The 72,089-nt window shown below is 40.5% G+C and overlaps 1 protein-coding gene and 1 long non-coding RNA gene across 2 annotated transcripts; both read right to left on the reverse strand.

Annotated features, from left to right (window-relative positions):
• Nucleotides 1–32,211: 32,211 nt before the first annotated feature.
• LOC128746395 (uncharacterized) lies at nucleotides 32,212–33,268 on the reverse strand. Its single transcript, XR_008412542.1, has 3 exons — nucleotides 33,156–33,268; nucleotides 33,039–33,097; nucleotides 32,212–32,956 (listed from the first exon to the last, which is right to left on the reverse strand). It is a non-coding gene; the product is annotated as an uncharacterized LOC128746395 (long non-coding RNA).
• Nucleotides 33,269–67,018: 33,750 nt separating this feature from the next.
• On the reverse strand, nucleotides 67,019–68,341 carry LOC128745915 (uncharacterized). Its single transcript, XM_053842979.1, has one exon. The coding sequence runs from the start codon at nucleotides 68,339–68,341 to the stop codon at nucleotides 67,019–67,021; it is 1,323 nt and encodes a 440-aa protein (XP_053698954.1).
• Nucleotides 68,342–72,089: the final 3,748 nt, after the last annotated feature.

The following is a 72,089-nucleotide window of genomic DNA, read 5'->3' on the forward strand; positions in this document are numbered from 1 at the left end:
TGCCATCGCTGCTATGTAACTCCAGCACAAAGAAATATTGATAAAGGTACATGGATATTTTTTGATACGTTTGGCAAACGATTTCTGGAGGGCGCTACCGACAGATTTTACACACAAAAAATCGATTACTTCCTTCGAGCCTGTTAATCTGTTCTCTGTGACTTTATCTTAAATAAAAACTATAAATTTTTATCATTATCTGCCGAACAAAGATAGAAAACTCAATTCAAAATTTAACACCATGTAAACAAACCACCAAGTGCTGTCAAAAAAGTGTGGTTAGGAGCTCCCGTGTAATGATCTATTAAACACCCGCATTCACTTCCCAAGTAACAACGGTAGCTGAATTGCAAGAGCAATGGCTGTTTACGGGTTGGTTTAAGGCGATCAAAGCTGCATAAAGTAAGCACTTAAATGGTGTTTAAATAAGCGATGTTTAAGCTATTGTGCTTCCCGAGAAAATATTTCGTTTTCCAGTTTAATATAGTTGTGCGCAAAGGTAAATCATATATTATTGACAGTGTAAGCACGTGTAAGTTTTTTATGTTTATGCTCTTATTCTTTGCTTAGATAACATTTGTTTTGTCTTATTACGTACAGACTTACAAACAACACAGTTACAATGTCTTATACGTTAACCGAAAATGATAAAATTTAAATGCTGGTTGCGTTTGTGAAAAATTTGGCCATGTTTGAACGGGCAAACACGAAGCAAGCTACCCTAGCATTCAGCTGATGAGCGAGAGAGAAATATTGTTGTTTTTCTCATCACTCTTGCGTTGACAGTTTCTTACGAGATTTCGTAAGAGTGTAAAAGAGATACTTTGACTGCGAGCAACCAGAACAGAGCTGCGCGCAACTGTTAGGCGCACAACTAAACCGACGAAAGAAAAATTTTAGATAATAATCGCAATACTTTAAGTTTTTCAAACCAGTTCTCTCCCAAAACCTGATAAACAAGCTTAATAGCGGATTTTTCTGCTAAACAATCTCTTTTCAACAACCATAAACATCAAACCGTTTTACGGCTGCTTAAAGGTGTTAAAATGAAGACTGGAAACTTTCATTCGGCTCACAGCTTTCAAACTACTTTAGGGCTGCTTAAAGGTGTTAAAGTGGCTTTACAAACTTCTACCAACTTTTTTTTCGACTCACAGCATACTTGCTGTCAGATCCAACCCGGTAACAATGTGACAGCTCCCATACTAATCAAACGTACCTAAAACTGCTGGTTTATGGTTCACGACAGATGTTTGAAAGCGGCGTAAATATCGAAGAAAAAGTTTATTATCATTTGTTTTGGCAAAAAATCCCTTGTGCATATAAGATCTGAATTGGTTTATTATTTCAATAGAGTATTTTACGAACTGACAACATTATGCCATGGGTTAAAACCACTCAAAAAAAAAAAAAAAAAAAAAACATTATGCCAAGTATCAAAACGTTTCCGTGGTAATGACAATTGTCGCTGCTAAAGCGGAATGATAAAAATAAATAACTTAGCTGGAGGCATTATCGCTTCTAGAGGTAGACCAAATAAGCTGCTTAGCTAGACACGCCAACGATGTAATCAAATAAACATGCCAGCAGAACGATCCATCTGATCGGGAGTAGGAAAGTCAGAATATGAAAAGGAATCTGAAAAACCATCTCGTGCATGGATTATGTACTGATTAGACTATTTATTTAGGGCATGAAAGATTAAGCCACTCCCATGTGTCGCATTTAGAATTTCTTTCTCTTTTTATCGTTAGGACGCAATGAGGAGTGTTCAAACAATTATAGTGTTTTAGAATAAGCGCCCGTTAGACTCCAGAAGGAAAATAAATGAAAATTATGGATATTCGAAGAAAAGTCTGGTATCTAAAGGGACATAGTATATAAGTAAATTTTTCTGGGATGCTTTACATAAGTATCCATTGATTATTCAACGCGTAGCTTTAAGACGACAATTGTAACCTTTTTCAATAAAGTTAAGTTTTCCTGGGAACAGTTTCCCATACCAATAGTGAAGTGAATTTAGTTAATATCAGCACGATCAGCACGAGTGAATACCGTGGACCCCCGTTCGTTTGACCATTTTTAATCTGAACACTTTAATTTGAACCCCGCTGGTTTGCACGACGTGCAAATTAAAAATGGTTCAAATGTCATTCTCAACATGACATCATTTGTTTACGTAGATAATGCACATAAACACGATTTGTTTGTACTGACCTAGTGTGTTTAATCGGTTTCACATTTCGTTTTCCTAACGATTAAGATAGAAATTCGATCGGAAAATGCAATATTAGCACTTGCAACTGCCAACTAAAACAAACCACCAAAACAATAACAAAGAGCAGGGCGGCCAGTTCACACAGGTTTCAGCATATTTCGGGTTACCAGTTGTTCAAATTAAAAAGTAACCCCGTTAGATTGCATGAGGAATCGTTCAAACGAACGGGGGTCCACTGTATCACATCCAATTTCCAAGTACGACCTAGTCGGAAAAGGACTTTGGGACAACAACCAAAACCACCGGCTAAGACCATCTTTAGCCAAACTAAATGTTGCTCGCGACAACATTTAATGGTGGCTATCCATAGAGGATAGTAAGGAAGGGGACCTCACGGAATAAAACCAGGAAGCTTCCAACCAGAATGTTTGGTTGATTTTTTGTGTCGACTTCTGCCACTGGCGGTGGAAGTGACAATTCTTGAACCGCGCTAGGGTAAGAAAGTAAAAAAAGACCTGTCGCAAGCGTACAGGCACTAAGTCGAGGAAAATAATACTCGCAATTTCAGTCAGAAAGCTAACTGTATTGAGTCGACTTCTACCAAAGGGGTAGAAGTGACAATTGTTGGCCCGCGCAAGGGTAATCAAAAGACCTGCTGCAAACAAGCAGGCAAAAGACGGGACGACTTCTACCAGTTTGGGGCAGCACCCGCTATCATTGGCGCTCAAGGAGGCCGGTGATATCTACCGACAACACGCGTCGGTGTTAACCAAAATCTCAAGTTCAGTGAGCTGCTTGAGTCACTAGCAGGCGCTAGTGCCATTGTAATCGTTGGCGCTCAAGGAGGCCGGTGATATCTACCGACAGAAGGCGTCGGTGTTATCTAAAAGCTCAAGTTCAGTGAGCTGCTTGAGTCACTAGCAGGCGCTAGTGTGATCCGAAAAAACACCGGCACACAAGGAGGCCGGTGCAACCCAACCGACGGAAGGCGTCGGTGCTATCTAAAATCTCAAGTTCAGTGAGCTGCTTGAGTCACTAGCAGGCGCTAGTGCCATTGTAATCGTCGGTCAGCAAGGAGACCGGTGATACTTACCGACAGGCGTCGGTGCTATCCAAAATCTCAAGTTCAGTGAGTTGCTTGAGTCACTAGCAGGCGCTAATGCCATTGTAATCGTCGGTCAGCAAGGAGACCGGTGATATTTACCGACAGTCGTCGGTGCTATCCAAAATCTCAAGTTCAGTGAGCTGCTTGAGTCACTAGCAGGCGCTAGTGTAATCCGAAAAACATCGGCACACAAGGAGGCCGGTGCAACCCAACCGACGGAAGGCGTCGGTGCTATCCAAAATCTCAAGTTCAGTGAGCTGCTTGAGTCACTAGCAGGCGCTAGTGCCATTGTAATCGTCGGTCAGCAAGGAGACCGGTGATATTTATCGACAGGCGTCGGTGCCATCCAAAATCTCAAGTTCAGTGAGCTGCTCGAGTCACTGGCAGGCGCTAGTGCAATCCGAAAAAACACCGGCACACAAGGAGGCCGGTGCAACCCAACCGACGGAAGGTCGGTGCTATCCAAAATCTCAAGTCTAGTGGGCTAGCTTGAGTCACTAGTAGGCGACTAGTATAATCCGAAACATCGGCGCTCAAATAGGCCGGTGACACTCCAACTGACAGGCGGTCGGTGATTCCAACACAACGGCACCCAGTCGGTGGCGAAAGGTCGGTGAACCGAAGTAGCAGCGTGGCAGCATCGGCAATCAGCTGGTGGCAACCGCATCGACGAACGGTCGGTGAACCCTAGAATCAACAAACACAGCAGGCGCAGGCAAAGGCAAAGGCAAAGACAAAGGAAAACATCTGGTGAGTGAAAATGCACAGAATTTTAGTTAACAATAAAAACGGCAATTGCCGTCTTTGTGAAAAACCCGATAGCATCGGCACGTTGGTAGCCTGCGACGAATGTGATCGCTGGTTCCACGTGTCATGCACGGGATTAGATCATACTCCCGGCGAAAAGGAGCCGTGGATTTGTTTTAAATGTTAGAGACTACGACGAGATCTCAAGTAGGGACAAGAAGATTTCTCGATTAGAAACTCCCGACAGTTCGCATGTCGAGCTACTTAATGAAATTATCAATAAAATCAAAGAAATAAATGTCGAAAAGCACTCATCAACCGACAGTTTCTTGATGAAACAGTCGATGATTGAGTTGCCATATTTCGATGGGTCATATAATCTTTGGCCCAGATTTAAACAAACCTTTATCGAAACCACGAATAAAGGTAATTTTTCCGATTTGGAAAATTTGTATAGACTGCAAAAAAGTCTCAAAGGAAATGCATTGAGATTAGTCAGTGCACTCCTGTTGGATTCCGCCAACGTCGGAATAATTTTGAATAAATTAGAAGAACATTTCGGCAGTTCCGAAATGGTTTATAATGGATTATTAAGAGAGGTACTTTCGTTAAAGGCTCCACGATTGGAAATGCCTAAAACGGTAGTCGATTTTATATCAGGGATTGGAAACCTGGTAATAACTATGAAAAGTTTGAATAGAGAGGAATATTTAAATGACCAACGTCTGATTAAAGACTTGGCCTTTAAATTACCAACAACATTGCATCAAAAATGGTTGATACACCTTAATGAGGAGAGACTCTTGTCAACTCCTAATAACCCCTATACGGCTCCAACATTAGAAAATTTTTATAAGTGGTTGAAACCACAAGGAACTCTTGCGAACATGTTAATCGCGGAAAGAGGCGTTAATTATGAAAGAACAAGACCAGACCGGGTGAATTTCCTCGGTAATAAACAGTCCAGATGCTTTGCTTGCAAGGGCGATCATCGTTTATCTGATTGCTCAAATTTTAAAAGGATGCCACTTGACAAAAGAAGGCAATTCACAAGGGAAAGGAAAATTTGTTTCTCTTGTTGTAATTACAGCAACCATAGAATGCAGGATTGCAAGATTGGTAAAACATGTGGTGTTGACGGTTACACATTGAAGCACCATCCATAGGCGAGTTCGAGCAAAACTAATAGCAACCGTTCGCTACCTGGTTGTGATTATTGGAACTACAAAAAAAGTGCAATTCCCAAAATGCTTGCTGGTACCTATATGGAACTCGACTTTAAATGTAATATTTTATTGAATTACCAACAGTGGGAATGATGAAAATGGATAATAAAGGTAAGAAAAAGTATTACCTTTCACTTGATATATATTGTTTCTGTTTCGGGAGATTATTAGAGCTTCGCAAGTGAATTTATGTCTACGAACTGATAGGTTATATGTTTGGTTCTTGGCGCAGATTATGCTAATCACGAAAAAAAATTTGAAAACACATTGGAAAACACTGAAGACTGAAAATAATTGGTGATTCTCTATCCAGGATATGTAAACTTTACAGCTGACTCTATGTACTTTTGATTCATGCGGTACAAAATCAAACATTAACATTTTTCTGCCATAAAGTTAATTAATTCGAATATTTTCACTTGCCTTAACGTAAATAAACAAATTTCTTCCAATATTTGGCTATCTAAAATCCTGACAATTGAAAGGGTTAATCAAAAACAGCATTTTATTTCAGCTTTTTTCAAAAATGTATGGAGTTTGACAGCGATTTTACTTTTCATCACTTTTTTTATGCAGCGCCTCCAAGCGGGCGATAGCTTGTCAAAAACGCCTATTGCTACACGCGCCCTTTAATATAAGAAACAACAATTCAGACACGTCAAGAAGACAACCTGAAAATGTAAATTGTCTTGTGCAAAATAACAAAACTATCTACTATCAAGTAGTGCCGATTACAATAATCGGCGAAGACTGCGAATATAAAACTTTCGCTTTCTTTGATACAGGTTCGTCTGTGAGTTTGATTAAAGAACAAGTTGCAAATGATGTTAAAGCAACAGGTTCATGTGTTCCGCTAACGCTTGCCTGGACCAACGGAGAAGTCCAGGAAGAACGGAATAGTCAGGTAATACAGTATAATCAATATATATAGAATGCCAGTGTCGCTGCAGTGCGCGTGGCAAACATCATACATATTCAGATAATGTATTTACATTATACTTGCATATGTGTGTGTGCCTGAGATTCAGCAAAAGGGGAATCTTATTGTCAAACTTTGACAAACAGTTTAAAATTTCGAATATGGCTGCCAAGTAATGTGATTGTAAACTTCGCTTGCTTCAAATTTCTGAAAAAATCGGTGCAAAAAGACTCAGTTGAGGGATTCAATTCATCCGGATGAAAAGAAAATGAGCGTTTAAAAACATTTCACTAGCATGAAAACACAGCGATGAGCGCACTGATGACAGCACCAACCAGCGTACAGATAAAGAACAGATAAATAACAATAAGCAACTTTGACAATGAAGTTCCCGATTCACAGACTTGATACAGATTCGCTATGTGCGCGAAGCGGTGCTGCCACCTTCCCAAGTTTGTTCTATTTGTGAAGTCTGTGCACAGGTTTGTTAAAGAGTGAAAAGGATAAACAAAACTTTGCACCAGATCTTCACAAACTTTCCATAAGGCAGTTCCACGAGAGTACAAGAGATCGATTTGTGCTTACATAGCGAATTGTTAGCATCATGTTTACCACAATGAGTCCTGTAGAAAAACAGCGACACTGGCATTCTATATATATTGATTTTACTGGTAATACAAATTAAGGTCCAAGCCGATAATGGACAAATCTTTACCATTAAAAACATGAGAACAGTTGATGAACTGAATTTACCTGTTCAATCAATAGATATGAAGCAATTAAAATCACGATATCCTTACCTTCGTGATGTAAATACCCAAGCAGCACTTGCAACATCTTCCATGTTGCTATTTGATCTTGTTTAAATTACAAAAAACTTCACCGGTTATAGTATAGGCGAGTTCGAGCAAAACTAATAGCAACCGTTCGCTACCTGGTTGTGATTATTGGAACTACAAAAAAAGTGCAATTCCCAAAATGCTTGCTGGTACCTATATGGAACTCGACTTTAAATGTAATATTTTATTGAATTACCAACAGTGGGAATGATGAAAATGGATAATAAAGGTAAGAAAAAGTATTACCTTTCACTTGATATATATTGTTTCTGTTTCGGGAGATTATTAGAGCTTCGCAAGTGAATTTATGTCTACGAACTGATAGGTTATATGTTTGGTTCTTGGCGCAGATTATGCTAATCACGAAAAAAAATTTGAAAACACATTGGAAAACACTGAAGACTGAAAATAATTGGTGATTCTCTATCCAGGATATGTAAACTTTACAGCTGACTCTATGTACTTTTGATTCATGCGGTACAAAATCAAACATTAACATTTTTCTGCCATAAAGTTAATTAATTCGAATATTTTCACTTGCCTTAACGTAAATAAACAAATTTCTTCCAATATTTGGCTATCTAAAATCCTGACAATTGAAAGGGTTAATCAAAAACAGCATTTTATTTCAGCTTTTTTCAAAAATGTATGGAGTTTGACAGCGATTTTACTTTTCATCACTTTTTTTATGCAGCGCCTCCAAGCGGGCGATAGCTTGTCAAAAACGCCTATTGAAACACGCAACAAATAAGCAACTTCTTGTTATTAATACGTTAGATTCAGGTTATCCAATACTTATACTGGCTGTCACAAATATATTAGTCTATATCTAGTAACATGAAACTTCATCGCAACATCGTGTTATTATAATGTCATTGCTAAACAATAATGTCGCATGATGTTGCATCATGTTGATTACGGCATATCTATACCTATAAAGAAGGATTTCTGTCTGTCTGTCTGTCTGTCTGTCTGTCCTGTGTTCTTTATAGAATCAAAAACTACTGAACCAATCGGCTTGAAAATTTGCATGTAGAGGTTTTTGGGGCCAGGAAAGGTTTTAGTGATGGTTAGAGACCCCTCCCCCCACTAAGAGGGGGGGCTCCCATACAAATGAAACACAAATTTCTGCATAACTCGAGAACTAATCAAGCAAATAGAACCAAATTTGGCATGTGGGTGTTTTCGGTGACAAGAATTTATTCTAGGGTAATTTGAGACCCCTCCCCTCTTTATAAGGGGAATTATAACTCCTCTCCCCTTTAAGAGGGGGGGTTTCCATACAAATTTCCTCATAACTCGAGAACTAATCAAGCAAATGGAACCAAATTTGGCATGTGAAGGTTTTCGAGGGCAAGAAAATTTTCTATGTTGAATTAGGACCCCTCCTCACTTTAAGAGGGGGGGCTCCTGTACAAATGAAATACCAATTTCCTCATAACTCGAGAACTAATCAAGCAAATGGAACCAAATTTGGCATGTGTGTGTTTTTGAAGACAAAACTTTTTTCTATGATGAATTAGGACCCCTCCCCACTTTAAGAGGGGGGGGGGCTCCTATACAAACGAAATACAAATTTCTTTATAACTCGAGAGCTAATCCAGCAAATGGAACCAAATTTGGCATGTAGGTGTTTTTGGAGGCAAGAATGTTTTCTATGATGAATAAGAACCTCTCCCCACTTTAGGAGGGGGGGCTCCTATACAAATGAAATACAAATTTCCTCATAACTCGAGAACTAATCAAGCAAATAGAACCAAATTTGGCATGTGGGTGTTTTCGGTGACAAGAATTTATTCTATGGTAAATTGAGACCCCTCCCTCTTTATAAGGGGAATTGTAACTCCTCTCCCCTTTAAGAGGGGGGGCTTCCATACAAATTTCCTCATAACTAGAGAACTAATCAAGCAAATGGAACCAACTTTGGCATGTGAAGGATTTCGAGGGCAAGAAAATTTTCTATGGTGAATTAGGACCCCTTCCCACTCTAAGAGGGGGGGGCTCCTGTACAAATGAAATACAAATTTCCTCCTAACTCGAGAACTAATCAAGCAAATAGAACAACATTTGGCATGTGGGTGTTTTTTTTGGTGACAAGAATTTATTCTATGGTGAATTGAGACCCCTCCCCTCTTTATAAGAGGAATTATAACTCCTCTCCCCTTTAAGAGGGGGGACTTCCATACAAATTTCCTCATAACTCGAGAACTAATCAAGCAAATGGAACCAAATTTGGCATGTGAAGGTTTTCGAGAGCAAGAAAATTTTCTATGGTGAATTAGGACCCCTCCCCACTTTAAGAGGAGGGGCTCCTGTACAAATGAAATACAAATTTCCTCATAACTCGAGAACTAATCAAGCGAATTGAACCAAATTTGACATGTGTGTGTTTTTGGAGACAATTTTTTTTTCAATGATGAATTGGGACCCCTTCCCACTTTAGGAGGGGGGGTCCTATACAAACGAAATACAAATTTCCTTATAATTTGAGTACTAATCAAGCAAATGGAACCAAATTTGGCATGTAGGAGATTTTTGAGTCTTGAATTTATTTTATGATAGTTAGAGACCTCTCACCCCTGTGGTAGGGGGATATGGACTCTCATACAAATAAAACAGAATTTTTTGCGAAACTCAAAAACTAATCCAACTCGAGAAATTCGAGACTCTTTCATAAAACATTAATCAATAACAAGACCACAAAAACTATCTATAGTAACACTAGATCATTCAGGACGAGCCGGTCGCGAGTGTTGCCGGTGACCCGCCGTCGGAAGCGCCGCCCACTGGGGGGCTTGCAAAACTCGAGAAGTGACAAAGATCATCCGAGATTCATGATTTATGTACAACACAGGTTAAGTTGTGGCAATACGAAGTTTGTCGGGTCAGCTAGTTTTCAAATAAAATGTAACCAAACAAATACAATCAGTGTAACATCATATTCCGCCATATTTTTATGAAAAAATATTTTTCAACGAAGAAATGTTTTTATTTTAACAATAATTACACGAACATTCATCCGGAATCCATGGCATTTACTAAAATATTATTTGATTACAGTATCTAGTTCGATTTTAAACCGCTTTTTTGCATCGTAAACGAATTCTTAATCTGGCTGGTTTAATTCTTTAAACTTGAAAATTAACAAATTAATAACTTTCACGAAGTGTATCAAATAATACAAAGCAAAATTATATTTTGCACGATAAATTTTGAATGGCATGAAGATTAGCTCATAATAGGCCCAAAAAACTAAAGTTTTGTTTCGCATTAAGGATATTAATGTAAATAATTTTCGTCTTGGAGACCACAGAGGAAATTTGCTTCCTGCTAAACATAATTCGCGATTACAAAGTTGCTTATAATTGTTTGGTTTTTGTCCGAGGAAAAAAGAGAAGAAAGTATTTTTGTTTTTGTTTTCACGCAAGTTTTGATAACGCGACATAGGATTTCGTGTGAGTGCGAACAGGCTTAAAATCTCTTTTAGTATCGTAGTTGCGAATACTTGCTTGTATGTAGATAACGCGCATTGGTTTTTGTGCGAGAAAAAAAGAGAAGGAAGTATTTTTGTTTTTGTTTTCACGCAAGGTTTGACAACGCGGCATAGGATTTCGTGGGAGTGCGAACAGGCTTAAAATCTCTTTTAATATCGTAGTCGCGAATGGATAGATAATGCGCATTGATGTTTCATAAAACATATGTGTAACAATTGGTTGCATATAGGCTCCACCTCTTGCGCTTTTTCAATCACATAACAGTTCGATAAAGGTAACTGATGCGAACTTTTACCATACTTGAATGTTTCGATTATAGTTGCGTAACCCTTCATACAACAAATGGTGCTGCTTGGGTATGCAATCATATGAGCAAGCGGTACCCACCATACTTTTGGGGCTACCTCATGCTTATTTATTTAAGGCAATAGCAGAACGCTCGAGGGGAAACAATGAGCCCATTGCCAAACAAACAAAATTGGGATGGACTATTTTTGGTGGTAGCGAAGTTAATACTAACACCAAAAACTTGTTCTCCATAGATGAAGTTATTGAAGAAGAGATATAGATATCAATTAGGGAGTCGTGTCATGAAGAATTACGACCCATGTATACGCTAAAGGAAATCGATAAGCCACAGTTCGATATTTTATGTATTACTTGGTGCTCTGATTGGAATCGATTGAAAAGAGCACTCTGCATAATTAAAAAGTTCGCGCAATTTATTAAAAGTAGAAGGCGAAACTTACCCTTTAATAACATAATAACCGCTTCTGATATGCAGCAAGCTGAAGAGTTTTTGATTCGAACCGCTCAATGGAATGCGTTCCCTGATGAGATGGTGTAATTGCAAACTACTGGAACGGTTGATAAAAGTAGTAGGATTCGAACTCTTACGCCGTTTGTGGCAGACAACGGTATAATGAGATCAGAAACACGTTACAAAAATACGAAATTTGTTCCATATGCGGCTCGATATCCCTACATTTTACCAGATAAACATCATGTATCTGAGTTAATACTGAAACACCAACATGAGCGTTTTAAGCATAAGAAAATGAAGGCTGCTATAGCAGCAGTCCAATAGAAATATCATATCATTCACATTGACGCCGGTATGAGAAAAATTAAAAATCGTTGCCAGCGTTGTAAGAATGAATCTGCGAGAGCAAAGGCGCCTAAAATGGCACCATTGCCCGAGTGTAGATTACAACCATTCGTAAAGCCGTTTACACATACGGGAGTGGATTATTTTGGTCCATATAACGTATCGTTTAATAGACGGTCGGAGAAAAGATGGGGAGCTCTATTTACATGTATGACAACTAGAGCTGTTTATATAGAAGTAGCACAGAACTTAAGTGCAGACGCATTTTTATTGTGCCTCACTACAGTTCAAGCTAGACGAGGTAGAATTAAGCACCTTTATAGTGATAACGGAACTAATTTTGTTGGAGCAGATAATGAGCTGAAAAAACTTCAACGTCGATTGTCTACTGAAGGAATTGAATGGCATTTTAATGCTCCAGCCTCTCCACATCAAGGTGGATGCTGGGAGAGGCAGGTGTACGAAATAAAGACTTTAATGCCCAGTGAAACAATGCCTGAACACGTCTTTAGACACCTTTTGGCAGAAATTGAATTTATAATAAATTGTAGCCCACTAACAGCCATTTCACTTGACGCCACTGATGATGAACCACTCACTCCAAATCACTTTTTATTTGGATGCGCCGGGGAATCAGAACCTTCCCTGAATGACACCTCCAAAGCGGAAGCGTCAAGACAACAGTGGAAGCGCGTTCAACTACTAGCAAAAAATTATTGGGATCGTTGGTTACATGAGTATCTTCCTTCAATCGCAAGGAGATCCAAATGGACAGAAGAGATTCGCAATATACGTGTTGGTGACATCGTAATGATAGCCGATGATCATCATAAAGCAAAGTGGCAAAAAGGAATGGTAATAGAAGTACATCCGGGCAAAGATCAAAAGGTTCGCTCGGCCACAATCAGAACGACGACAGGAATATTAAAAAGACCCGTTGTTAAGTTAGCCGTACTAGATGTAAACCCTCCGAGTGAAGAGGGAGGTACCGCAAAAGGAGAAGAAAATTTGGGTGTTGAACTCAAACAAACAATAAAGCAAAATTTTGAAGAGCAAAGTTCTAGGAAGCCGCATGCTGTAAAGTCAAGTGCAGGCAATAAACATAACTTTGTTGGTGTGGTAAAAAGAACGCCAACCGAAATATTTAAACCATATGAATATGGGAAAAGAAAATGCATTGACCATGACGCAGTCAAAAGGATTGCAGCTCAAATTTCAAAACCCGAACCAAAGCGTAAGAGAAAGGCTATAATTAGACCCTGGATGTGGGGTAATTTACTTATGCTTATTTATATTATATGTGCGGCATTCGGATCCGTGTTTTCCTATGAAGGTTCCGGGCTAATCGCTTATGACTGCGGCAATCCTGAAGTTAACTTAACGAGTTATTCATTATTAGATGTAGCATCTTGTATTCCACCTTCCAACAATTTAACGACGGAAGAAGTGCAAATACAGGTCTTGCAACGTAATGTCAAAAGCGAAATACATGCATTTCAATGCAAGGTGATAATGAAGCGCCGAATTAAGCATTGTGGCATGCATTCGCATACATCTGAATTCGAGAGGGGTTATGCTTACATGGTGAAAGAGTTTACTGCAGAAGAATGTAGACTTTCACATCAACTTAATAGAGTGACTCTTACAGACACTCATACGATTCGCGAACTAAAACGAAACTCTACAGTTAGAGGTGAGAAACTCATTGTGGGTTCCGTTTCTGGAAGTAGTTGCGTAGGCGGGAGGCATTGGACACCCGAATATACGTGGGAGAATGCATTGGTTTTTTACGAATATGAGATAACGTTACAAGATTATGTAGCAACAGTTGACTTCGAAAGCGATACTGTATATTTGAGAAACGGTATAAATTGCTTTTATTCCCAAGGACGATGTTTAGATTCAGAAGTACATCACATTAGATACGGGTACATCACCTGGGACGTAAACTTTAATAAAAAATGCGAAGAAACGGAGTTCGAAGTTATTTGCGACGGTACAGTAAACAAAACTAAAAACGAAAATAAACACGAAGGTCGTAAAGCGACGAATGTTATCTACAGCACAATCTCAAGTCGAATTTGTTTTCTATTCGTGCTAGGGAGCAAACGAAAATTTGTGGCAATGTTGGTTTTACAACTGATCACTCACGAATATTAATAGTAGAAGTAGTTGGCTTCAACTCTCCCTTTATTAGACGATCTACATCAGGTAGAAATTTTGACTTGTTTACATACTTCAACTCAAAAATAACAATCGTCGAAAATTATATTGGTCAGAGCATGACTGAACTTTACAATACAGTTATGACTGAAATATGTAAAGTCGATAAAACGCTAATGGAAACAAGATTAACATTAGCACGATTAAATCCTACGGAATTTGTTTCTAGTATAATTAAGCGGTCCGGATATACGGCCGTTGTAGCAGGTGAAGTTTTACACATTTTGGAGTGTAAACCAGTTTACGTAATGCCCAGGTCGGAAGAAAACTGCTATCAAGAGATACCAGTAAATTATAATAACAAATCAATGTTTATATCACCTGTGACCAGAATTCTGCAAATTAGAGGGACGCAAATTGATTGCACACCTTTACTCCCTGCCAAATTTCGAATCGGTGGTAGATGGTATACCTACTGTTTTACCTGACTCACTGCGAATATGCGTATTATTGAAATAAAACGTAACCATACGTTTTATTCGTTTATAACGCATATGCAGGCAATATCGATAACAAACGATTTTTTATAAGTTGTGCTTTTGTTATAGCATTTAATTTGTAAAAAGTTGCATAAATAACAATTCAGTTTCACAATACAATTATTGCGTACTACTCTCACTTAAAATATAACGTTTAAGTACGTTATTTTTAGTGATCAAAATTAACGATATTTTCGATACAAAGGCGATATTTTTCGAAACCTTTCGAACCAACACGATCCCGCGAACACAACGCATATTCGCAGTGAGTCAGGTAACACAGTAGTGATGTCCGATTTTCTCAGTTAATCGATTAACGAGTAATCGAATATTTTTTTATCAATTGTTATTCGACACGATTAATCGTCTGTGATTATCGGGTAATCGACCAAACTTCGATTATTCGTTGTGTATACTGCCGCTACTCGCATAACAGTCTCATTTATATAGGAAACTCCATAGAAAATGAGACCGTTATGCAAGTAGCGGCAGTATAGGTGATGGATAAAGCGTAGTAAAAATCGAACACCGTTGCATTGTAACTCTCTTGCTGTTGATAGATTTGGAATTGTTGACGGCAGCTGGTTTCCAGTATTTTTAGATAAAAATTCATTGATATCCTGGTTTTTATTTGTAAAATTATTTTCAATGAAAATAACTTTTTATCTGTATGTTGGATAACTCATCCAACAAAGCTGGTGCGACCAACTTGGGGGTGTATTATTTGGAACTCTAAATTAACAAAGTCCGTTGTAGGAGAACTTCATTGACCTACTTACGGCTTGTATTACGTGTGCTATTGCTTCATTGGATAACAACAGCTTATAAGTATCGTTCAAGCTTGAAAATGGTATCCTCGCTTTAGTTATTACTGACCTGTCCTGTAAAAACAAGTTGTATCTGTAAACTGAGAAGCAGTTTGTTCTTCTTCTCTGTTAGGTACTATTACCACTGCGTCCATTATTTTGAACTATTGTGGTATGCCCCGCTTTATTATTTTACTATACGCTTCAAGCTTACCTATCACTTATTGAGAAAGTGACAGGCTGGTAGCTGGAGCGAGACATGTGCCAATCAAGCATGACTAGGTTTATGAACCTAGTTACCCTGATCGGCGACGCAAACCAGATCTCCCCTTTTTGAGATACTGCAGTCTGCGTACTATTTGTGCTCCACAATTGCAGAGCAAGTGTTCCGAGGTTAAATATCATCTTGTACGAAATCGAGATTCCGAAGATGATATTTGCTCAGACAATGTCCTGTCGCAAGACCTCTTATTGAGACTCGGCAACTTTTGAGTAACCCAGGAGTGGATACTCGACGTTATATATTTTTAGATTGTTTCAGCGATTGTACAGCCATCCTACTGGCCATAACTGTTCGGCTCTCCCTTTGTTTCAGCCCACCCTCCAGCAAACAGTCAGAGATCAGACAGAGTGAATCTTGACCTGTGAGTGGAGAGTTGGAGCCACATCTTCGTTTGTCGACTCACAACGAGTCGGCGTGTTGAGGATAGACGAGGGTCAGGACTGAACCTCAGGTAGCGCATCGTTCAAGTCCTGTTCTTGCCCTACTCTCCTCTCCACCTCATTCGTTTCTTTGTTTTTTCGGCAGGGACAGCTTGCACAGTAAGAAATCGTCCACTGCATCAGTGACCGGTTTGATGCAGCAAGGGCAAATTGCTGTGGAGGACGCCCTGGTACTCCACAGGCTCCGTTGCGGCGAGCGAATTTGTAGAACCCCCTCCACCATTTATCCCTCGGCACGGGTCGCATCACACCTTGGATTAGGGGCTTATCCATTCAAGTTTTTACATAATAGCCATGGATAACAGCTATTATAACCATCTCCTTTAGGGGCTTTGGACCCTCTGCTTTGGTTCCTGGGAGTCGAGAGAACCGTCCTGCAGGCGGAGAGTTTACATTTCAGCCTTCGCATGAGTGCCCCCTTCTCTGTCCGCATACGACCCTAGTTTCCACCGGTTGTCCGATTTCCACTAAGGAACGTACCGGATGGTGCCACGAGGAGGTAGAGATAGGAGTTGCTGAATAAGAGGCTGTGGAATCTCATGGTGGTTCTGGAGCGCATTATTCGACCATTTACCATCCAGTTCAACCATTTACTATAGAGAAGCAGTTTAGTACGCAGTAATTGTCGAAATTTGACTAATGAATTTTCAAAAAACCATTGGCTCTAATCAAAATCAAAGCTCAAATCAAAATCATTTCTTGCATTGTACTTTGTTTTCTGAAATTTTATTAAAATATTTCCACGCTGCGCTCACTTCGGTTTTAAGTTTTCCTGTTGAAGATTTGTCGCTCATATTTACACAAGCTTTGCGTATTAATTGCGTTTACTTCAGAAGTGTAAAACGGTCGAAATTAATCACGATCTAAATTCACTTTTGCATGTAAAAATGTGAAAAGCGCGCCGAAAATACATCCACATGTACGCGTGCCCGTGTGACTACGAGAATGAAAAATAAGTTATTTCAAATAACAGCACACAAACCGGAAAGCGGAAACCAGTGGGACAAACCAACAGAACTAACATTTTAAAATTGATTCACGATGACAAATGTAAAAAGAGATATTTGAACCTTTTCATTCTCATGCGAAATCCCATGCATGCGAATGCGATTAGTCTCTGTTTACCTTGCCTTACACGGAATCTCTATGCCGAATTGTCAAAACCGTCAAAACTTCCGTGAAAACGGTGACACAAATATTTTTCTCTCGCACATATTGCTGATTGCAATGAAAATTGTACCATCCAAAGTGTGATATCGCTCCTAAATGTGCTATTTTGCACTAAATCGTTTCGGTATCTTCGGCGCACGTTTTTGTTATATTCCAAGCAACAAGTGCGCCGAAGAAACCGAAACAATTTAATGCAAAATAGCACTTTTATGAGCGATATCGCACTTTGGATGGTACAATTTTCCTTGCAATTGACAATAAAAGATATCATGGATATCATGGCATGGCAATCCGTCAAAAAAAGGAAAAGAGATCGTTTACTGCTGGCAAGGCTGGTTGGCAACGAATATTTAATTTGCGAATTGCGACTACGAAGGTAAGGAACTGCCACCTGGATAAGTTTAGTCTATGAATAAAGCAAAAGCAAGACAGGAATTTCCTAAAAAGTGCAAGAAACAGAAAGATTTTAGAGCAGAAATCTGAAGATCTGACATCGCTGATGGCCAGTTCCATGAGGGTAAAAGAGATCGTGTATAGCTTCGAAGCCGCGACAAGTTTAATTTAAGCTTTTCGTTAAAATTACCATATGGGATACACGTCATTTTGAGTTTAGCAAGCATAAACCTCAAAAAGCAGTATTCGCGTCAGTAATCGATGCGAGTGTAATCGATTAGTTCGATTATGTGGTTAGGCGATATTCGATTAGAAATTATTCGACTATTCCATGCTGTAATCGATTACTCGATTAATCGAGCGATTACCGGACATCACTAGGTATACCACAGATAGTCGTATACGAGAGACTACCGCTCCGTTACAGCTTGCAACGGATATTCTTACTACATGGTCCTACACGCCGCTACCAAATCTTATGCAAAGTGGAGTATATGATGCGGACAGTGTTGAAAAAATGAGGAATATGATATATGAACAGGGAGACAGACGTATAGCGTCTAACGTACTACACAAAATCCTAGTTGGTCAGCGACCCGATGTTCAAGGATTTCGTTTCGATGCGCTTGTTTCAAGTAAGATAGTTGAAAACGTCTTCGAAAAATATTGGAGTAAGTTGATGTCCTGGTCAACTTGGCTGGGGAATATAACTTCTACATTTATTGGAATATACATGATTGGTAGGATGATTAAATTTGTAACACAGAGAACAGACTACCAGGTAATTGACAAAAAGTGTGTAAAAGGTTTTTATGTAATCTACGAGTAGTCCTTCAATAGAGCACCCCTCGAGTACTAAGTGGAAAACTAAATCTTGATGTCGCTGCCATCGCTGCTATGTAACTCCAGCACAAAGAAATATTGATAAAGGTACATGGATATTTTTTGATACGTTTGGCAAACTATTTCTGGAGGGCGCTACCGACAGATTTTACACACAAAAAATCAATTACTTCCTTCGAGCCTGTTAATCTGTTCTCTGTGTTTGTAATTGATACTTTTATGCACGGACGTATATTATATGATATATACGGTTTCGGTTGGCAACTTATAGCATCATTTTGGGATTCACTAACGAGCTTCTTGTCCCACCGAGATTCAATGAGAAGGATGGCCCAAAAGAATGAAACAAATGAAATAAGTCTACATATTGAAAGTGCACCAAGGGAGGCCGATCTGCCGGCTGCACCCGAAGCATATTTATATCCAAAAATACAACAAATTAATTAGTAAATCTAGGATGATTTACGGGCCCCGGAATGTCGCTGCTAAAGCGGAATGATAAAAATAAATAACTTAGCTGGAGGCATTATCGCTTCTAGAGGTAGAGCAAATAAGCTGCTTAGCTAGACACGCCAACGATGTAATCAAATAAACATGCCAGCAGAACGATCCATCTGATCGGGAGTAGGAAAGTCAGAATATGAAAAGGAATCTGAAAAACTATCTCGCGCATGGATTATGTACTGATTAGACTATTTATTTAGGGCATGAAAGATTAAGCCACTCCCATGTGTCGCATTTAGAATTTCTTTCTCTTTTTATCGTTAGGACGCAATGAGGAGAGTTCAAACAATTATAGTGTTTTAGAATAAGCGCCCGTTAGACTCCAGAAGGAAAATAAATGAAAATTATGGATATTCGAAGAAAAGTCTGGTATCTAAAGGGACATAGTATATAAGTAAATTTTTCTGGGATGCTTTACATAAGTATCCATCGATTATTCAACGCGTAGCTTTAAGACGACAATTGTAACCTTTTTCAATAAAGTTAAGTTTTCCTGGGAACATTTTTCCATACCAATAGTGAAGTGAATTTAGTTAATATCAGCACGATCAGCACGATCAACACGAGTGAATATCACATCCAATTTCCAAGTACGACCTAGTCGGAAAATGACTTTGGGGCAACAACCAAAACCACCGACTAAGACCATCTTTAGCCAAACTAAATGTTGCTCGCGACAACAACAATAGCAGCATAACTGGTTTTTCTGTTATAATGACATGCTCTGCCAGAACCAAGGCATGTAACAGAGTGTTTTTTGTACAACTGCAACGATCTCTATTGCTTGAATTTACTGTTGAATTCTGCTTAACTTGCTCTGTTAACGACAAAATCGATCATGAAAGATGAAATCATGAAAGAGCATTTCATTTTGAATTGCGCAGCGGATAACTTTCAATGAAACACGCAATATTTAAATACTTTACAGCAGACAACTCGTACACAAGAGTGACAATCTTGTAATAAATACCGCTTTTTATCTTGTAAACGAACTAATCAAACAATCCACCAAGAATTCAAACAGTTTTACCGAAAACATGAAACAATGCTGAAATAATCAATACGCACTTTTCAAATCGTTGTCCAGACAGCTTTTTGCGTTCACATTTAACGTAACAAAAATTAACGTTTCCTTTGGAAATCGAAGGTGCGTCAATTTTGAACGGCACGTAAAAACGATCGTCGCGACATTTTTGACACTGGCGGGTGTTATGGGAAACTGTTAATAACTGTCACTTTGTTACGGGGTAGGTCAGATCATAGAATTTCGCAATACGGCTGACAGCAAAAGCTTATCCGTTATCGACATTATCGACTGCTTCACGCTAGGCGGGCTAGGCTTCAGGTGTAAAGATATACTCACTGTCTGTTCTGCAGATGCAAATGGGGCGGATCATACGGTGAGGGCTTATGGATCAAAAGATGGCGGGTTCAATTCCCTGAAAAAAGACATGCATTTTCAATTAGCTAGCTTACTTATACGAATTAAAGTTATTCGAAATTAAAAATATTGTCAATTGCAAGGAAAATTGTACCATCCAAAGTGCGATATCGCTCATTACTTACTTACTTAGGTGGCTTGCCGTCCTAAGACAAAGCCTGTTGAACAAAATTTCTCCATGTAACTCGGTTGAGGGCTATCGCTCTCCAATTCCTCGGACACCGAGTACTCTCCGCCAGATCTCGCTCTAACCATCTTGCTCGCTGCGCTCCTGGTCGTCTTGTTCCTACCGGATTTGAGGCGAACACCATCTTTGCAGGGTAGTTGTCCGGCATTCTTGCAACATGCCCTGCCCATCGCATCCGTCCAGCTTTAGCCACCTTCTGGATACTGGGTTCGCCATAGAGCTGTGCGAGTTCATGGTTCATCCTCCGCCTCCATACTCCGTTCTCCTGTACGCCGCCGAAGATCGTTCTTAGCACTCGTCGTTCGAAAACTCCGAGCACTCGCAGGTCCTCCTCGAGCATTGTCCATGTTTCATGCCCGTAGAGAACAACCGGTCTAATAAGCGTCTTGTACAGGGTGCACTTTGTACGGGGACTTAGTCTGCTCGACCGCAATTGCTTGTGGAGCCCATAGTAAGCACGACTTCCGCTGATAATACGCCTCCGAATCTCACGGCTGGTATCATTGTCCGCCGTTACCAGTGAGCCAAGGTAGACAAATTCATCGACTACCTCAAACTCATCGCCGTCGATCAATATACTACTGCCCAAGCGGTGTCGTTCGGCCTCGGTTCCGCTGGTCAGCATGTACTTTGTTTTAGACGTATTTACCTTTAACCCACTCTTTTCTGCTTCGCGCTTTAGTCTGGTGTACTGTTCAGCCACCGCCACAGATGGTCTGCCGATAATATCCATGTCATCGGCAAAGCAGACGAATTGACTAGATTTGTTGAATATCGTACCCCGCGTGTTGATATCCGCTCGGTTCATAACACCTTGTATCGCTATGTTGAACAGCAGGCATGAAAGACCATCACCTTGACGAAGCCCTCTGTGTGATTCGAATGAACTTGACAATCCACCCGAAATCCGAACACAGCACTGCGTACCATTCATCGTAGATTTAATCAGTTTGATAAGCTTCCTGGGGAAGCTGTTCTCGTACATGATTTTCCATAGCTCTTTCCGGTCGATGGTATCACATGCGACTTTGAAGTCAACGAATAAATGATGCGTGGGAACTCTGTATTCACGGCCCTTCTGGAGGATTTGCCGCAGTGTAAATATTTGATCCGTTGTAGACCGACCTTCGACGAAGCCGGCTTGATAAGTTCCCACAAATCTATTCGCAATTGGTGATAGACGGCGGAAAATGATTTGGGACAGCACTTTATAAGCGGCATTGAGAACGGTGATCGCTCGATAGTTCTCACAGTCCAACTTGTCGCCCTTTTTGTAGATCGGGCAGATAACCCCATCTTTCCACTCCTCCGGTAGCTGTTCCGTATCCAAAATTCTAACAATTAGTCGGTGCAGACAAACGGCCAGCTTTTCTGGTCCCATTTTAATAAGCTCCGCTCCGATGCCATCTTTTCCAGCTGACTTGTTGTTCCTTAGCTGCATGATGGCCTCCTTAACTTCGCCTATCGTAGGGGTTGGCACCTCTTCCCCGTTTGTTGCACCGTCGAAATCGCTTTCCCCGCCGCCATGGTTTTCCGCCTGGGCGCCATTCAGGTGTTCGTCGAAGTGCTGCTTCCACCTATCCGTCACCTCACGATCGTCCGTCAGAATACTGCCAGTCTTATCCCGACACATTTCGGCTCGCGGCACAAAGTCTTTGCGGGATCCGTTCAGTTTCTGGTAGAACTTCCGCGTTTCCTGAGAACGATGCAGCCGCTCCAACTCTGCATATTCCTGCTCTTCCAGGTTGCGCTTTTTCTCCCGAAAGATTTGGTTTCGCTGCATCTTCTTCTGTTTGTGTCTTTCCACGTTCTGACGTGTGGCACTGCGCATCTTGGCCGCCCGCGCAGCGTTCTCCTCATCCATCACCCTCCTACATTCATCGTCAAACCAATCGTTCCGCTGATTCCGGGCCACATGCCCGATGGAGCTCTCCGCTACACTGCTGATGGCTGTTTTGATAGTGTTCCAACAGTCCTCGAGAGGGGCTTCGTCCAGCTCGTCCTCTTCCGGCAGTGCAGCTTCGAGTGAATGCGCGTAGTTTGCGGCGACGTCTGGCTGCTTCAGCCGCGCGAGATCTAACCGAGGCTGGCGTCGGTACCGAATGTTGTTCACAACGGAGAGTCTTGGGCGCATCTTAACCATCACTAGGTAGTGGTCCGAGTCAACGTTAGCGCTTCGATAGGATCTGACGTCGATAATGTCTGAGAAGTGCCGACTGTCGATCAAAACGTGGTCGATCTGTGATTCTGTCTGATTTGGTGACCTCCAGGTGTACTTATGGTGGATTCTGTGCTGGAAAAAGGTACTACGTACGGCCATATTCTTGGAGGCGGCAAAGTCGATAAGTCTTAGGCCCATTTCATTGGTTCGCTGGTGTGCACTGAACCTTCCAATCACCGGTTTGTATTCCTCCTCCTGGCCGACCTGAGCATTGAAATCCCCGATGACGATCTTGATATCATGTTTTGGGCAGCGGTCGTATTCACTCTCCAACTGCGCGTAGAATTCATCCTTGTCGTCATCGGTACTTCTGAGGTGAGGGCTCTGCACGTTGATGATGCTTATGTTGAAGAATCGGCCCTTGATTCTCAACCTGCACATTCGAGGATTGATTGGCCACCACCCAATCACCCGTTTCCGCATCTCGCCCATCACTATGAAAGCTGTACCCAGCTCGTGTGTGTTGCCGCAGCTCTGGTAGATGGTATGTCCATCTCTGAACGTGCGTACCGTTGAGCTCTTCCAGCACACCTCCTGCAGCGCTACGACGTCGAACTTGGGGCTCTTCAATACGTCGGAGAGCACTCAAGTGCTCCCTTGGAAGTTGAGAGATCGGCAGTTCCACGTCCCGAGTTTCCAATCCATAGTCCTTTTTCGTCGCGTGGGTCTATTCCGATTGTTCCAGTAAGAATATATTTGTTCTTCGTTCCATGCTTTAATATTTTTCGTGGTGACGGCTTGCAAAGCCTGCTACACCAACCCCCTGTTTCGCCGGAGGGCCAACGAAGCTCGAAAGAGCCCTCCTTTCCTGTCAGCATACGACCTTGGCTTCCACCGGGGTTGGTTACCCGATCTCCACCAAAGTTGCTCGTATCCCGGCTGGTACCACGAGGCGGTAGGAATAGGAGTTGCTGAATAACAGGCTATGAACCACTGTAGGGTCTATTTTATGCCTACACGTGCACAAGGCACCGACGCTACGCATTATTCAGCCGTTTACCAGCCGCGATATCGCTCATAAAAGTGCTATTTCGCATTAAATCGTTTCGGTCTCTTCAGCGCACTTATTGCTTGGAATATAACGAAAATGTGCGCCGAAGACACCGAAACGATTTAATGCAAAATAGCCAAGGGACTGGCAACCCTATCCTTACTCTATGTGTTTGACAGTAGCCAACATCTACTGCCGACGTGGGTATTATATGCAAAAATCTGGCTAAGATTTGAAAATAATACCCGTCTGCCAGCAGGCTTTGCAGAGTGAAACGAACAGAACGTATAGCAGTGTCATGCTGTCTCATTTACGCAATTGGTTAGATGTTGACTGCATGAACATGGCTGCCTAGCAGTACCGTGAAAATAGCACTTTTATGAGCGATATCGCACTTTGGATGGTACAATTTTCCTTGCAATTGACAATATCGCGTTCGAAACATGTTTACAGCAAAATAAAAAAAAGGCCGCGTTTCATTTTTTAAATTTAAATATAGATTTTTCTTGGCTGCATAAAGGTTGATGAAGCGTTGATCAAGCGACTGGAAAAGCAGATAGCAAAACTATTTCTCGTTCTAAAAATAGAATTGACAGCACTGCGCAAATTGGCTATTTAAAAGCGCAAAAGTTTCTCTTAAGCTTCATTGCAGCTTCGAAAGCTATTAATTAGCCTGAAGCTTGATAAAATCACCAGATTTAGATGCTTAAGAGCTGAAAAAAGGCTTTTATTTCTAAACCTAAACCATAGATCAGCCACAGCACAGAGAACAGACATCTAAGCTAGAACAAAATTTTTGCAATTTCCTGTGTAAAAATTCAAACGAAAAACCGTTAAAATTACAACAGTTATCCAACGCCGCCTAGCCTACGAATCGCCATACTAAATTGACTCACATTGACTGTCAATCAGCGTCAAGTATTTCCGTCAATTAACGATGGGAAATAACGGAAATAACACTCAAAACAGCTATCGATACATCGGAGGTATTCATCGATGATTTGACGGATACCGTTTCAAACAAAAATAGTCAAATAGCTACAATAATAATAATGGTAATTAACATAACAAATATGATAACGTCTGTAAAAAAAGAATTTTGCCACGTATGAGTCACAAATCGCTAGTAATTTCTAACAATGCAGCTTGACGATATTATCGATATCACACTAGTTTCGATAGTATCAACAAACATTTGTAGCATTCCCATCGTTCGGCTTGTTTACAAAAGAGCTTTTGATATTTTTTTGGTTTTTACATAAGTGAAGATAGAATTAACAAAAGGGCGAATGTCGCAAGCGTAAACAAACCGAGTGAGGGTTGATTTTCCTATACTGGTCCAGCAAAAAGTAACTCTCACTCATTTTGTTTACATTTGCGACATTCGCCCTTTTGTTCATTCTATCTAGAAGTAAAAGAGGGAAAGAAATATGTGGGATTTTTACCACACGTGACAGTTACTTCGTGTATGTATATATTTCGTTTCGAGATTTCGTGTATGTATATAAGGATTACGAAAATTTACTTTTTTACCTTTGTTATACAATATAACAAAGGTTTAGGAATTGGTCGAAAAACACGAAGTCGATCTGAGGCCCGGAGGGCCGTGTCACATATACCAATCGATCAGGTTCGACAAATGAGCAATGTCTGTGTGTGTGTGTGTATGTGTGTATGTGTGTGCGCTTCAATTTTCAATCGCCTATTTCTCGAAGATGGCTGAACCGATTTGTCTGCTATAACTTTTATTTTAAAGGTATTTTTACCTAGTATATCACTATTAAATGGTTTCGTGGTCTGACTTTTAGTTTAAACGTTATAAGCAAAAATGTGAAAATTACGTGACACGATTTTCTCCGGAACCACATAACCGATTTCATCGATCTTAGCACCAAATAAAAGCTCTTACTATTGCTAAATTTCACGCCAATTTTTATTGAAAACAAACAAGTGGTTTAAAAGTTATGATTAAAAAACGAGTTTTGATAAGGTTCAAATGATCGCCTGTTTCTCAGAGATGGCCAAATCGATTTACGTGCTATTAGTTTCATTTGGCAGGTAATATAGCCGGATAGATCACTATTGAATGGTTTTTTGATTGGATGGTTAATTTGAAAGTTATGAGTAATTCAATACACCACACCAAAATTAACAATAATTTATAATGATTTTAACCAAGAAAAATAACCTAATTTCAATTATTTTAATATCAAACGAGAGGTTTTCACACTACGAATATATATGCAAAATTTCATAAGAATTGATTTTACCGATCAAAAGATATTAACTCTCGAACACTCGCGCCAACTTTTATAACACGGTTACTCGCGCGCACTATAGCCCAAAACCAAAGAAAACGTGCGCACTAGAGTTTTGACTAGGAAAACTTGGTTTTAAGTTTATCGCACCTTTGGAAGAGTTTCTTGAAATTAAAAGCTCTATCGTCTGGTAGAATTTGAATTTTGATTAATCCTCCTAAAAGTGAAATAAAAAAATTATTTTCCTTCAGTTTCAATATAACACATTGATGTGTTCTGCAAAGTTTTAGAGCATATTATTACAAGAAATTTTGCTGAAGACAGTAACTTTCTATCTCTTCAACGAAGAGATCTTATTTATTGTATATGAATTTGAAAAATCAGTTTTTGCTATTTTAGCTCTTTTTGTAATTGTTGTATGACTTTTTCTTTTATTACAAAGTTGTATAAATAATAAAAATACACAACTTTGCTGAACTTTGCATAACATACCTCTGTTTCCTTGTTTACGAACTGTAGAACTTTGATTATAAAAAATACCCTGATTTTGACCCCGAATCACTCGACTACCAACAGACGGATACATTTTAAATATTTTACATTTGCTGGTAGTTTTGCTGCACACAGACACCATTTTTCCATATGAAGAAACGAAAGAAAATTCCAGTTGGGGCCAACTGCGGTACACCTCACATGCTACTTGCTTCGTTTCTGTGATGTCGGTTTATGCTAATCTATTTTCCTAATAATTTAGAGTAATAATGCTTTGAATAATTCTGACATTTTGCTCATAACAAGTTTATTGAAGAATATACGTTAATATATACGTAATATACGATTTGTAACTATATAACAATATGGCATTCAAAAACCTGCACATGGTGTACAAAATACAACAACGTGAGTAACCGAAGGTTCATAAAAATTGATGAAATTTATTCAAGAAAACTTTATTGTTGTGAATCAAATAGAATGGCGTTACAGGAAATTATGCATAGTTCAAAAACCTATTAACTAGACCTTTACTACGCAATGTATATGTTAAAGAATAATATTTTATCTTACAACTTACTTTTACTTGCACTTACCCTCATTAGTAACAACTTACTCAGCAATTTTATGAGAAAAGAAACTATCAAAATTTATAAGTGCTTCTATTTGTTTCAAATTTTGTAAACTTATTCAATTTCCAAAAATTTCATGTAAACCAAACGTGTCGATTTCTATCTCAAATCGCAAGTAAGACGGTATAACAAAGGTTCCTTTCACCACTAGGTGGATTAAATCAGGTTTTTTGGCAATGACATGGCCAACGCAGTGCGGAATTTGGCAACCTTGTCATTTGTTTACGTTGTAACGATTATTTATCAAAGTAAATTTTTGAATTAATTTTGATGTAAAACGCTTATTTCTATTTTACTTTTCGTGGAATCCTACTATTTGAGCAATTATCTACCCGTCCATAGTGAAGTTTTATCGGTGTCATTGACTGTGATCCCAATTTCGATAGTGTTTTTGATCGCAAATAGTTGCAGACGAACGAGCGCTTTTGATCCGGTTCTTTTGTTGTTGCAAGTGGAAGCACCCAACAGCAATATGGATAAAAAACTGTGCGAAGAATGTCAGCTACCTATCAACGATCTGGAGCCTGTGCGTTGCGGCTTCTGTGATGCCTTTTTTCACATCGGTCAGCAGTGCTGTGGATTCAACGGCCGCGCGCACAAAGAGCTGTTCGCCCAGGGCAAAGCTATATTTATTTGCCCGGCCTGCAAAGAAGAATTGAATGGTAGAAGCATTCGTGCCTATCTGGCTGATAAATTGAGTTGTATGTCGTATCAGCCGATGAATGTTGCCATTTCGACTCAATTCCAACAGCTAGTAGAAACAGTTGGATCTTTGAGCGAAAAAGTTGATCGTCTAGCGCAAAATCGAAATGGGCAGGCCGAAACTATTACATCTTGGCCGAAACTGGGTGTTAAACGTCGGCGCGCTGATAGTGATAAAGCTGTACGTGATTCAGCAGTCCGTGGCACTAGTACGATCGACTTTACAGATTTGTCGGTTGCTTCCATCACTCCTGCCCCCGTCCAGCAAAGTAGTGGCTTTATTTGTCTGGTTTCCAACCGACAATAACAAATGCTGATGTTACTAAAGTAGTATCTCGCTGTCTCAATCTTAATGATGATGATACTTTTGAGTTCGCTCGTTTGGTTCTGAAAGGAACTGATTCATCGAAACTAACGTTTGTGTCATTCAAAATTGGATTGGACCCACATCTCAAGCAACTTGCACTAACGGCTTCTTCCTGTCCAACGGGGTTATTATTCCGGGAATTTGTTGACACGCCAAAAAACAGATACATTGGATCGACGCTGGGGATAAATCCACCCGAAGCTGTTTAACCGACTCTTCGAAAATGATTTTATTTCGTGACGATCGGAGTGCGCGCACTTCTGATAATATGTTGACTTCATTCATACGCTCGAGTGACTCTTCAACTGCTGCTACGTTGGTGCGAACACCGCCGTGAAAAAATGCGAGCTCTTTGCCACTCACTTCAAGAATTCTTTTAACACTTCTGTTGCTTCGGAAATGCAGACTGCCTCTGCAATCCGAGATACTCCATGTGATGCGATCAACTTGAATATATTCCATATAAACGATCAACTCGTTGAAACCGCGATCAAAAAGCTGAAATATTCGTTCGCTGCTGGATCTGACGGAACTCCTTCTTGTGTTCTGAAAAAATGTGCTGCAGCTATCGTTCGCCCACTGGCGTTGTTATTCGAAACTTCTCTCCGGCAAAATGTATTTCCTGAGTCATGGAAAAAATCCATCATGTTTCCCGTGCACAAAAAAAGAGATAAGAGGAACGTGGAAAACTATCGGGGTATCACATCACTTTGTGCCTGCCCGAAAGTGTTGGAAATCATAGTCCACGATGCACTTTTTATGTGCAGTTCGCAGTATTGTGCTTTTCATTCTCGGAAAGTTCATAGCAAGCTGTCAAAATAATTCAGTATTGAGCGAAGCTGACGAATTTTCGTTAATTGAATATCGATATTTTTCACATATCGATACGTATACTCAGTTGAAAGCATAATCAGCAAAATTGCTCGCATCACGTAACGATCAGCATTTTACATTTATTTTATAACACTCCGTATAACGTGTTAACATTTACAGAGCTGTTGTATTTATTTATATGCATACCGAAATTAACTATATTTCGAAAAAATCTCTATCGAGATTTCGTCCACAAATGTCGATACCAGTTATATCGATACATTATCGCCCAATGCTGAGCTCGCCAAATATTGAAGGATGTGCTTTTTTCCAGAGGTGCCATACAAATAGATCAATTTCTATTGTTTAGATTATTTGCATCACCATTCCGTACTTCTTAAATTTTGTTACTATTTACACCAATTTTTGTACTTATGATTTATATAAAACAGATTTTTGAATGTAAGAGGCTAAAAGAAGTTTTTTATGGTAGTTTTAGTTGCTAAAGCATCAGTAACAATTGCACATATAAACCAAAAAATATTTGGCCACCTTTCCTTGTTCTCGTTGCGGTGATTGACGATGCGGACTACCGCCGCAACACAATGAAAATTTATGTAAATAACCGCAATACTTATCCGTTGATCAGCATGGATTATTCCCTAGAAGATCAGTTGCCACTAATCTAACGCAGTTTGTCTCGTTTTGCCTAAATGTCATGGAAGAAAATGCGCAAGTGGATGTTATATATACAGACTTAAAAGCATTGGCGTAACTAGGGGGGGGGGGGGGGGGGCTAGGGGCTAAGCCCCCCCTAGGAGACATTTAGCCCCCCCTAGAAAAATTAGGCTGGATTTTTAAATTTAAGAAAAAACTATAGTTAGATAACTTTACATAATGAAAACTTGAGAGTAATTTTTATATGCATCAAAACTTAAAGTTCCCATGCATCAATGTACATTTAATTTTAATATGCCAAGGAAATAAAATGGTCGAAAAAATGCTGGGGGCTATAGCCCCCCCTAGAAATGAGCGCTAGTTCCGCCAATGCTTAAAAGCTGCCTTCGATCGTGTTGATCACGCGATATTGTTGAATCGTATGAAGAAACTTGGAATTTCTGTCGCTTTTATTAGATGGATGAGGTCCTACCTCACTGACCGTAGTTTATGCGTCAAAATCCACAAGGAAGCAACTTGGGCCCTTTGCTTTTCACACTATTCATCAACGAGCTCTCTATACTGCTGCCTGCTGAATGTCGTTTGTTTTACGCGGACGATGTTAAGATATACCTGCCACTAAAAACCACACTTGACTATTTGAGATTGCAGCGGCTGGTTGACCTATTTGAGGCGTGGTGTATGAATAATCTGTTAACAATCAGTGTTCCCAAATGCAGTGTTATCTCGTTTTACCGCAAACTGAACCCGATTACCTTTGATTACTCTATTCTGGGCCATGCGCTGCAACGGGTTAATCATATTCGTGACCTGGGAGTGAATCTTGACTGTGCTCTCACCTTTCGCTTGCACTTTGAAGAGATCATCTCAAAAGCTAATAGGCAACTCGGTTTCATCTTTAAAATAGCTAACGAGTTCCGCGATCCGTTTTGTCTTCGTTCGCTATACTGCGCATTGGTACGATCATTACTCGAAACCTGTTCAATAGTCTGGTGCCCGTTTCAAGCTAACTGAATTGCGAGGATTGAAGCAGTACAAAAAAATTTCGTCCGGTATGCTCTTCGGATGCTGCCGGGGGGCAACTCGCTGGACTTGCCTCCATATGAACACCGATGCAAATTGCTAGGACTTGAAACCCTCGAAAAGAGGCGTACGACTGCTCAAGTTGTGTTTGTTGCTAAACTCCTGATCGGCCATATTGACTGTCCGCCTATCCTGGAACAGCTGAATCTATACGCTCCGGAAAGGGCTCTTCGTACTAGGAATTTTCTTCATCTTGACGCTCGGAGAGTTAACCCTCCAGTGCCCAAATTTTTGATTTGCTTGAAAAAATTTTAAAATGCTCATTTCGTGGCCAGAATAATGGAAAAAATATTCTCTAATTACTAAGTTCAGGAATATTTTGATTATTTATAAAAATTCGTAACCCGCCAATTGGCGGGGTTGGGCACCTGGGCGCAAAAAAGTTGCGAAATCAAATTTTTCGATTTAATTCGGGACATCCATTTCAGAGCATCTATAACAGTGCTAGTATTTATGGAACTAGTTATAATGAGCTTCAACTGAAATGTTTGGCCATTTGGCCGATTCCAGGTCCCGGACAAGTTCCTTCGAAATCCGTTCCGTGCTTGAATCAGAAAAGAAAACCCTCCCCGGGCCCGGAACCGGTCATACGGCCTCTGAGAAACATGAGATGATCGCCAATCGCTATTTTGTCGAGTGCTGATGTTTTTTGACATGCGACACGACATACTTTACTGATGGTGAAATGTCCCTTCATGGGAACCGGTTCCGGATTTATAGTGTCCCCCCGGATTCGGATGGCGCGCACCATGGCTCATAACTGCGGCAAAATAACTGATATGTCCACAGTCGATGATATGTTTACAAAAATCAACAGATTTCAAACAAATTTTAAATATTTGGCAACTTTATCTAAAAAAGCCATGTCACGGTCCCTCAAGGAACTCCGGAATAACTCCGGGACCATATGACATATGGCTATTATCTATAGATATTATGAAAATAGAAAATATTTTCGGAAAAATTTCCAAATTTGGTCAAAAAATATTGAAAGATAAAAAAGTTACGACCATTTTAGTGAATTTTGCGGTGCTAAAAATGAAGTAGACCTTAGAGGGGTTAATCGAAGCGTCTTACTGAGGAAAACTAGACTTGACTTCCAGCTTGAATGCATCATTGAATCTCCTTACCCGTAATATTGTCGGCGGTGACCAGAGATCCCAAATATAAACTCATCAACCACTTCAAGTTCATCGTTGTCTATAGTCATTGTCTGTGTAAAGATCCGGTAAAATTTTAGAAAGGCGAACAACAACACTAGTAGCTGCTCCCAAGTCAGGATTGCCTACACCATAATATGCTTTGAAACTGTAACCATTGAAAAACCATTAGATTCTGATAGAACATGAAACTGAAATCCACATTTATGTGATTTGTTTGATAAATTGGGTTTTTCATTTTTGTTGTACACATTTGTTCACTACAATCTTTTGTCGACTGGCAATTCACTCAATTTGTTTATTAACACAAACTTATTAAGCGGAATAGATTAAAATTTGCGGTTAAAATGGGCTATGATAGATCCCATTTTGAATAATATTGTCTTGCTTATCAAGATTTTGTCGTTAAGCAGCAAAATTCGCCGGGTTTCATTGTATCTGTTTCTTGGTTATAGGGTTATGGTTTCCAATACCATGAAATGTTTTGTGATATCCAGCTTTTTACGCGCTATAATGGTGGCCGCTATAAATTGTGTTCGTAAAATGCGAACAATCTTTTTGACAACTCTGCATACATCAAATCTGGCACTCTTCTCTTGCAACACTACCGTTCTCTTTCTTTCGTTTACGTCAAAGAAGGAAAGCAAAACTGTGCGAAATGTAAACAAAACTATTGCCTTCCTTCTTTTGCGTAAACGAAAGAAAGAGCAACACTGCCGTACAGGAGAAGAGTGCCCAGTTTTGATGGATGCAGAGTTGTCAAAAAGATTGATCACATATTACGAACACAATTTATAGCGTCCGCCATTATAGCGCGTAAAAAGCTGGATAGCTATAAAGCGCTATATTGCAGCTCGTCAAAAAGGCGCACTGAAAATTAGGTGATAAGTCCTATAAATTCCCCTTTCGTTTTAATGCCAATGCATGTTTGTGAAATTTTCAAGGTATATAAAGAAGCTAATAAGGCCTATAACAATAATTTTTAGCTTAAACTCGAAAAAATCAATAAATACATCGGAAACAACAACGCCGTCTATCGCTGCGACAGAAACATCTCCAATAGTGAAAAGCTATCCGGAGGAGGTGTATTAGTTGCCGTCCACAACCGTCTCACCAGCACTGAACATGCTAGGGCTGAAAACAATGAAGCAATTTGTGTAAAATTAGCAACAACGAATGGAGCTTTATTTTTGTGTTGTGGCTATATTCCACCTACCTCTAGTGTTGAACGGTATCGCTCGTTTTGTTGTTGTAATTGTTGTCGGCGATTTGAACCTGCCGAATTTAAATTGGAATCAGCCGCACTGTGATTCGAATAATATATCTTACTTACCCGATCAAGTCAGCTCCCAGCGCGAGATGGTTATTGTAGATGGTTTTCTTTCTGCCGGCCTGTTGCAGATATGCAATATTCCTAACCACAATAACTGTTTTCTTGATTTGGTGTTCACCACAGCAGCAGATATCTGTCACGTAGCATTAACGGATCCATTGATAAAAAATGAGGTTCATCACAATGCGATGTTATTAACCGTCAGTGCAATCGAACCGGCAGAGTGCAAACAAGGGGTGCTCAAAAATCAACTAAATCTGAACGCAATGGATCTTGAGCGAGCTCGGTTAGACATTGAAAATATTGCGTGGGACGATTTGTTCATATCAGAAGACGTTTTTCAAGGTTGTGAGGAATATTATCGACAAGCGGAAAAAATGTCCGACTTTCTACGTTCAATAGACATTTTAAATGTTGATTGCGAAAGTGATGTAGTTGTTGAAAATTCAGTGGATTTTAATTCACTGCTATTTTATTATACCATTTTCGGCATATTTTCTCGATATTCTCCAACGATAACGGAACGGCGAAGTTCTACAAATAGCTGCCCCGAATGGTTTACACCAGCGCTGGTCAATCTAATGAAAGAAAAGAGATCAGCTTTGAAACGGATGCGTCGTTCACCCTCAAGCGAAAACGTGGCAAACTACAAACAAATCCTAAGAGTATTTAAAGCGGTTCACAGAGAAGCGTATCAAGTTTACATCGCGGGTATACAAACTCGCTTTAAGACTAACCCAAAATCATTCTGGAGATTCGTAAATGGCAGAAGAAAAGGATCTGGCGTTCCGGATTGTGTGAATTACAACGGTGTTACGTCTACTGATCTTCAATCGTCTTCAGAACTCTTCGCGGCGTATTTTTTTTTTGTGTTTACTGAGGTTACCGATAATATCAGAGAATTGCTCAGCGGTAAGAATGAGGCGCCGTATCAACTGTCCGAAGCTTGTGTGGAACGCGGTATCTGCAAACTCGATGCCAATAAATCAGCAGGTCCAGATACGCTATCGAACAAAATTCTGAAAGAATTTCGGCAGGAATTTGTAACCCCTCTAAAAGCTTGTTTAATGCGTCATTGGCTTCCGGTCACTTCCCAGGAATCTGGAAGATTTCGCACGTCATTGCGATACATAAAAAAGGGGCCAAAGGTGATGTAGAAAACTACCGTGGAGTTGCTATTCAATCGGCTATTCCGAAGCTTTTCGAGTCGCTGGTATATGGCCTTCTTTACGATAATGTAGCTAACCGTGTTTCTCCTGTACAGCACGGATTCTTGAAGAAGAAGTCAGTGGTCACGAATCTTTGCGAGTTCACCTCGGTGGTCACGGATTGCATCGCAAGTGGCTTACAAATGGATTGCATATACACCGATATGAGCAAAGCATTTGATGCTGTTAGTATTAATAGTATCTTAGAAGCAGTAGAAGACTTTGGCATCCGAGGCTCGCGATATAACTGGTTGAGGTCGTATCTTAAAAATAGAACTCAATTTGTAAAACTGCGCGGCAACAAATCCGGTTCGTTTACAGTGCAATCAGGAGTACCACAAGGTAGCCACTTAGGACCTTTATTATTTGTAATATTAATGAACAAATTACCTGAAGTTATTTCACACGCAACCGTTTTAACTTATGCCGATGACGTGAAAATCTTTTTTCCCATTAAGACAATGGATGACTGCCTGAAGTTGCAGCTTGATTTAGAGCATTTTGGGAGATTCTGTTACAGTTGCGGATTAAAAGTTAATACGAACAAGTGTTCAGTGATGACATTCACTAGGAAAGTTAGCCCTGTGATCTTCGACTACGTTCACCGAGGTAGTACTATCCCGCGTGTAGAATATGTACGTGACCTAGGGGTAACATTCGATAGGTCGCTTTCTTTTGTTAGACACATCGACAACGTGATTAACGAGAGCCTGAAACTTTTTGCGCTTGTAAGGAGGTTCGGCCGTGACCTCGATGATCCGTATGCAATACTGGCAATCTACAAAGGTCTCGTCAGAAGCAAACTGGATTTCGCTAGCGTTATTTGGCGTCCGCAGTATGTAACGCATATTCAACGCATCGAGAGAATCCAGAAGAGATTTGTAAGGTTTGCTCTCAGGAATCTTGGATGGAACGGAGAAGAGCTAGCACCTTACCATGACCTCTGTTGTTTGGTGGACATTGACACGATACACTCGAGGCATAACACAGCAGATATCGTGTTCTTCACGAACATATTCTCAGGACGAACAGCTAGCCAACCATTGACCATGAGATTAATTTTCAACAATAGCCCAGTGACACTTCGACGACGTAGAATCTTCGATCCGCCGTTTCGTTCTAGGAACTACTCACAGCATGAACCCACTTCCCGTTTCATGAACGCCTTTAACGAGCTTCAGCAAATTATAACCATTGACATGAGCGCAAATACCATTAAACATAGGCTTAGGTTATACTACAGAGGACAACTGCTTTAGTGATTGTATTTTTATTTAATATTTAACTTGTTCCTATATGTAGAATTTGTCCAATAATTGTTCGTAAATTAGTCTTAAGAAAGGATAACGGGCTCATAGCCTATATTCAAATACAAATACAAATACAAATACGTTGTCAAATTACCAAAAAAAAGTTGGCGTTAATGCCCAACCCCGCCAATTGGCGGGGTCAGTTCCTTGATAAAAATCGACCAGTTCCTAAACTTTTTATCGCAAATTTCTTTTTTTACCATGAAGTACAACTTATCAGCTACTCACCAATAATTTTTTTGTTCATTTATTCCAAGAAATAAGCAAATTATAACAATTTGAATTTCACTCTGCAGAGCAAAATAATTTTTTTCTCAGTTTACTGGCATTTTTCAAGTTTCGCACAAAATATCTGTTTCAAATTAACGTAATAAAACAAACAAATCACTCGAATAGTTAGATTAGACTATAATGAGAAGGTATGGGTGGATACCAACATAAAACGAATAAGCATAGGAGATTTATAACGATTTTCCTGAAGTCCGCCAATTGGCAGGGTTGGGAACTAGAGGGTTAACTACGGTCAGTTTAGCCCGATAAGGTACATGGCAGCTCAGTTCAACACCGTGTACGAGCTGTTCGATTTCGACATTACTATCGACACTTTTAAAAGACGACTCCTGCAGAGACGATAGCTGTTTGCTGTTTAAGTGTAGTTTTGTGTACAAGTATCGGTAACAATATGTAGTTAGTCTATATCAGCGTTCATCAAGACAATATTGTGTTGAATGAATTTTTGACGTAGGACTACGTCTTTGTTTACTATACTGGGACTGGGTAGCACTTTGTGAAAACGAAAATAGAAGTGTAACGTTTGAATGAAAGATTTCGAATGCTAATAGCTACTAAACTACTGAACGAAACTGAACAATTTATATGTCGTTGGATAGATAAAATGACCAGCAATTTTTTAGGAGTGTAAGAGAGCAATTTTAAGGAGGGCGTAAGAGAGGGGCTCCTATACAAATGAAACACAAATTTCCTCAAAAATTAAGAACTAATCAAGCAAATGGAACCAAATTTGGCATGTGGGGCTTTCAGAAGGCAGGATTATTTTGCTACGGTGTACTGAGACCTCTATTCCTTCTAAGAGGAGGGGGGGGGCTCCCGTACAAATGAAATACAAATTTCCTCAAAACTCTAGAACTAATCAAGCAAATGGAACCAAATTTGGAATGTAGGGGTTTCAGAAGGCAAGAATTTTTTCTGTGGTAAATTGAGACCGCTCCTCTCTTTAGGAGGGGGGCCCCCATACAAATAATATTCAAATTTCCTCATAACTCGAGAACTATTCGAGCAAAAGGAATCAAAATTGGCTTATAGGGGTTTTTGGAGGTAAGATGTTTTTCTATGGTGTACTGAGACCCCTTCTGCTTCTAAGAAGGGGGCTCCCATACAAATGAAATACAAATTTCTTCATAATTCAAGAACTAATCAAGCAAATGAAACCATATTTTGCATGTGGGAGTTTTAGAAGGCAGGAATTTTTTCTATGGCATAATGAGACCCATCCGTCTTTTAACAGGGGGGGGGGGGAATTTTTTCTATAGTGGATTAGAACCTTTACTTTCTTTAAGAAGGGGAGATCCCATACAAATGAAATACAAATTTCTTCATAACTCGAGAACTAATCAAGCAAATGGCACCAAATTTGGCGTGTGAGGTTTTTTGGAGGCATGAATTTATTTTGATTTTTTTATTTTATGATGCTTTGAGACCCCTCATCCCTATGGTAGGAGGATAATTCATTACAGTTTCAATCTTTATGATGCAAGTGATTTTTAAAAGAAATTTCTATGTCTCAAAGGTTGCAGGCGTTGCACTTATGAACCCCCGTCCACGTATTTTCAAAGCCACCATTGCATTAAATGAAGAATTGAATCTGAATATTTCGCTCTTCTCTTTTAAACATTCACTTAAACAATGGCGCTCACAGATTCTTATAAACATATTATCAATTTCCCACCCTTTCGTACGCAATGAATTATAACCGTCACGGGTGAAACCGACTCCAGAATCGTCGCGGGGGCAAGAATCGTTTATTTTGTCAAATAAATTAATAGCTTACGTGCTAGACAAGCATAATATATACTTATTACTTACGTACAGCCAAGCAGATTCTTTCTGCGACTTCAAGCTATCAAAAAAGTCAGCAGCGCGTTTTGTTACCAAAGAAACGGGCAATACTTATGCCAGAAATGCAGTTTACATTAGTCTTTGATCTGATGATCTGATATAGTCCTACGTCACCCTTTCGTACAACCCTTAGGGCTGTATACCTTGTAGTTTTATAAATAAATAACAAATAACAAATAACAATTTCAAAACAAATATTTATAATTTTTGTAGTGAGTGCAAAGTGCAGTACGTTTTTTGTGCGAATAATCAGCTTCTATTCTTCAACGACGTCGCGTTACTACTTGAAGCCGGTTGCATACTTGTTTCGCCGACGATCTCAAACTGTATCTTAATGTTCGCTCTATCGATGATTGTCATCGATTGCAGCATTTACTAGATGCCTGTGCGAACTGGTGCAAGTTAAACTACTTGATTGTGAGTATAGCCAAATGTGAGGTAATCACGTTTCATCGCATTCACAGCCCGATTGTGTTTGACTACCATATTGACGGAAGTATCCTCCGAAGGGTTGATCAGGTTAACGACCTCGGCATCTTACTTGACTCTAAACTTACGTTCAATGCTCACCGTTCTAATATCATTTCCAAAGCCTCCCGGCAGCTTGGATTCATTGCTAAAATTGGAAGAGATTTCAAGGACCCTCATTGCCTAAAATCCTTGTATTGCGCACTAGTCCGTCCAGTACTTGACAATTCAAGTGTAATTTGGCTACCTCACCAGCTCACGTGGGCGTTAAGAATCGAACGCATCCAGAGAAGGTTCATTCGTATGGCTCTTAGGGATTTACCTTGGCGGGATCCTGATAATCTTCCACCGCATCCAGCACGATGTCGTTTGCTGGGCCTGGATACTTTGGAACGGCGCCGTAAAGTTCAGCAGGCAACGTTGGTGGCAAAAATTCTAAACAACGACATCGATTCACCGACGTTACTTACTAAAGTCAATTTCCGTGCTTCGCAAAGATCTTTACGTACTACATCGTTGTTGCATGCCGTTTTTCATCGTACCACATTTGGATTCCACGAACCGATGACTGCATGTGTCCGGACTTTCACTCGGGTTGAAGAACTCTTCGAGTTTGGAGAGCCAACTGGAAAATTCACGCAGCGACTATGGAACACTGATTTGATATAATTTTTAATTGTGGACCTTACATGTGACTATAAATTCATTAAGACTTTGTCAGATGGATATATTAAATGAATAATAATAATAATAATAAATCTGAACGGCATGAAAAGCTGTTCTGTAAGAAATTTATTCTGCAGCAAACCATGAAACAAAGAGGAACCTGACAATATCGGTTATCGGCTGTGTGATTGTTTCGATGCCGGCAAGGTGCTGCAACATTACTTTTTATGCCTTCTTTTTTTTTCTTTGTGCTGTCATTTGACTTGGCTAAGACCATGGTTGATCCATCTCGCCGGTTATCTTGTTTAATTTTTTTTATTGATTAAAGAGATTTTAAATTTTAAATTCATTCATCTCTATAGCTTAGAGGTTTTACTTCACTATCCAGCATTCCACGAGCGATAATGGCGGATATTGAGCACAAATGGGCACAATCTTTTGACATTCATTGGAGGAGCGTCGAATTCGCCCTGACGGAGTTACTATGGATACATTCATGATTGTTTGTTGTCCGAATGTAAAAATGTAAACATTGTTCAATTTTGCAGATCAGCTAAAGAGGAACATAATTGAACGGACAAGTTTTATGGATTGTGGCTTTGCAGTTTTCGCAAATTTCAAGGAGAATGTCCAAATACGCAACGGAAAGTTTCTTATCAAGTCGAGACGCTGCACGTAGGAGTATATCAGCCAAAAACCTGGCCAAAATTCAAAAATCAAAATGTGAATGAACCACGCGCTATTTATCATTGTTGTATTGTTAGATACTTATAGCATCATATGTCGGCCATTTTGATAACATCTCGATTGTTTATAAGACTTTACAGCTGTCAAAACCTTGCTATAAATCGCAGCGTGATTTTTTTGCAAGTGGTCCGATCAGCAAGGTTGAGTTCCTGCTGTGTTTTTGATATTTTTTAGAAACTGCCACGTAAAAATCCCATAAGAAAGGTATGGAGTTCCAGAATAATGTTGCGAAAGAAAATCTCACGCATCCTCACGCTCTCAATTTATTTTTGAATTTGAAGTTGTGACTATTTTTCACGCATTTTACAACTTTATCAATTAGTTGTGTTGCATTAGTTGTGTCATGCATTAGTTAAGAAATTTCGATGTATTCTTTCAAATTCTGAGAGAATTGACTGGAAATTTTCTAGAAACCAGCTCTTTCAGTTTATACGCCAATGTCTTACTTACTTACTTAATTGGCCTAACGTCTTATGACAAGGCCTGCGCAGTATAATTTCTCCATCTGTTTCGGTCCATGGCAACTGATCTCCAGTTCCGCGGGCACCCAGTGCTCGCCAGATCTCGCTCCACCTGGTCTTGCCACCTCGCTCGTTGTGCCCCTCTTCGTCTTGTTCCTACCGGATTTGATGCGAAAACCATTTTTGCAGGATAGTTGTCCGGCATTCTAGCAACATGTCCTGCCCAACGTATCCGTCCAGCTTTAACCACTTTCTGAATACTTGGTTCGCCGTAGAGACGCGCGAGCTCGTGGTTCATTCTTCGCCTCCATACACCGTTCTCTTGCACTCCGCCAAAGATGGTTCTTAGCACCCGCCGTTCGAAAACTGCGAGTGCTCGTAGGTCCTCTTCTAGCAATGTCCACGTTTCGTGCCCGTAGAGGACAACCGGTCTAATTAGCGTTTTGTACAGTGTGCACTTTGTACGGGGGCTCAGATTGTTCGACCGCAAGTGTTTGTGGAGTCCGTAGTAGGCCCGACTTCCGCTGATAATACGTCTTTTAATCTCATGGCTGGTATTGTTGTCCTCTGTTGCCAGCGAGCCAAGGTATACGAACTCGTCGACTACCTCGAACTTATCCCCGTCGATTACCACGGTGCTGCCCAAGCGAGCCCTGTCGCGCTCGGTCCCGCCCGCCAGCATATACTTCGTTTTAGACGTATTTATCTGCAATCCAATCTTCTCTGCTTCGCGTTTCAGTCTGGTGTACTGATCTTCCACCGCCTCAAATGTTCTGCCGACAGCATCCACGTCGTCAGCAAAGCAGATAAATTGACTGGATTTATTGAAAATCGTGCCCCGCATTTCGATCGCCGCTCGCCTTATAACACCTTCAAGCGCAATGTTGAATAGCAGGCAGGAAAGACCATCTCCTTGTCGAAGTCCCCTGCGAGATTCGAATGGGTCCGACAATCCACCCGAGATTCTCACACAGCACTGGATCCCATCCATCGTAGCCATGATAAGTCTAGTAAGCTTACCCGGAAAGCCGTTTTCGTCCAAATTTTTCCATAGCTCTTGTCGGTTTACGCTATCATATGCGGCTTTGAAATCGATGAACAGGTGGTGCGTGGGGACTCGGAATTCGCGGCACTTCTGGAGGATCTGCCGCAGGGTGAAGATTTGGTCTGTTGTAGACCGACCCTCCATGAAGCCGGCCTGGTAACTTCCCACAAATCTATTGGCTATTGGCGATAGTCGATGAAAGAGGACTTGGGACAGCACTTTGTAGGCGGCATTCAGGATAGTGATGGCTCGGTAGTTCTCACAATCCAGCTTATCACCTTTCTTGTAGATAGGGCAGATAACCCCGTCTTTCCACTCCTCCGGCAGTCGTTCCGTATCCCAAATCTTGACAATCAATTGATGCAGACAGCCGGCCAACTTGTCCGGGCCCATTTTAATAAGTTCCGCTCCAATGCCATCCTTTCCCGCTGCTTTGTTGTTCTTCAGCCGCTGGATGGCTTCTTTAACTTCCCTTATCGATGGGGGTGGCACACCTTCGTCGCTTGCTGCACCAATGTGGTCACTTCCTCCGCTATCATGGTCTTCCGCCTGCACGCCATTCAGGTGTTCATCGTAGTGCTGCTTCCACCTTTCGATCACCGCACGGTCATCAGTCAAGATACCTCCATCTTTATCTCTGCACATTTCGGCCCGCGGCACGAAGCCTTTGCGAGATCCGTTGAGTTTCTGATAGAACTTTCGTGTGTCGTGAAAGCGGTACAGCTGTTCAAGTTCTTCGCACTCCTTCTCCTCTTGGTGGCGCTTCTTTTCCTTGAAGAGTCGGGTTTGCTGTCTCCGCTTCTGTTTGTATCGCTCCACATTCTGACGGGTGGCTCTACGCAGCATTTGTACCCGCGCTGCGTTCTTCTCATCCAATATCTGCTGGCATTCCTCGTCAAACCATTCGTTACGTCGATTCGGTGCCACACTGCCTAGGACGTTCTCCGCTACGCTGTTAATGGCTGTTTTCACGGCATTCCAACAGTCTTCAAGAGGGGCTTCATCCAGCTCTCCCTCTTCCGGCAGCGCGATTTCGAGAGATAACGCGTAGTTTTCGGCGACCTCTGGTTGCTTCAGTCGCGCTAGATTATACCGTGGCGGGCGGCGGTATCGTATGTTGTTCACAACAGATAGTTTTTGGCGTATCCTTACCATCACTAGGTAGTGATCCGAATCAATGTTAGCGCCCGGATATGTTCTGACGTCGATAATGTCTGAGAAGTGCCGACCATCTATCAGAACGTGGTCGATTTGTGATTCTGTCTGGTTGGGTGATCTCCAGGTGTACCGATGGTAGAGGTTATGCTGGAAGAAGGTACTACGTACGGCCATGTTCTTGGAGGCGGCGAATTCGACAAGTCATAGGCCGTTTTCGTTCGTTTGCGAGTGAGCGCTGAACCGTCCAATCACCGGTTTGAATTCCTCCTCCTGACCAACCTGAGCATTACAGTCCCCGATGATAATTTTGACATCATGTCTTGGGCAGCGGTCGTATTCACGCTCCAACTGCGCGTAGAATTCGTCTTTGTCATCATCGGTACTTCCGAGGTGAGGGCTGTGCACGTTAATTATGCTTATATTGAAGAATCGGCCCTTGATTCTTAATCTGCACATTCGGGGGTTGATCGGCCACCACCCGATCACCCGCTTCTGCATCTCGCCCATCACTATAAAAGCTGTGCCCAGCTCGTGTGTATTGCCGCAGCTCTGGTAGATGGTATGACCATCTCTATACGTACGTACCATCGTTCCTTTCCAGCATACCTCCTGCAGCGCTACGATGTCGAACTTGCGGCTCTTCACTTCTTTAGAAAGCACGTGGGTACTTCCGAGGAAATTTAGAGACCGACAGTTCCATGTTCCTAATTTCCAATCGTTAGTTCGTTTTCGTCGCCTGGGTCTTTGCCGATTGTTCCGATTAGAGTTATTATTATTACTTACGGAGTCCATTGCTTTGGTTTTTTTAGTGGTTCAGGCTTGCAAAGCCCGCAACCAACCCCACAGTATCGCCGGAGGGCCAACGTAGCTCGAAGGAGCCCTCCTCCCCTGTTAGCATACGACCTTGGTTTCCACCGGGGTAGGTTACCCGATCTCCACCCGAGGTTGCTCGTATCCCGGCTGGTACCACGAGGAGGTTGGGGTAGGAGTTGCTAGGTAAGAGGCTGTGAACCACTGCGGGGTCTATTTTATACCCAGTGCACAAGGCACCGATGGTACGCATTACCAAGCCATTCACCAGCCAAATGTCCTGATCGCTCAATCGACAAAACGGTTTTGTTTACAGAAAAAAAACTTAAAGAAACTCTTAAATGCCCTCCGAATCACTATCATGTACTGAAATATCAATTGAGTGGTTTTAAAACACAGTTCAAACGCACATTGACGACTTCTTATAACCATAAGGTTCGGTTTAAAGAGGCAAACAAAACTTGGATAAGCTCTACAATCAAGTCATCTACTTGGTCTGAGATATCAAATGCATGTCGTCCAAGTAAGAAGTTTGTAGACTCTACTGAGAGAAACAAGCGAAGCCTGGAACTGTGAGAAAATGTCCCAGTTGAGATCTTAAGTTATGCAACACAAATAAGTCAAAAATCTGTGGGTGTTCCGGATCGTCGTTAGGGTGGCCGATTACCAACGGGACTGGATGTCTTCACACTAAAATAAAACGCTAGATTCATCTTACGGCAACCATCCGCCAACAGCGGTGGTTGCTAGTGCACTGAATAATTGCTATTTATTATTCGCCTTTTATACATTTGCGGTAAATAGATTTAATACATGTTTAAAATAATAACCTTTGTATAGTGATGTCCGTTAATCGTTCGATTAATTCAACTAATCGAATAACTATAAAAATATTCGAATAATTTTTAATCGAATACTGCCAGCACGAGTAGTTGAATTAATCGAATAGCTCAAACGAAATAATATGAATGCGAATAATCCCCGAATAATGGTCGCTAATCGTTCATAATCGTTCGATTAATCGAATTAATGAATAAAATATTCGAATATTTCTAATCGAATACCACTAGTACGAATAGTTGAATTAATCGATTAGTGCAGCCAACGCTCGCCGATTAATCGGTATTCGAATAATTGAAAATTTCGGACATCACTAGCTTTGTACATCACGTTCGGTAGAACGGACAATAGCGTTTTGTGACTAGCTTCGGCTGGACAATAGAAGCTAACCGCGATGGATTACAATGCGGCTTTCTGCCGCAACAGTGGGAAATACGACGGTTTCCAGCATCATTAAAGATATCACCTAAAATCCCTCAAAAGCTTCAGAATTGAAAAACGCGCTGACAGCTGTACAGTTAAATGCTGTTCAAAAGCATTCGCCACCACACGCTTTAACTATATTCGTCGTTTCGAAAAAGCAGTATAAAATTATATATTCTTCAAACAAAAACATTTATCCTTATTATGCGCTTTTGAAGAACGCTAAACGAAACTGCTATTCACCAGAAGTCGAATTTTCAGTAACAGATACCCATGCTTAGGTAAAGTTGCAGTCCTAGTAGCTTCAGTGTCACGCTTATGTAAATATCTAGATAACGTTTTTTGTCCATGCATGATGATGGAAATCTAAATTCTGATTTGATTCGGAGCTGATCAGCAAGTGGGGATGCGATGGTTCTCAACAATATTCAATATAATCAAAAATTTGAGTATTTTTTTGAAACGATGGTTCTACAATTGATGAAGGGACACCAAAAAATTTTCCATTTCTTTCCCCTACCGTCCCTTCATCAATTGTAGAACCATCGTTTCAAAAAATATTAATATATGTATGACACCTCATTCCAAGGTCAAGACTAAAAACTTGAGATTAGTCTATTACATAGGAACGGGGCCTTCCCTCGAAAAACCGCGCCGAGAAACGCGGCTAACATACGCTGACAGACGAACAGCGTCACGTGCAGTAAGGGCCGGCATAGTGTCGTCGTCCTGAAAGTAAATAGTAGTTAGATTAAAACTTCTCGCTCGGTGGTAATCTGCAATTGATGCAGGAAGCGGCACAATATGTGTCGATAACCCAACTAAAAAAACGCGTCGCTATCCTTGAGAAGTGGATTTTGCGGTCTCCTTTTGTCCAGCGCCTCTATGGTTCAAAGGTACAAGTACCAGCGAACCACATGCCCTGGAGGGTGTTGTGAGTTCGAATCCGGTTGTAATCTCAGATTACAGCTTGATTCGACTCATGCACCTTCCAGCATTGGACAAAAGGTAGGAGTCAAAATGACTACTTGTCAAGCATAGCTACCAATACCCCCCCCCCTTTCCTTTCCGCTCTTCCCCCTCCTCCTTCACCAACAAATTTTCCATTTCTTTCCCCTACCGTCCCTTCATCAATTGTAGAACCATCGTTTCAAAAAAATATTAATATATGTATGACCTCATTCCAAGGTCAAGACTAAAAACTTGAGATTAGTCTATTACATAGGAACGGGGCCTTCCCTCGAAAAACCGCGCCGAGAAACGCGGCTAAAGGTACTATTACACTAGCATATAAATATGGTCGATGGTGCCATATGAAATATGGCTCATATATCAATATGACACACAAGGTATGGCAAGAGCTATTACACTATGCCATATAAATTTGGCCAATTTATATGACAGGCAGCCTTGTCAGTTTATATGTTTTCATATATATGGCAAGGTAAAATATGGCCATTACACCAGTATGACCAACAAAGACATATGAAACAATGACCAGCATGAATTTTGTTGACATATATGGCAATATTATTACACTGGGACATATATATTTGAGCTTTTGCGGCGTGATTCACTTTTTGTCCAAAAAAAAAACGCTATAATTTGGGTAACAGAAATTTTAAAGTTAATAAAAAAAAGTTTTGTTACGTATATTCGTCTTTGATTTAAAAGTAAAGTGACAACAAGAGTTTTTCAATTATTTAGAAAATATGTTTTTCGACCAATTCGAAAATTCACGTGCATAATATGACAAAAGCAAATAGCGAAAAGCCACTGGTTCCGGAACCATTATGTTGGGGTCATAATCATTGTTGTTGTTGTTCAGGATAAAGCCGGTGTGGTTCGTCCTGTTTACTCAAATCCTGTATACTCAAATTATACTCTTCCTGGATCACTCATGGCCAATTTCCCAGGTGTCTCAGAAGTCGCCTTCGACTTGGTAGGGCTATTGGGTCCTTCTGTTCCTACTGCCGATGCGGGTCTTGAAGAGAACGGTTTTCGGAAGGCTCACAATCACTATGCGTATTTTTCTAAACAAAACTCGTCAGCAGCTTAGAACCGGAATGGTTCGTCTTGTTTTAAGCTCCATTCAACTTTTTGGCTATTCGCCCAGGCGTTTCTGAAATCGCAGTTTTTATATTTAAAAAATAAAAAATGTCGCTTTAGACCTGGACGAGCCATCTCACACGTTAAGGGGGGGTACTTTGGAATGTCGAAAAATAATGGATGTTTCGTATGTTGGAATTATAGTTAAGTGTTGGGGTAATTTGGTTATAGACTGAGGTATATTCGAACGTGTATATTATGTTTTTTGAATGCCAAAATAGTGATTATTATGCTGGAGGCAGCAGGGCGCGTGGATGCTCTCTAGAAAATAGTAAAATAGCAGGCGGTACGTGCTGGGAACCAACGAAGTATCTATAAAAGGATTTCAAGGATGATTTTGAAGCTTTAAGTCAATGCCTAAATTGTTACGTAGCGGTTTTTGAAAATTCGAAAGGTTACCAAAATGGCAGCAATCTTTCCACAGGAAAGGTGTTTTTTCATTAAAAAATGGTCAATTTCGAGCTCATAAAAACTGAAAAATTGAGATATCAAAAAACGGTTACGTAACAATTTAGATAATTCATTTTTACATGCTGAAAAAAAATTTCAGCCATATCGGACCACGAGATTCTGAGATACACGTACCGGCAGCTGAAAAAACATGGTTTCGAGAAAAACGTATTTAAAGTTTCGTACAGCGATGTACTTCCCTAAAGGTGACCCCACAGTTTTCGCTGTAACTTTCCAACGACATCAGATATTAAAAAGTCCTTCTGACATGACTTTTCTGAAGGTATAGGCTTCTCGAAAATGCAAAAAAAATAATACTCGATTTTTCCGACTTTCCAGAGTAGGATCCCCCCTTAAGTCCCTCTATTCTTGGTGCTGATGGGGTTGCTGTATAGAACCGTTTTCCTTAGTACGTGTCCGGTTCACCGTAGCTTACCGACTTTCGCCAAATGTAGGTTGCACGTTGGTAATCTCCTCAACCAGTGTCTGTTGCTCTTGGTTCTTGCTCTGCTACTTTTTGCATGGAGCTTGTACTCCGCCAAAAGTTTTCCGCAAAGACGCGCATGTCCTCCATCAACATTGTCAAATCCATAAAAACTATCGGTCTAATGGAGAGTTTGTAAATTGTCAGGTTCGTATGACGGCTTATGTCTCATGATCGCAGTGCGCAAAGCACTGGGCAAAGTAGGCTCGATGTCCTGCTTGAATAGACCACACCAGTGCACTATGGCGCAAAGCTGGCCAAAAGTTAAAAATCCAATTTCAAGCTTTTTCCATTATTATATTTTTATCATTTTCTGGAATACTTTGGGAGGTTAACCTGAAAATTCTAGCCAGTTTGAAGTTAAAATGAATTTTTGACAAATGTCTGAAGTTGAACATGTTGAAGAATGGTATTTTGTTCTTCCATACAAAATGTATGGGAAACTCAACACCAATATTCAGCGATCAAGAAAGTATGGCGGGAAACGTCAGAAAACGATCACGTTAAATGCATCTTATAGGACATTTTCTCTACTTTTTGGAAATCTAGGTGGATTTCTGCGCTTTGCCCTTTTGACATGAAGTGTTGGACATCATGAATCTTGAATGAATTTTTGTTGAAAGTTAGATGTTTTGCATTTGAGTTTAAATAAGAATCATACGATGTTCTTACGTGCTTTCACATAGAAATGAAGAGTTGACATCATTTCTCTTGAATGAATTTTTGTTACACGGAGAAAAATGAGGCTAGTTTAAAGCAACCATAAATTTGGTTGAAGCCCAAACTAAATTTTTGATTACGATAACATCGGAATTTGTTTAAATTAAATTCACTAATCTAGTTGAAAGAAACGACTTTTCCACATTATTTCAACTTTATTAATTCGCGTTGTTTCAAATTAAGTATCGGTTAATCCAAACTAAAAGTTTGCTTTTTTCAACCATTATCTTGTTTATTTCAACCAAAATTTAGGTTGCAAAATGCAGTTATTTTACCTAAAATCAAATTGAGGTGTTAGCTTAAATTAACCTAAACCGTTGGTATAAATAAACTAAATTTATGGTTACGCAAATACCAACCTTAAAAATAGTTCAAAACAAACTTGTGCTTAGTTTGCGTTTACAAATGTGGCTAGTTTAAAACAACCATATATTTGGTTGGAGCCAAACTAAAGTTTTGATTACGTTAACATCGAATTTTGTTTGCATTAAATCCACAAATCTAGTTGAAAGTAATGACTTTTACACATTATTTCAACTTGATTATCTCGCATTGTTTCAAATTAAATATCAGTTGATCCAAACTAAAAGTTTATTTATTTTCTACCATAAACATGTTTATTCCAACCAAACTTTAAATTGCGGTGATGTCATTATTTTTTGCCGTATCCAGCTTTTTACGAGCCATAATGGCGGACGTGTTCGTAATATTTGAACAGCATTTTTGACATTTCCCCAATACATCGCACGTTTTCTTTCCGCGCGTTCACGGTAAAACTAAAGAAATGTATGGAAAGAAAACGTGCGATGTATTGAGGAAATGTCAAAAATGCTGTTCAAATATTACGAACACGTCCGCCATTATGGCTCGTAAAAAGCTGGATAGGTCGTCGCGTCGCTTCCGTTTTCGCGGTCTGTTGGTAGTCACATCACAAGAGGAAAACTGAAACAATAAACCTCTTGTGGGAAATATGGGTTGTGCTGGGTCGTGTATGAATACTCAGAGGTAGGTTCCGAAACAAGTAACATTCATTAAAGATTTATTCATTCCGTTTTCTCACGTTTTCTTGCATGATTTTCCATACGACTTTTCGGTGTCATGCAGATGGATGTATATTCCGTCATGCAACGATATATCAATCGCGTCTTCATCACTACTCCCCGCTGGAATCCTGGTGTTCCTGCGACTTTATATGCCGTCACCGATAGAAAATTCCAGCTCTCCCTGTAGTCCGCATCCGGGCTGGAGCTTCTACACCACTCCCCACAATCGGATTCTGGGAATCCGGACTGCAGCAAGTTGGTTTCATTGTACCGAATTTACGTCGATAAATGCGATCGGCTGTGGGTTCTGGACGCCGGAGTTATCGACCCACTAACAATTCTGCAGCAAATTTGTACTCTCAAAGTGACCTTCGACCTCCACACCGACATGGTGCTGTTGACGTACGTTCTGCTACCGGATCAAGTCTGGCAGGACTCGTTGAATATGAATATGGTGGTGGACATCCAGGATGGTCAGTGTAACGATGCCTTTGCCTATGTGGCCGACGTGTCGCGTTTCGGCATCATCGTTTTTGGTTGGTGTGAGTTCAAAAGAGTATTAGCAACTATTCATACAATTTCAAAATCCCTTCGCCAGAGATCAAACTATTTTGATTTGAACTTCCATTGATCGGATGGAATATTTGGGATTTCCCTTTCGCCAGTCAATCGCACAGTGGGGAATCGCTGGCCAGCAGCCAAAAAATGAAAGTTCATTTCGACTCTCCGTTGTATTTTTCCTGTGATCCTGAGATCAATATGACAAAATTTGAATTTTCTATGAATCTCGAAAGTATGCTATCTCAGCATGTTTTAGCGTTTTTTTGAAAAATAACCCAATATTTCAAAGCATGCTAGAGGTCTAACGGTAGCTCGGATTTCAACAGTGTCTAAGGAAAAGTTCTTCAAAAAATAGTGCTGAATAAAGCCCATTAATTGAGTTTGCAGTAATTTTATCATAGTATGCCACAATTTAAATTTTCATTAAAAAGTGCCATATTTTCGCGTAAAACACGCTTAAAAGTTTTGAAGCCAAGGTTCGCCACTATTGACACTACCGGTAAAAGTTAGCGTAAAATATGAGCTTTCAAATGGATATAGCCTCATTTAGCGCAGAGTAGCGCAGAGCACAGATGTTACGCTTGTAAGGCTAGTATATCAGAATTCAACAATATAGACAAAATGCAAACACTCAAAGTAAACGTAGGATATCTTAATTATGGGATATCTCCTTTACATGGTTGGATAACCTGCTTCGAATGTATGGTCCATATTGCATATTGACTAGATTTTAGAGGTTGGAGGAAATCTGAAGGATACAGCCATAGTAATGACGGAAATACAGCTTGAAGATCTTATACCAATCCTGGTATTAGTTCTGAAATCACGGGTATAGATATGAAATTAATTAAAAGGTTGAGAAATTTCCTTATAGCAAGTTCTTGAACACATTATTTCAGAAAAATTCGAAACTTATTGTTTGTATACCAAAAACCTTCATGTCAGGGTATAGTCCTCGTAGAATACGTCCACTGCAATGCAAAGAATTTGAATTCGCGGTCATAAATGAATCTAGACAACTATATTGCTGATAGGACGAATGACAGAAGAAGCACAAAAATAAGTTTTTTTTTGTTTAATTATAGTCACTTTAACAACTCGGGTCATTCGTGACTTCTGCGGGGTTGGGAATTGAACCACCGTCCTTGGTATGAGAGGCGTGAATGCTAGCCACTACACCGGTATTGACCCTCACGAAAATAAGGTTATTGCTTTAAGCTAAAAATAGTAATAAAAATACAAGACAATATTTTACATGCAAAAATGAGTGTGAAAATACAAATCGTGATAGAATTAATCGTCTTCTTATTTCTCCGGATAAAGCTTATGGCTTCTTCGAAACGGAAAAATGTAATTACAAAAATCTTTCCGGGAACGCTATATTACTATTGAAGACGAAACGTGAAACGAGTGATTATGCAGAAGTAGCTTAGCTTAGCTTAGCTTAGACTGATTGCACATATCAATGGTTGCACTCAGCGATTGATCCGAATCAGTGAAATTGCACAATGAATCAAACGAATGTGGTTGGGAGTGGCCGGTCATTCTCACTGCAAAATTCAGTGACTCGATATATGAAGGATCAATAACTGCGCCGGCCACGTCCTTGCAATCAGGTGGGATTGGGGAAGGAGTGTTAGTGTAATCTTTGTTGTTTTAGGGACCGTGTTAACCTCTGCATCCCAGCAAAGATTACAGGAAGAAGTTAAATTTTGTTAGTAAGGTAGGTTTCGTTGGATCGGGATTCACCTTGATAAGTGATGTGATCGGTTGTTTTGACGTAGGACTACGTCTTGCGGCAAGTTTTGAGATAGGGTGTCATTCCAAAAAATCGAAAAATGCGAGCGTCACGAAAAATGAAAGGTTTTGAGCGCTAATAGCTCAGCGGTTTTCCGATCGATTTTCAACATTCTTACACCAATCGATCGGAAAATCTTCTAAGAATTGACCCCAATGAAGAAAAGTGTGGATTCTTGATGTTGAACTATTGAAAAATTGAAAATAATGAACCTTTGTTACCAGAATTCTCGCTTCGTGATTGGTTGGAAGATTCTTTACGATGATCTAAACCTATAACAATTTGATATCTGTGCTTGGGAAGTAAGCCAAAACAAGTGACAAAGTTCCCTCGTTTCAACAAGATTTCTTAACACCGCGGTTAAACCTAGACCATTTTGATGTCCTTGCTTGGGAAGTACGCCAGAAAGAGTGACAAAGCCCCCTCGTGCCAACAGATTTCTTACGAACGCGATTAAATCTAGTCCAATTTGATGTCTGTGTTAGGGAAGTGTGCCAGAAAAAATGACACAAGTTCGTTGTCCCAACAGATCGCAAATTCTTTACTGCGAGACGATTAAACCTCGGCGAATTTGATATCTGTGTTGGAAAAATGTGCTACAGCTGTAGTGTTCGGTTATAATACGACTCTGTATGAATACGCATGCTCGCCGTTTCATTAGAAATGTAGTGAAAAGATGTGCTGTTGATAAAATAGCATTGAATTGGTAAAATCCCTTCAACGTGGGGAACCATGGGTAATAAAAACAATCCTTAATTTCAGTAAGGTAGCAGGAAATCAATAGTTTGTGTTCTTGATTTTGTTAAATTGTATTCAAATGCACAATCTTTTGAGAATTGAACGTATGCAATGTTACTACTTTGATAAATGTTACATACAACGCATGCAGCATATATATATATATATATATATATATATATATATATATATATATATATATATATACTAGCTGACCCGACAAACTTCGTATTGCCACAAGTTAACCTGTGTTGTACATAAATCATGAATCTCGGATGATCTTTGTCACTTCTCGAGTTTTGCAAGCCCCCCAGTGGGCGGCGCTTCCGACGGCGGGTCACCGGCAACACTCGCGACCGGCTCGTCCTGAATGATCTAGTGTTACTATAGATAGTTTTTGTGGTCTTGTTATTGATTAATGTTTTATGGAAGAGTCTCGAATTTCTCGAGTTGGATTAGTTTTTGAGTTTCGCAAAAATTTCTGTTTTATTTGTATGAGAGTCCATATCCCCCTACCACAAGGGTGAGAGGTCTCTAACTATCATAAAATAAATTCAAGACTCAAAAATCTCCTACATGCTAAATTTGGTTCCATTTGCTAGATTAGTACTCAAATTATAAGGAAATTTGTATTTCATTTGTATGGGAGCCCACCCTCTTAAAAGGGAAAGGGGTCGTAATACACCACAGAAAAAAAAATTCTACCATCTAAAACTCTCACATGCCAAATTTGGTTCCATTTGCTTGATTAGTTCTAAAGTTATGAGCAAATTTGTATTTCGTTTGAATGGGAGCCCCCCCCCCTCCTAAAAAGGTAAGAAGTCCTAATTCATCATGGGAAAAATGGTTGCCTCCAAAAACACCCACATGCCAAATATGGTTCCATTTGCTTGATTAGTTCTCGAATTATGAGGAAATTTGTATTTCATTTGTGTAGAAGCCCCCCCTCTTGAAGTGTGGAAGGATCCTAATTCACCGTAGAAAATATTTTTGCCTCCAAAAACCTCCACATACCGAATTTGGTTCTATTGGCTTGATTAGTTCTCGAGTTATGGGGAAATTTGTAATTCATTTGTATTGGAGCCCCCCCTCCTAATGTGGGAAGAGGTCCTAATTCATCACAGAAAAAATTCTTGCCTCCAAAAACACCTACACGCCAAATTTGGTTCCATTTGCTGGATTAGTTCTTGAGTTATGAGGAAATTTGTATTTCGTTTGTATACGACCCCCCCTCCTAAAGTAAGGAGGGGTCCCAATTCATCATTGAAAAAAAAAATTGTCTCCAAAAACACATACATGCCAAATTTGGTTCAATTCGCTTGATTAGTTCTCGAGTTATGAGGAAATTTGTATTTCATTTGTACAGGAGCCCCTCCTCTTAAAGTGGGTAGGGGTCCTAATTCACCATAGAAAATTTTCTTGCTCTCGAAAACCTTCACATGCCAAATTTGGTTCCATTTGCTTGATTAGTTCTCGAGTTATGAGGAAATTTGTATTTCATTTGTATGGGAGCCCACCCTTCTAAAAGGGAAAGGGGTCGTAATACACCACAGAAAAAAAATTCTGCCATCTAAAACTCTCCCTCTTAAAGGGGAGAGGAGTTACAATTCCCCTTATAAAGAGGGAGGGGTCTCAATTTACCATAGAATAAATTCTTGTCACCGAAAACACCCACATGCCAAATTTGGTTCTATTTGCTTGATTATTTCTCGAGTTATGAGGAAATATGTATTTCATTTGTATAGGAGCCCCCCCTCCTAAAGTGGGAAGAGGTTCTTATTCATCGTAGAAAAAATTCTTGCCTCCAAAAACACCTACATGCCAAATTTGGTTCCATTTGCTGGATTAGCTCTCGAGTTATAAGGAAATTTGTATTTCGTTTGTATAGGAGCCCCCCCCCCTTTTAAAGTGGGGAGGGGTCCCAATTCATCATAGAAAAAAATTTTGTCTCCAAAAACACACACATGCCAAATTTGGTTCCATTTGCTTGATTAGTTCTCGAGTTATGAGGAAATTTGTATGGAAGCCCCCCCTCTTAAAGGGGAGAGGAGTTATAATTCCTCTTATAAAGAGGGGAGGGGTCTCAAATTACCATAGAATAAATTCTTGTCACCAAAAAAAAAACACCCACATGCCAAATGTTGTTCTATTTGCTTGATTAGTTCTCGAGTTAGGAGGAAATTTGTATTTCATTTGTACAGGAGCCCCCCTCTTAGAGTGGGGAGGGGTCTTAATTCACCGTAGAAAATTTTCTTGCCCTCGAAAACCATCACATGCCAAATTTGGTTCCATTTGCTTGATTAGTTCTCGAGTTATGAGGAAATTTGTATGGAAGCCCCCCCTCTTAAAGGGGAGAGGAGTTACAATTCCCCTTATAAAGAGGGAGGGGTCTCAATTTACCATAGAATAAATTCTTGTCACCGAAAACACCCACATGCCAAATTTGGTTCTATTTGCTTGATTATTTCTCGAGTTATGAGGAAATATGTATTTCATTTGTATAGGAGCCCCCCCTCCTAAAGTGGGAAGAGGTTCTTATTCATCGTAGAAAAAATTCTTGCCTCCAAAAACACCTACATGCCAAATTTGGTTCCATTTGCTGGATTAGCTCTCGAGTTATAAGGAAATTTGTATTTCGTTTGTATAGGAGCCCCCCCCCCTTTTAAAGTGGGGAGGGGTCCCAATTCATCATAGAAAAAAATTTTGTCTCCAAAAACACACACATGCCAAATTTGGTTCCATTTGCTTGATTAGTTCTCGAGTTATGAGGAAATTGGTATTTCATTTGTACAGGAGCCCCCCCTCTTAAAGTGAGGAGGGGTCCTTATTCAACATAGAACATTTTCTTGCCCTCGAAAACCTTCACATGCCAAATTTGGTTCCATTTGCTTGATTAGTTCTCGAGTTATGAGGAAATTTGTATGGAAACCCCCCTCTTAAAGGGGAGAGGAGTTATAATTCCCCTTATAAAGAGGGGAGGGGTCTCAAATTACCCTAGAATAAATTCTTGTCACCGAAAACACCCACATGCCAAATTTGGTTCTATTTGCTTGATTAGTTCTCGAGTTATGCAGAAATTTGTGTTTCATTTGTATGGGAGCCCCCCCTCTTAGTGGGGGGAGGGGTCTCTAACCATCACTAAAACCTTTCCTGACCCCAAAAACCTCTACATGCAAATTTTCACGCCGATTGGTTCAGTAGTTTTTGATTCTATAAGGAACACAGGACAGACAGACAGAAATCCTTTTTTATAGGTATAGATATATATATATATATACTAGCTGACCCGACAAACTTCGTATTGCCACAAATTAACCTGTGTTGTACATAAATCATGAATCTCGGATGATCTTTGTCACTATCTCGAGTTTTGCAAGCCCCCCAGTGGGCGGCGCTTCCGACGGCGGGTCACCGGCAACACTCGCGACCGGCTCGTCCTGAATGATCTAGTGTTACTATAGATAGTTTTTGTGGTCTTGTTATTGATTAATGTTTTATGGAAGAGTCTCGAATTTCTCGAGTTGGATTAGTTTTTGAGTTTCGCAAAAATTTCTGTTTTATTTGTATGAGAGTCCATATCCCCCTACCACAGGGGTGAGAGGTCTCTATCATAAAATAAATTCAAGACTCAAAAATCTCCTACATGCTAAATTTGGTTCCATTTGCTTGATTAGTACTCAAATTATAAGGAAATTTGTATTTCATTTGTATGGGAGCCCACCCTTCTAAAAGGGAAAGGGGTCGTAATACACCACAGAAAAAAAATTCTGCCATCTAAAACTCTCACATGCCAAATTTGGTTCCATTTGCTTGATTAGTTCTAAAGTTATGAGCAAATTTGTATTTCGTTTGAATGGGAGCCCCCCCCCCTCCTAAAAAGGTAAGAAGTCCTAATTCATAATGGGAAAAATGGTTGCCTCCAAAAACACCCACATGCCAAATATGGTTCCATTTGCCTGATTAGTTCTCGAATTATGAGGAAATTTGTATTTCATTTGTGTAGAAGCCCCCCCTCTTGAAGTGTGGAAGGATCCTAATTCACCGTAGAAAATATATTTGCCTCCAAAAACCTCCACATGCCGAATTTGGTTCTATTTGCTTGATTAGTTCTCGAGTTATGGGGAAATTTGTATTTCGTTTGTATTGGAGCCCCCCCTCCTAAAGTGGGGAAGGGTCCCAATTCATCATTGAAAAAAAAATTGTCTCCAAAAACACACATATGCCAAATTTGGTTCAATTCGCTTGATTAGTTCTCGAGTTATGAGGAAATTTGTATTTCATTTGTACAGGAGCCCCTCCTCTTAAAGTGGGGAGGGGTCCTAATTCACCATAGAAAATTTTCTTGCTCTCGAAAACCTTCACATGCCAAATTTGGTTCCATTTGCTTGATTAGTTCTCGAGTTATGAGGAAATTTGTATGGAAGCCCCCCCTCTTAAAGGGGAGAGGAGTTACAATTCCCCTTATAAAGAGGGAGGGGTCTCAATTTACCATAGAATAAATTCTTGTCACCGAAAACACCCACATGCCAAATTTGGTTCTATTTGCTTGATTGGTTCTCGAGTTAGGAGGAAATTTGTATTTCATTTGTATAGGAGCCCCCCCTCCTAAAGTGGGGAGAGGTTCTTATTCATCATAGAAAAAATTCTTGCCTCCAAAAACACCTACATGCCAAATTTGGTTCCATTTGTTGGATTAGCTCTCGAGTTATAAGGAAATTTGTATTTCGTTTGTATAGGAGCCCCCCCCCCCACTTAAAGTCGGGAGGGGTCCCAATTCATCATAGAAAAAAATTTTGTCTCCAAAAACACCACATGCCAAATTTGGTTCCATTTGCTTGATTAGTTCTCGAGTTATGAGGAAATTGGTATTTCATTTGTACAGGAGCCCCCCCTCTTAAAGTGAGGAGGGGTCCTAATTCAACATAGAAAATTTTCTTGCCCTCGAAAACTTTCACATGCCAAATTTGGTTCCATTTGCTTGATTAGTTCTAAAGTTATGAGCAAATTTGTATTTCGTTTGAATGGGAGCCCCCCCCCTCCTAAAAAGGTAAGAAGTCCTAATTCATAATGGGAAAAATGGTTGCCTCGAAAACTTTCACATGCCAAATTTGGTTCCATTTGCTTGATTAGTTCTCGAGTTATGAGGAAATCTGTATGGAAATCCCCCCTCTTAAAGGGGAGAGGAGTTATAATTCCCCTTATAAAGAGGGGAGGGGTCTCAAATTACCCTAGAATAAATTCTTGTCACCGAAAACACCCACATGCCAAATTTGGTTCTATTTGCTTGATTAGTTCTCGAGTTATGCAGAAATTTGTGTTTCATTTGTATGGGAGCCCCCCCTCTTAGTGGGGGGAGGGGTCTCTAACCATCACTAAAACCTTTCCTGACCCCAAAAACCTCTACATGCAAATTTTCACGCCGATTGGTTCAGTAGTTTTTGATTCTATAAGGAACACAGGACAGACAGACAGAAATCCTTTTTTATAGGTATAGATATATATATATATATACTAGCTGACCCGACAAACTTCGTATTGCCACAAATTAACCTGTGTTGTACATAAATCATGAATCTCGGATGATCTTTGTCACTATCTCGAGTTTTGCAAGCCCCCCAGTGGGCGGCGCTTCCGACGGCGGGTCACCGGCAACACTCGCGACCGGCTCGTCCTGAATGATCTAGTGTTACTATAGATAGTTTTTGTGGTCTTGTTATTGATTAATGTTTTATGGAAGAGTCTCGAATTTCTCGAGTTGGATTAGTTTTTGAGTTTCGCAAAAATTTCTGTTTTATTTGTATGAGAGTCCATATCCCCCTACCACAGGGGTGAGAGGTCTCTATCATAAAATAAATTCAAGACTCAAAAATCTCCTACATGCTAAATTTGGTTCCATTTGCTTGATTAGTACTCAAATTATAAGGAAATTTGTATTTCATTTGTATGGGAGCCCACCCTTCTAAAAGGGAAAGGGGTCGTAATACACCACAGAAAAAAAATTCTGCCATCTAAAACTCTCACATGCCAAATTTGGTTCCATTTGCTTGATTAGTTCTAAAGTTATGAGCAAATTTGTATTTCGTTTGAATGGGAGCCCCCCCCCTCCTAAAAAGGTAAGAAGTCCTAATTCATAATGGGAAAAATGGTTGCCTCCAAAAACACCCACATGCCAAATATGGTTCCATTTGCCTGATTAGTTCTCGAATTATGAGGAAATTTGTATTTCATTTGTGTAGAAGCCCCCCCTCTTGAAGTGTGGAAGGATCCTAATTCACCGTAGAAAATATATTTGCCTCCAAAAACCTCCACATGCCGAATTTGGTTCTATTTGCTTGATTAGTTCTCGAGTTATGGGGAAATTTGTATTTCGTTTGTATTGGAGCCCCCCCTCCTAAAGTGGGGAAGGGTCCCAATTCATCATTGAAAAAAAAATTGTCTCCAAAAACACACATATGCCAAATTTGGTTCAATTCGCTTGATTAGTTCTCGAGTTATGAGGAAATTTGTATTTCATTTGTACAGGAGCCCCTCCTCTTAAAGTGGGGAGGGGTCCTAATTCACCATAGAAAATTTTCTTGCTCTCGAAAACCTTCACATGCCAAATTTGGTTCCATTTGCTTGATTAGTTCTCGAGTTATGAGGAAATTTGTATGGAAGCCCCCCCTCTTAAAGGGGAGAGGAGTTACAATTCCCCTTATAAAGAGGGAGGGGTCTCAATTTACCATAGAATAAATTCTTGTCACCGAAAACACCCACATGCCAAATTTGGTTCTATTTGCTTGATTGGTTCTCGAGTTAGGAGGAAATTTGTATTTCATTTGTATAGGAGCCCCCCCTCCTAAAGTGGGGAGAGGTTCTTATTCATCATAGAAAAAATTCTTGCCTCCAAAAACACCTACATGCCAAATTTGGTTCCATTTGTTGGATTAGCTCTCGAGTTATAAGGAAATTTGTATTTCGTTTGTATAGGAGCCCCCCCCCCCACTTAAAGTCGGGAGGGGTCCCAATTCATCATAGAAAAAAATTTTGTCTCCAAAAACACCACATGCCAAATTTGGTTCCATTTGCTTGATTAGTTCTCGAGTTATGAGGAAATTGGTATTTCATTTGTACAGGAGCCCCCCCTCTTAAAGTGAGGAGGGGTCCTAATTCAACATAGAAAATTTTCTTGCCCTCGAAAACTTTCACATGCCAAATTTGGTTCCATTTGCTTGATTAGTTCTAAAGTTATGAGCAAATTTGTATTTCGTTTGAATGGGAGCCCCCCCCCTCCTAAAAAGGTAAGAAGTCCTAATTCATAATGGGAAAAATGGTTGCCTCGAAAACTTTCACATGCCAAATTTGGTTCCATTTGCTTGATTAGTTCTCGAGTTATGAGGAAATCTGTATGGAAATCCCCCCTCTTAAAGGGGAGAGGAGTTATAATTCCCCTTATAAAGAGGGGAGGGGTCTCAAATTACCCTAGAATAAATTCTTGTCACCGAAAACACCCACATGCCAAATTTGGTTCTATTTGCTTGATTAGTTCTCGAGTTATGCAGAAATTTGTGTTTCATTTGTATGGGAGCCCCCCCTCTTAGTGGGGGGAGGGGTCTCTAACCATCACTAAAACCTTTCCTGGCCCCAAAAACCTCTACATGCAAATTTTCACGCCGATTGGTTCAGTAGGTTTTGATTCTATAAGGAACACAGGACAGACAGACATACAGACAGACAGACAGACAGACAGACAGACAGACAGACAGACAGACAGACAGACAGACAGACAGACAGACAGACAGACAGACAGACAGAAATCCTTCTTTATAGGTATAGATATATGTTGCATATACCATGTATACATGAAGAATCGAATGATAGGGCTTTTGCTACACACACATGCAAGACGTCTGTTAGGCACACATTGCATCTTTTCCTATTCGAAGCAGTAAAAACGCGTTGGATAAAATGATCATTTTTTCTAAAATTATTTATACATTCGAAACAACTAATGTTTAAATCAACCAAGAAATGTATCCCGATATATATGTTCACATTTAGCAACTAATATTTCAGTAAATTAGCATTAAATCGGTGACCCAAAAATACGTTTTTCGGATGTAGTATTAGTATAATTTATTGTTTTCTTGGCCGAAACTTGGTTATAGATATTTGGTCAGGTTTATCCCGCTAACATAGTTAATACATTTTATTAACATTTTTGATCAATTCTACCGCGTTTTAGCTTGTTTGTTGAAAATAGATTCGTTATTTAGTAAACAGATATATTACCTTGCTATACATATAACGGAAATAGTAATTTCTGTTTTCAATGAAGAAATTAAATTAATTAAAAAATCTCGCCCTTTCCAACCCTTACAGTTTACCGTGGACCCCCGTTCGTTTGACCATTTTTAATCTGAACACTTTTTAATTTGAACCCCGTTGGTTTGCACGACGTGCAAATTAAAAATGGTTCAAATGTCATACTAAACATGACATCATTTGTCCGATTCGTTTGTACTGACCTAGCGTGTTTAATCGGTTTCACATTTCGTTTTCTAACGATTAAGAGAGAAATCCGATCGGAAAATGCAATATTCGCACTTGCAACTGCCAACTAAAACAAACCACCAAAACAATAACAAAGAGCAGGGCGGCCAGTTCACACAGGTTTCAGCATATTTCGGGTTACCAGTTGTTCAAATTAAAAAGTAACCCCGTTAGTTTGCATGAGGAATCGTTCAAACGAACGGGGGTCCACTGTATATAGAGCTGTCACTTTTGCCTGCCCAACAGCTCTTCAATACATATGCACTCTGCGAACACCCTATTACAAGCATGAATACATGCTACTATCACTACAAAGAGACTTACGTAGTCCTGCGTCACCTATATATGCGGTCGTGTCCTGCACACAACCCCTCTGATTTTTTTTAATAAAGATATTGCGATTATTATCTAAAATTTTTCTTTCGTCGGTTTAGTTGTGCGCCTAACAGTTGCGCGCAGCTCTGTTCTGGTTGCTCGCAGTCAAAGTATCTCTTTTACACTCTTACGAAATCTCGTAAGAAACTGTCAACGCAAGAGTGATGAGAAAAACAACAATATTTCTCTCTCGCTCATCAGCTGAATGCTAGGGTAGCTTGCTTCGTGTTTGCCCGTTCAAACATGGACAAATTTTTCACAAACGCAATCAGCATTTAAATTTTATTATTTTCGGTTAACGTAAGACATTGTAACTGTGTTGTTTGTAAGTCTGTACGTAATAGGACAAAACAAATATTATCTAAGCAAAGAATAAGAGCATAAACATAAAAAACTTACACGTGCTTACACTGTCAATAATATATGATTTACCTTTGCGCACAACTATATTAAACTGGAAAACGAAATATTTTCTCGGGAAGCACAATATTATTATGTATTTTTTATATTTATTTTTTTAGCGTTTTTCTTATATTCGGCCTTTATTGAACCGGCCGTTTCGAAAAGCTTGTTTAAGATAATTTAGTTATGTCGACAGATTTATGTTTGGAGATAGTTTAAACCAACAGTCGAAATATTGTTGGGCCCTTACCGATACATATTGTCATTATTAGTAGCAAATTGAACTCCAAACAGCCGGCCGTAGGGAGTTTTGCTATATTTTCATATCCACGATATAAAAACCCTGCAATAAGCTTTCGAAAGTACAATAAATGGGCGAAAGGAGGGACCAAGGGATATATAGGTTCATGTTCATGAAAAAAATATCCTTGAAAGTGTAGTCACGTATACAGATTCAGCAAAGACACCAGAACTAGGCTGAGCATAGTAGAAGGTTCGCATATACACAGCAAAGGACGATACTACTAACGCCATCTCTTATCCCAAGGGAGTTACCACTGCTTATAAGTGTTAGTGATCGCAACTATCTGAAAGAATGTATGCGTGTGATGTTGTTGTATGATCTCATGCAATGATGTCAGTGTGGTTGTGATGCGAGAGTGATGGTACATATAAAACCTAAAAGTTACCATCGTCATTCGTAGAGGGCAGTGATTGGAGATTTCGCGAAAAAGTGATCATTTGAATCGATGAACATCCCTCATGAACATACATTATTCGCCTGCTTCGCCGATAATGCACGCAACAGCTTTGAATTTTATCACGAACAGAACCTCAATGTGAACATCAGAATTCATTCAAAAATTGAATATTAAACATCGAGTGTGTTCGATTTATCGGATATAGAATGCCCGGGAACGCCGGAAAGTATTCAAAATAATATTACCACGAAAAGGGACATAACTTTTTTATGCGCACGCCACTACCGAAAATCAGCACCAAAGGAAATACTTCTTACAATAAATTATCCAATTTACATATTCAACGAACAAACAAAATTTTTGATAATTGAGTGTCGATACTTTTTATGTTTCGAAACGTAAACTTTATCAAAATAGATCAACATATCTTGCATATATTGTCAATATGCATTTTATAATTATTTCATGCTATTGCAAATCTGGCATTGGTTTTTAAAAGGCCACACAATGCACCCAAAAGGGTTGATTATGCGACCGTCCGAAAACCAATGCCAGAAATAACTACCGAACATATCTTATGCCATGCTTAACTAATGCTTCAAATCAAATTTATTGATTTGTGCATGTTTATGTATCTTAATCATGTTAAAAAAACTATCAAATAGGAGAAACGGTGGATGTTATATTTATAATTTTAGACTATGTGCATGAACAGAAAATTTTCTTCTATCACTTCCGCTTTCCAATTAGGATCTCATGAAAATACTTGAATGGTAAAACAATGGACACCTACAACATTATGGAGAAACTACAAGGTCATGCAAAACTCACACAGGCACATATGTACCTCTACCTTCACCCAAGTTTTCAGACGAATGTTGCAAGAAGCCAGTCCACATGCCAACTGTACCGTCTATCAACATAAGTGCGCGTGTGCTGACAAAGCTCATGCAGCTTCGAGAAGAAAAAACAAAAATATTGGCAATATGAACGAAACCAGGGAGATTAAAATGTCAAAACACCAGGGACCAGGCACCAACTAACACGACGTATCGTCTAGCCTGTACCGTTTCTGGGAGCACCAACCAAAATGCTAGCATCAAAATCAGTGGCTCCAAAACCAATGGGTGTTGTCAAGCAATGTATGCAGAACTTGTCAGCCACACCAGTGAAATTTATAAGAATATATAAAGGTATTCTTTATATACAGTCAACTATCACAAACCATCCAATATTCAATCGTACCAAGCTATCAGACTAAATACCGTTAGACTATACAAGACATATAACAATCAAGTTGCCGTCCATAGAGCTTTCTGACAGCTCATGCACCCACACACGCGAACATCGAAATACGCGTGTATACATGTTGTTTGCCTCATGTTGGGGAACAGCTGATGCTGGAGGAGCAAACCGAAAAGTCGCGATTATTAGTTGTGTTGCTCCGTTTGCCACACTGCAGAGCACATATTTTGGTCAAATTTATCATCCTGTTTCCAATTCAAGCACAAAATTTGAAAATTTGCTGGTATTTAAGCCAGCGGAAGATGAAAATCATTCTGTACCTTGGTGACAAAAGAATGCATCTCTTGTGTTTACTGTTGTTGTTTGCCTCATTTTCAGGCACCAACACACACATAACTGGAAAGCTCTATAGAGCTTGCTAAGCCCAGTGCAAAAGGCTACAAAAACTTATCGTTTATCACTCAAACGTATGTTTTTATACCGGGGTATAACTGGGGGAAAACAAAAACAAACGTGTAAAATCAATGTAAAATCTAACAACAGCAACAACAAATCGCGCGTCGATGTGTGCGTACGATAAACATCAGCAAGCTCAATGGTCCATACGACATAAGTTAATTAATATATACTAGACATGCCTTGGACGCGGCAAATTTTCTCACGACAGAATGCTGGAAGAAAAATCATGTTAGGTTTAAAAAAGAAAGTGGAACTTATCTTGTTTTGCTGGCAACAGTCAACAGAGAAACAAATTTTTGCGATGTTTTCTCTTCCTCTTTCTTGTTTGAATCGTAATGTGCTACTGATCCCGTCCTATTGACACCAACACCAATGAACAGCAGTGAAAAAATGGCTGGACATCGCAGAACTTTTATATCTAATTTTCACAATAAGATGCACTTTTATGATCTAAACTTTATATTTTCCACGCGCGACATATTCAGATTATACGTATCCAACAAGTTCCAACATAACAAATTGTAATAAAACACTTTAATTTGCTGATATACTGCAGCCTACCGAATATGCGTACTCGTCGCTGGCAGTGTCTGAGCTGTCCCTCTGTTTTTCTGAGCTGTCCCTCTGAAACGAGTGATTATGCAGAAGTAGAAGAAGAAGAAGAAGAAGAAGAAGAAAAAGAAGATGGAGATAAAGAAGATTAAGAAAACTAATAAGGAGAAAAGTTTTGATTTTTGATTAATATTAACCTATATGGATTTTGTGTTGATTATTAAAGCTCATACTTGCTTTGTATTGTTTTATATAATGTTTTATCCTATAAAAATCCATCTGCAATAGTTTTCCAAATGACCCTCATTTCTTATACGTTATTATACTTAAAAATTCTAGAAAAATAGTTGCAAATTCTGCCCAACACAAAAAATATACGTTTTAATGCAAAATAAACCTGAAATTCGGACTCAGCGCCCCCGAATTACTTAAGAACCACATATTATCCTTGATTTAAAGAGATTTTTTTGCTTGGCCAGTGTTGGGATAGATGCTTTTCGGAGTTCTTGCAGCAAAACACTCCAGATAGTGTGGAATGTAATCAGCTCAAAGCTACAAATTTAGGTTTTATTCTATCACTGTATAATGAACAATAGGATTTTAACTTACAATTTAGTCTCCTTTTTAGCTTTAAATCTATGCCATAGAGTATATTATTCTATAAGTTTAGCCTGTAACAGTATTGTGTAAGTAATAAATTTTAACATTTTTAAGCTTTTTTATAACTTTACCTCGTAAGTATATTTATTTTAGAATAGCAAATAAATTCGATAGCATATAACTTTAGTTTAGGATTAATTTAGTTTAGGATTTGCATATCATTCACTTTGACACTTCAAACATCATCATCATCATCATCATTAAGTATCCCATTTGTCAGTGTCAGTAGATCCGTTGGGCAATGATAGTGGCTCACGATGAGTCGCGCTAGGGTTGTTCAATACAAGGGACTGTTGCGGCGAACATCCTCCCCCCCCCCCCCCCGTGTCGCCACAATTTTGATTCCAGCGTCACCAGGTCCTACGTCCAGCACAGCCAGCTTCACAACAGGCCTTTTTAAAACACCTACTGAAGTCTGTACAAATGCTCGACGTGCTACTTCATCTTTTCCTAGAATTGTACGAATCACTCGTCCACGTATCCACCGGTTTCTAATATTTTCGTCTACTATGTAAACAAGATCTCCTTCCTCGATCGGCTTCACGTCCTTAAACCATTTCGTACGCCTAATAATTGTTGGTAGATACTCTTCTAGCCAGCGACGCCAGAAATTATCCAGTGTATGCCTTATCATGTTCCAGTTATTCCTCAGTGCCATTCCAGTATTTGTTGGAAGTTTCTCTGGTTCTAGCACACCGCTCGAATTGAGCTGTAAAAAATGTTTCGGTGTTAAAGACTCCTTCTCGGCCGTTTCCAGTGGGATGAACGTTAATGGTCTGGAGTTAACCATGCTCTCGGCTTCTGTCAGTACTGTGAGGAAAGATTCGTCGTCCAGCTTTCGCTCTACTGGGACGCATCCCAGCGCTGATTTGACAGCCCGAACCATCCTCTCCCAGCAGCCTCCCATGTGGGGAGCAGCAGGAGGATTAAACCACCACTGTGTTTGAGCATTCGTGAAAGTACTTCCTAAATCAGTATGAATTCTTTTAATTTCATCTTGTAGTTCATGGCTGGCCCCTACAAAATTTGTACCGTTGTCGGAGTAAATTTCTTGCGGAGCTCCCCGCCGTGCTATGAACCTTCTGATCGCTTTCTTGCATGCATCGGTGGTTAAACTGGCAACTACTTCAAGATGGATGGCTCTTGTTGTAAGGCAAGTAAAAAGGCAAACCCATCGTTTCGCTACGCTTCGTCCGGTTTTCACTAGATACGGTCCAAAAAGGTCTATGCCTACGTAAGTGAATGGGTGTACGTATGGTTGTAATCGTACCGCGGGAAGCGGCCCCATTTTTGGTGCAACCGGTGTTGTTTTGTATACGCGACACCACATACAGCGCTTTCTGGTCAAACGAACTTCGACTCTCAATCGCGGAACGTGGAATTTCTGACGCACTTCGTTGACTATGGTTTCATCATTAGCATGACCGTACTTTCGATGGTAGGAATCCAACAATAGTCCCGTAATTTGATGATTTCTAGGCAATATAATCGGGAACTTCATGTCGTACGAAAGTTCCAGCGCATTTATTGCCCTGCCACCCACTCGTAATACTCCATACTCGTCAGCAAACGGTGTCTGCTTGAAAATACTGCTGGTTGTCTTTACCTGTTTCTGACGTGAAACTTCCGAGTCCACATTTTGTCTCAGGATTGCAACTTCATCCGGGAACGATTCGGATTGCGCCATCATCCACAATGTTCTCTCTGCTTTCTGGATTTCTATTTTCGTCAGTCCGACTGTCTTCGAAAATGCATTCTTCTTTCAAACCCGCACGGTATCTGCCCAATGGTGAACGTATGTAACTGAACGCAATAATCGTTCGAATCGAGAAAACCTATTAACGTCTATCACTGCCTGCCTCGCCAGATGATTGCATACATATGCTTCCCGCAATTCTTTATCACTTTCGTCTGTACCTTCTTCTGGAACCATCAAGTAGCTAGTGTCGCTGTTGTACAGGAATTCGGGTCCCTGGAACCAACGGCTGTCTATGTTACACGAAGGGCCTTTACCCCACTTCGTGGCTTCGTCAGCTACGTTTACTTTTGTTGACATCCACTGCCATTCATCGATGCTCGAGAGATTTAATATTTCATTGACTCTGAATGCGACGAATTGGCGATACCGACGGGTGTCGGATTTAATCCACGAGCAAACGGACGATGAGTTACTCCAGAAACATGATTTCCGAATCTTTATCGGGTTATCTTGGATAGTTTTCCGCAAACGAGCTCCTAGCAACGCTGCCATTAGCTCCAATCGTGGTATCGAAAGCCTTCGAAGTGGTGCCACTTTCGTTTTCGATGAAACAAGCGCAACTCTGATCCGTTCTTGGTCTACGATGCGGAAATACGCTACCGCTGCAAAGGCTTGAGCGCTTGCGTCAACAAACACGTGCAATTCCAGGTTATTGAAGCTTACAGGATCATATCCCGGAAAGTAGCATCTAGGGATACGCAATTCGACCATTTTCTTGAGAACCACCAACCACTCCATCCAACGGGAGGCAATCTCTACTGGAACGTTGCTATCCCAATCAGTGTGTGTGCGCCAAACTTCTTGAATGAGAATTTTCCCGTGGACGACGAAAGACGCTACTAGTCCCAGAGGATCATAAATGCTCATAACCAGTCGCAGCATTTCTCTTTTCGTAGGGATCGTAGTTCCGTCTAACAGAGTATGAACCTTTTCGCAGAATTGCAAAGTGAATGCGAAAACGTCCTCTCCTTGATCCCACGCCATTCTCAACACTCGCTCGAATTCAATCGCCTTTTCCGGAAACATGGCTTTCGGCAGTTGCTGGTTCACTTCTCCCAATTTTTCTAGTACGCTCTTCTCGATCGACATCCAATTGCGGATATGGAATCCTGCCCGTCTGTGCACCTCAATCACCTCCTTCGCCACTTCTACTGCTTCTTCTGCCGTGTCAAAGCTATCTACGTAATCGTCCACGTAATGCCTTTGCTTTACTGCAGCCGCACCTCGTGGAAGCTCCGCCTCATGCTCTGTCGCGTTCAGGTCCTTAATAAACTGGGAATGTGCTGGTGAGCAAGCTGCTCCGAATATTGCAACATCCGATACCATAGTACTCATCGGCAGCTCAGGGGAATCTCTGTATGGAAAGAGCAAAGCACTGCGGTCGGGTTCGCGGATAGAGATTTGTAAAAACATTTCCTTAATGTCAGCTGACACCGCAATTTGGCGCTCTCGGTAGGGAAACATTACAGACAATAATGGCGTTAGGAGATCCGGCCCTGTAAGTAGCATGGAGTTTAAGGATATGCCATCTGCTTTAGCTGCCGCATCCCAGATAACTCTAACTTTCCCCGGTTTTTTCTCATTAACAACGACTCCAATCGGCAAGTACCACGTGCGACGCAAATCGAATCCCTCAATTTCTTCTGCCGTTGCTTCGTTTATATAACCCTGAGCCCTAAAATTCGCTATTTGCCGACGAACGCTTTCATAAAGCTTTGGGTTTCTTGCTAAACGCTTCTCCAGACATTTGAAACGTCGTTCCGCCATCGGTCGGCTATCTGGAAATTCAATGTAGTCATACTTCCAGAGAAGGCCTGTCTCGAAACTCTCTTCATTTACTCGTCGCGTAGTAGCTTCCAGAATGTTATATGCACGTTGTTCTTCTGTACTTTTCACTGTTGGTGCAACAGCTACACCCAAACTTTCGACATCGAAAAAGCGCTGAACGTATTCGTGAAGATCAGCGTTAGTTGGCTCCGCTTGTACGTGAACATGTACCGGACTTACACGTGGTTTCCGAAGACTCCCACACACTGCCCATCCGATTCTGGTCTTTGTCGCAATCGGCTCATTTAATTTGCCTTCCCGCAACTTCAATGTAGCTAGCAAATGACAATTATTTTGACCGATCAGAATACCTGGTATAGCGGATTTAAAACTTTTCACCGGTAACTGGCTGAGATGAGCAAATCGAGCAGCAAGTTCGGCTTAGTCAGTAGTCTGTTGCGGTAAACCAAGGTTGTCGACTGTGTACACTTCAGACAACTTGTACCGTTTATTTCCACCGACTTCAGCTATATCCACGGTTACGACCTCTGTTTCAGCAATAGTCTTGTTGATGCCCCCAGTCCATTCGATATTCAACGTTTCTACCTCCCCGCGAGCTCCAAGAACATTGGCAATCGACTTGTCTAAAAGTGTCACTGACGACCCGTCGTCCAGAAACGCGTAGGTGTTAACCCGCTTATTTTTACCAATCAACGTAACTGGAAGGATGTGGAATAGTGTTGACGAAGATAATTGACGATGAACCGCTACTATCGCGTTACTTGTCTTTGATGCCTCTGGTGGATCGAAATGGAGTAAACAGTGGTGTCGCTTGGGGCAATCGTTGATGCCACAAACTTCCCCTTTGCATGGCTAGCGTGTATGCGAAATGAGACAACGAGCACAGAGTTTATTTATCTTCACAGCCTTCCATCTACCGTCTAAATTCAAAGCTTTAAATCCGCAGTTTTCCACTTGGTGACTGTCTAGGTTACAGACTGGACACAATTTGCCACTGTTCATCATGGAACCACTTTCTCTCAGCTTTCCGGTGCTAGCAATTGATTTATCTTCTACACCCCGTCGATTCGTTTTCGATTGATCCGTAAATACGTGCGCGTTCACGAATGATTTCTCTTTCGGCCGGCTGCGCTCTTCCCGCACAGTTACGTGCTGGATATTGGAAAGCTGTGTCACCCCACTCGCCGCAGAAGATACATGGCGAAAGTATCTAAACACATTCAAATCGACCACCGGAGCTTGTTCTTGGTAGAGTGCCCAACTAAACTTTACCGTTGCTGGTAACTTATCAACCAGCTCCTGTAGTAGGGTAGGATTTGCCAGATACCTCTCCAGCCCAACCGCCTTCAGATGTCCACACAGATTTTGAACTACCAGTCCAATACTGACAAGCGTTTCCAACCGGTCGGGTTTTGGCGAAGGAGTTGCCCGAACCTTGGCAATCATATTGTTGACAATTTGTTCCGGACGGCCATAAAGCTTTTGCAAAGTTGACACTACTTGAGACACTGTCGACGGATGAAGCAAGAAGCTGCTAACGGATTCTTTTGCATTACCTTTCAGACTACGTTGTAAGCGCAAAAGGTTTTCAGAATCAGTATACCCGCACGCTTCAGTTGAATGTTGGTAACTGCTTATAAATAATGGCCAATCAATCGGATCCCCGGAGAAAATTGGAAGCTCCCTAGTAACCACTTGTCTAGCAGCTAATTGCTGAGGGGATGGTCCGAAGTGACCGCTAGCATATGCTGGAAGAGCTTGGGTATGCAACTGAGGGTATTCGCTTGACACGGAAGGAAATGAACACGTATTTTTATTTCCACCATCAGACGCTGCGAGCGGACCATTGTTAACCGAAATAGGAGGTGGAGGTAGAGGGAAGGAAAGGTCTAACTCACTGCGACGGGCACTTTCCACGACAGTCACGTTTGACTCAAACCAAGACGCTGGAGGTGGTGGTAACGGAGGAGAACAAGTACTACTTACTGAGCGATTTTCGTTTCGACTGATAATTTGTTGTACCTCATCGTGCAAATCCCAATATTCCTTCTCTGCCACTTTTCGCTGACGCACGGCTTCTTGCTCGCGATGACAACCCGCTTCTATCTGGGATTGCAACTGTTGTTCTGTTACACGCAGACCTTGAATGATATTTTCCAGTTCTGCTACGTGAAGCCGAAACCCTTCGCATTCCTGACTACGACTGTTGAGTTGAACTCGCAAATCTTCCTCCGAAGTGCGCATCCGTTTAGTCTCCTCGCAAAACTGAACATTTAATGTCCCAATCTGCGTCTTTAGCACTGTTAGCTCTCGATCTGAATTTTCCAGCTTAATTCGCAAATCTGCCTCCGAATTACGAACGAGTTTTAGTTCCTCAGCATGCTGCAATTGCAAACTTTTAATCTGGTTCAGCAGTTCTAATTCTCGATTTTGTCTTGCGGGGATATCGAGTTTATGCGTCACCGGCAGCTGCAGGGCATTCTGCTTTCTAAGCGCACCGGTTTCGATGCTCCAACGCTTGTAGGAGCGGGGACCAAAATGAATAGGTTTTGGAATTGCGCCGGTTGATGCCGGCACATCGGACACCATCGACCATAGGTCTACATACGGTTGCAGATCGACTAGAGGCAAAACAGGCTGATCACGCTGGTCCGCGACTGCCTTGGCAGCGCTTTCAAGTGAATCCTCAGGATTATTTTCCATCGTGATTTTATCCAAAGAGCGCGGGATCGATTTCACCTCAGATCCCGTATCGTTATCACCGACGGGTGGAGGGGCTACAGATGCTGTTGTTTTCAGTGGCGTAGAAGAATGATGTGCTTCCTGCGGTAAACTTGTATCTTCTGGTTGATCAATACTAACAGACATTGATGCTGGAACGCTGGCCTTTCCCATGGCTGCCTCCGTCTGCTTTACCCAATCTTCCGTCCGTTTAACACTTCTCTGACTGCTCCGCATACTGCGCACGCTTTTCCCTTCCTCTTCGTCTTGCCGGTTAAGTAACTCGTGCTCCCGAGCGATGAACAGTTTCTCGCGCTCCATCTTTTCCTGAAGCTCACGTTCATATAGGGCTCGTTCCTTCTCGATTCTCTCGCGACTTAGCTCTTCTGACAGCTTTTTTCATCGTCAAGACGCTGCAATTCACGAGCCGCACGAGCGGTAGATGTACTGGAAACACTACCAGGCTGGCTCGGTGCCGGTTCATGTACACTAGAAATCTTCCCTAGCGAACACCTCACACATGAGTAGCCAATCGAACGTACTGTTGCAGTATTAACGTTTGCAC

The sequence above is a fragment of the Sabethes cyaneus genome, chromosome 1 (assembly GCF_943734655.1).
Source record: "Sabethes cyaneus chromosome 1, idSabCyanKW18_F2, whole genome shotgun sequence".
Classification (NCBI taxonomy): Eukaryota; Metazoa; Arthropoda; class Insecta; order Diptera; family Culicidae; genus Sabethes; species Sabethes cyaneus.

Coding starts and splice junctions, on each gene's coding strand:
- LOC128745915 (XM_053842979.1), bottom strand. CDS start 68,341: ATGGTATCGGATGTTGCAATATTCGGAGCAGCTTGCTCACCAGCACAT.